The 70,452-nt window shown below is 39.8% G+C and overlaps 1 protein-coding gene across 1 annotated transcript; it reads right to left on the bottom strand.

Annotated features, from left to right (window-relative positions):
• Positions 1-38,486: 38,486 nt before the first annotated feature.
• LOC133783074 (probable 1-deoxy-D-xylulose-5-phosphate synthase 2, chloroplastic) lies at positions 38,487-44,172 on the bottom strand. The gene is made up of 10 exons (XM_062222608.1): positions 43,920-44,172; positions 43,577-43,804; positions 43,309-43,473; positions 42,121-42,271; positions 40,807-41,078; positions 40,123-40,396; positions 39,727-40,034; positions 39,360-39,641; positions 38,974-39,258; positions 38,487-38,880 (listed from the first exon to the last, which is right to left on the bottom strand). Exons 1-10 carry the CDS (start codon positions 44,046-44,048, stop codon positions 38,713-38,715), a joined length of 2,262 nt encoding a protein of 753 aa, XP_062078592.1. The 5' UTR covers positions 44,049-44,172; the 3' UTR covers positions 38,487-38,712.
• Positions 44,173-70,452: the final 26,280 nt, after the last annotated feature.

Genomic DNA, 70,452 nt, shown 5'->3' on the forward strand with positions numbered 1-70,452 from the left:
AGCTGGAGCATTGATGAAGGCAGTAGTGGAGTCTCGCCTGGAAGAGAAATGGCATTTGGAGGAGCTGACTGGTCTTGCTGGTTGATGGCATATGGTTGGAGCTTCAGCCATGAGATGCTGAACGTGGAGCTCCTTGCTGGGAAGGAAAATTTGGGCTTGGGCCTTGGTAAGCTTTTGCTTACTTATGGCATTTGAAAAATGCCATTTTCTTCTTCTTTTTTTCAGCTTTATATTTTTTCTTTTCTTTTCTTTTCAAAGCCCAAAAATACAATAAATTCCCTAGAAAATAAACATAAAATAAATCATAATAAAATATTTTCAACTATAAAATAAATCAATTTAATTCTTTGAAAATATTAATTATAACTTAATTTATATTTAACATTTAATTTCAATGATACAACATTTTTTCCTCAAACTAAACCACAATAATTCAAATAATTAACTACAATATTTTACAAAAAAATAATTATAAAAACACACAAAAATCTAAAAAATTAAAATAAACCTAATAAATTCAAAATTACTTAAAAACTTAATAAATTACTTAAAAACTCAATAATTAAGCAACAATTAGCACATAAAAAGTGGTAAAATAACTCTATTTTGTAGAGTTATCACTGAGCTGGAGATAAGCCGCAAAGAAGTTGCTGTACTGGAGGAACAAAATGCCCGCAACCTTGAAGACTACGAAGGGGCGGCGTTCGAATGCTTTTACCTGTTCTGGAAAAGCAACCCTAGTGCTAATTTCTCCTATCTTCCAGACCATATCAAGGAGGCAGAGCTAGCTAGGTGTGTTGCTCGCCTAGAAGAAGAAACAACTCCAAGGTCTCCAGAGATCTCTTTAACAACTGGCATCGAGGGTGCCCGAGAAGAGGCTGGAGTACTGTCGACCACCAACAGCAAAAATCACCACAGTACCCCCCAACTACTTCATAATATATTTTATTTTTTAATTATATGACCTACAGGTCATGATGTAAAAACAATTTATGTTTTAACTTATTATTGCTGCACGGGCAGCTTTTCCCTTTTTATTAAACAGTTACATCCGAGCAGTCACTGCTCGCGGTGTAAAAGGATTTATTTTGATATTATAATATTTTTATGTTATTATAATATCTGTTCACATGACCGAACTTAGCATAGTAATTTGGATTGATTTAACAAAATAACAATATTTTGAAAAATACTTTAAGTACTCTAGCATGCTTTCACTTATTTTGATCATGTGTTTACATACATTTCGATATGCTTTGCTTACTGGATGCCTTATATGCCCTCCAAGTGATTGAGGAGCTTTAGGTCCTTGGTCACTTGCCTTGAGAAAAACTTGTTTGAACAATACTGCTCGGAGCAAAGAATTTAAAACGATAATACAGCAAAACAACACACGTAATGAGCAAATACTTGTAATAAATACAATAATTGGCAAGAATTTCTGGCTGTGCATAGTCCCTTATATTTCTCGTAATAAATGGACAAAACATGTCTGTACGAGTGATCAACAAGATCTTACACTTATAAGTGATTAGTCACGTAAAATGACCAACCCTTTTTCATAACTTGTAAAAAGTAAAATTAATACAAGCCAATTCTTTAAGAAGAACTGCTTATTGATAGTACTTGCACAGGTGTTCTCCATTCCAATAGTGAGGAATGAGATATCCATTTAAGCGAGCAAGTTTATAGGTGCCTGGATGGAGGACTTCTTCAATCTGGTATGGTCCTTCCCAATTAGGTTCGATTTTTCCAACAGCCTGGTCGCGGGTGTTCGTGAAAACCCTTCGAAGTACTAGATCTCTGACATTGAATTTCCTTTCGCATACTTTAGAATTGAAATACAAGGTGACCTTTCGCTGGTAAGCAGCTACTCGGAGTTGGGCTTGCTCACGCTTTTCATCCATCAAATCTAGGGATTATATCAATAGTTGGCTATTAGATCCTTGATCATACAGTATTCTTTGATGTGATGGCGGATCTAACTCAAAAGGCAACATAGCCTCATATCCATAAGCCAAGGAAAATGGAGTATGACCAGTTTCTGTTCAATGGGAAGTTCTGTATGACCAAAGTACCTCAGCCAATTGCTCCGGCCATGCCCCCTTAGCTTCTTCAAGTCTTTTCTTCAGAGTATCCTTTAGCATTTTATTGACTGCTTCGACTTGTCCATTTGCTTGAGGATGAGCGACTAAAGAAAAGTTATTCATAATTCCATGTCGTTCGCAAAAATCTGTGAACAGATCACTATCAAACTAGGTGCCGTTGTCTGAGACAATCTTCCTTGGCAATCTATAGCGACATACGATGTCTTTGACCACAAAATCCAGCACTTTCTTGGTCGTTATGGTTGCGAGTGTCTCAGCTTCGGCCCATTTAGTGAAGTAATCACCAACAACCACAACGTACTTGACGCCGCCCTTTCCTGTAGGCAATGATCCAATTAAATTTATACCCCAGACTACGAACGGGCACAGACTTTGCATCTATTTTAGCTCATTAGGGGCTGCACATGGAATTTTGGAGAACCTCTGGAACTTGTCGTACCTCCACACAAATTCCATCGAGTCTTCATTCATTGTTAGCCAGAAGCATCCTTGCCTTAGGATCTTCTTCGATATGCTCTGCCCCCCAGCATGGTCTCCACAAAAGCCTTCGTGGGCATCTTTCATCAATTTTTTGGCCTTCTCTTTCGAAATACATTTGAGGAGCGACATTGAGTATCCCCTTCGGTACAAAATTCCATCGACCAGGATATACCTAGCAGCCCGCTGCTGAAGGGTCCTAGCTTTTTTTCTATTCGCCGGTAAGACGCCTTGCGTAAGGTACTCTATGTAAGGTGTTATCCATGTATCAGCCGCCTAGATCACCAAAGAGGTCTCCTCTACTGGGATGCTTGGCCCATATAGCCGCTCAACTGGCACTATGTTCAGAGTGTCAGCATCCTTCGCACTTGCCAATTTGGCCAAGACTTCAGCGTTTGAATTCTGGTCGCGAGGTACTTGTTGGAGGGTGTATTTGTAAAACTGGGCCAATAGATCCTTTGTTTTGTTTAAGTAAGCAACCATTTTTAAACCTCGGGCCTGGTATTCTCCCATGATCTGATTTACTACCAGTTGAGAGTCACTGTAGATGTCAAGTGCCTTTATGTTCATGTCCCTGCCCAATCGTAACCCAGCAAGAAGTGCTTCATACTCGGCCTCATTGTTAGAAGCAGTGAAGTCAAACCTGATTGTGCAGTGAAATCGACGCCCTTCAGGCGTTATTAAAATCACTCCTGCTCCTGCGTGATGTTCATTAGAAGAGCCATCCATGAACAACTTCCATGAGGGAGTTTGGCTTTGAGGCTTAGGTTCTTCAGGTGATTCTGGCTGTTCGCTATCTGGAAGCCCAGTGAAATCTGCGATGAAGTCATCCAGGGCTTGCCCTTTTATCACTGCTCGTGGAAAGTAAGAGATATTGAACTACCCAAGTTTGACCTGCAGCTTCTGGCTTCTGCAGAACTTGCCGTAGAGGCTGGTCGGTCAAAACTATGATTGGGTGAGCTTGAAAGTAGGGCCGCAGCTTTCTGGAGGCTAAGATTAAGCAATAGGATAATTTCTCAATGGGTAGATATCACAGCTTCGCTCCAATTAGCCTCTTTCTTACATAATAAACAGCCTTATGCACGCCTTCTTCTTCTCTTACTAAGACAACACTGGCAGCGTATTCTGTGATCACCAGGTAGATGAAAAAAGTTTCTTTATCAACTAGCTTTGATAAGATCGATGGTTGCGACATGTGCGTCTTCAATGCTTGAAAAGCCTGCTCGCACTCCTTTGTCCATTCAAATTTCTTGTTTCCTTTGAGTAGATTAAAAAATGGGACACATTTTTCCGTTGATTTGGAAATAAATCTACTGAGAGCAACAATTCTTCTAGTTAAGCTTTGAACATCCTTGATCTTCGCTGGCGATTTCATATCGACCAGAGCTTTGATCTTCTTAGGGTTGGCTTCAATTCCTCGGGAGTTTACTATAAATCCCAAGAACTTCCCTGATCCTACTCCGAAGGAGCACTTGAGGGGATTCAACTTCATTTGGTACTTGTTCAAGACGTTGAAGCATTCTTGCAAATCCCCTATATGCCCTTCTGCCTTCTTCGACTTAAACAATATGTCATTGACATATACCTCCATGTTTGTGCCGATCAGATCCTTAACACATGTGGTTGACCAATCGTTGCTAAGTCGCACCAGTGTTTTTCAAACCGAAGGGCATTACTTTGTAACAGTAAAGCCCTGTGTCAGTCCGAAAGCTAGTGTGATCCTCATCAGGAGGATGCATACTGATCTGATTATATCTGGAATATGCATCCATAAATGAGAGAATCTTATGCCCTGTAGTGGCATCGACCAGTTGGTCGATTCTAGGGAGTAGGAAACAATCTTTAGGGCAAGCTTTATTAAGGTCTGTGAAATCCACACATGTTCGCCATTTGCCATTCGGCTTGGGAACCAACACGGGATTAGAGACCCATGATGGATAAAATGCTACCCTGATGAATCCATTCTCCTTTAGCTTCTCGACTTCTTCTTTTAGGGCCTTTGATCTATCTTTGTCAAGCAGCCTCCTTTTCTGTTGTACTGGTGGAAAACTATTGTCTATGTTCAAGACATGGCTAATGACTTCAGGGTCTATTCTGACCATGTCTTTGTGCGACCAGGCAAAGACTTCCTGGTTTTCCTTCAAAAATTCCACTAGTGCTTGTTTTGTTTTTGTCTCTAAGTTTTTACCAAATTTCACAACCCTGGTCAAATTTTCTTCATCGAGTTGGACCTCTTCAAGGTCCTCGATGGGTCCTATCTCTTCATCAAAATCCCTAAAGCGAGGATCTAAATCTCTGTCCTCACTTTGGGCAAGGACCTATTTGGTGACATCATCACCTGATTGGTCTTGTACATCATCCGCCATTTGCAACTCTTTTCCGACAACTTCCCTCGATATACCTTTCTTTGCCTTAGTTATCGAGGTGTTGTAGCACTCCGTTGCTTCTCGTTTATTTCCCAGCACGCATCCTATCCCTGCGTTGGTTGGAAATTTCATGTCCAGGTGCCATATCGAGGTAATGGCTAGTAGGTCGACCAAAATTGGCCTCCCAATTACAGCATTATATGCCGAAGGACAATCAACTACTATGAAAGTAGTGAGTAATGTCATGTTAGCAGGTGCAGTACCTGCTGTAACTGGAAGCCTAATCGACCTAGTTGGGGCAAGCCCTTCGCCAGAGAAACCATAAATGGTTTGGTTGCACAGCTCCAAATCCTTGACAGACAGTTTCATTTTTTCCAGTGAAGACTAGTATAGGATGTTGACTGAGCTTCCTGTGTCAACCAGCACCCTTTTAACCATCATGTTGGTAATCTGAACATCCACGACCGGCAGATCGGAGTGTGGGAATCGTACGTGCTGGGCATCGTCCTCAGAGAAGGTTATTAATTCCTCCTCCGTTTGAGCCTTCTTTGGTGCTCGATCCTCCACACTCATCATCTCGATGTCCTGGTCGTGGCGTAGGGTTCGAGCGTATCATTCCCTTGCCTTCCCACTACCCCCTGCAAGGTGTGGGCCACCACAGATGGTGAGTAACGTGTCTGCCACAGGAGCTGGCTGTAAAGGTGGCGAGTGTTGGCGTGCAAATGCCTACTCGTTGCCATCATGAGCCTCTCGTTGAAACCCTCCTTCAGCTCACACATATCTCCTTAAATTTCCCTGTCTGATCAAGAATTCAATTTCATCCTTCAACTAGTTACACTCATTAGTGTCATGTCCGTAGTCGTTGTGAAAGCGACAGAATTTCGTCGTCTCTCTTTTGGAGATATCCTTCCTTATAGGCACGGGTCGCTTATAAGGCACACTAGAGCTGGTCGGCTGGTAGACCTCTGCTCGACTTTCGACAAGGGCCATGTAGTTGGTGAATCTCAGCTTGTATCTGTTGCCTTTGGGGCATTTATTCTCAGAGGTTGACAGCTCATTGTCGCCTGTTTTCCACCATTTCTGCCATTTCCATTCCCATTGCCCTTGCGGGTTTCATTGGGTTTCTCCAACCCATTGGCAGCCTTGGCGGTTTCTTTCTTTGGCACCTTTTCCTTTATGGGCGCTTTCCCCTCGTTGGAAATCACGTCCTCGAGCTTGATATATCGATCAACTCGATCCAAAAACTTCTGGGTACTTCTTACCCCATTCTTTCCTAGGCTACTCCAGATGGGAGAATGGCGTCTAACCCCAGCAGTCTTGGCTCCAGCTGATGCTCGCATGAGGTGCTAGACATACTCCTTCAAGGGCTCTCCCTCCTTCTAGCGTATCTCGACCAGTTGGTTGGCCTTAGTGGGGTGTACGCGACCCGCATAGAACTGTCCGTAAAATTCCTTCACGAACATTTCCCAAGATACTATACTAGCAGGAGGGAACCGAAAGAACCACTCATGCGCAGTGTCAGATAGTGTTGTAGGGAAGATCCTGTAGCGGGCATCTTCTAACACTTTCTGTATATCCATTTGTATCTCAAATTTGTTTACATGAGATACTGGGTCGCCGTACCCATCAAATTTTGGCAGTGTTGGAATTTTGAATTTACTGGGGGATTTCGCCACATCAATCCTTTGCACAAACGGAGTGCCCCTCCTCTGATCGTACTCTATGTGGGATGTTCGACCCCCGACCAGCTGTTGTACTGCCTGGTTCAAAGCATCAATCTGAGCCTGTACTGCTTCTGGGATCGTTGGGGCGACCGGTGCCAGAGGAGCGTACTCATCGTGTCTCTCACGACGGTCATTGAGCACGTCCCTCAAATCTTCATCCCTGTGCCTCTGCTCGCTAACTCCTAGCCGATCAAAGATGTTGTTTTGTCAGGGTTGCCCCTCAGCGTTATGGCTTGCTGGCCTATCTTCTCTAGGTGGGGGGATCCTGCCTCCACCTCTTTCCTCATTCCTCTGATCGACATTCCCTCTAAAAAATCGGCTTCGTTATAGTCATGGCCGTCTCTAAACTGTGGCCAACTATGGCGCGACCGGTTGTTCACGCTATTTCCTCCTCGGGCTGGTATTTCCCGAGCGTCAAGTGGAGGCTTACGCTGGTCATTGGGTCACCGTACATTATTATGTCGTGGGGGGCCCCTGACCGCAGAGCCTGACTCGTTGTTCCTTCTATTGGCAGAAGGACGCTGCCCCTTACTCGGTGGATTTGGCTCTTCGTCCCCTGGGCGTATAGGGTTGCGGGGTGGCTGCTCGGCCTTATTCTTCCTCTGGCATTGGGGATTGCCTTGACCAGCTTGAGATAGAGCATGCTGCTCAGGAACCCGAATTGGGACATCATCTTGAGCCACAGGTGGCTGCTCCGGCCTTTGGGGGCTTGCTGGCTGGAGCGGAGGACTTGGATTGGGAGCCCACTGTGGTGGCGTGCTTGGTGGCTGATCCAGTTAAGAGGCCGGAATGGCCTGTCCTTGAGCCAACTGAATGGCTGCTCTGAGAGCGACCATGGCATCCCTCTGCCGATGGTCCATGTTTGACTGCTGCTCACTCAGCTCCTGACGCTGACGTTCAATTTCTCTCTGCTGCAGCGCCATTGTCTCTACTGCATTCTCCTGATTGGCCCTCAGATTGGCCAACTCATCTTGCAACACCCCAGTGTTTCCCTCAGCGTTTCCATATCAAACTCCTCCTCTTCAAACTCTAAATGTGGTTCATTCTCTACCACATTTGGAGGAGGAGGTTGAGATGGTGTAGCGCCAGCGACCGGTCCGGCTTTCTTAGATGTCTTTGCCATTAGATTTTCTTACAGCTTCTTGAGTTCAACTCTCAATGAAAGCACCAGAATGTTGACCCTCGATTTGGCCAATGACACGGAGTCAGAAATACGACAAGAAATGAGATACAAATCAAGAATGGAATCCAATGGTAAAGAAATGACACGACTGATTTATAGTGGTTCAGCCCCAATGAATGGTAATGACCTACATCCACTTAGTGCTATTATTGATCTTGAATCCCAATGTCGTGATTAAAGAACTAGGGTTCTTGAGTTTCACAAGCCTTAGGAGAATTACAACTATTTGGAGGATAATTGCACTATATGCTCTTTCTCTCAGTCTTCCCAAAAAAGGTTCAAAAGTCAAAAGCCCCTTCCTTGAGCTCTTTCATGCATATTTATAGGCTCAAGGGGGGTTACATGGGCCAATGGGCCTTAATTATCCCTAATATCCGCGTATCAAGGCAACAAAGAGTAAATAATCAACGTAGTTATTAAAAAATTACAATCTTTTAAGGAAATAAACCGAAGCATATGACAAATCTGGTCATATCTAATCATGAGGTTTGACGAATCAACAGGGAGCTGGTCGATAAGCAAACAACACATCTTCATTTTGACTCTGCCACATGTCAACCACGTGTGAGAAATTCTTGCCATGTCATCAGTAGTCATTTTTGGGTAAACAGAGAGCTTAGGTGACGATGTGTACATATGCGGCTGCTCGACCGCCACGGCCGAGGGTTGAAAGAGGCACTAGGGTTAAACTATATTTTTGTAAATATATAACTGCTTAGATCTGCTGATTGTAAATATTTTCTTGTAATTAACCTTTAAATTATATTTTTGGGATCCCAATGTATGCAGCAAACGTTCCAGTGAAACGTTATATCTTAACCAAAAATTTTAATCCTAGATTGCTAATCATACTTAGTTACACAATTATGGCCAAATGACTCGGTTAGCGAGTTTAGCACTGTTTAAAATGTGCACCGTAACGGTCCTTGGAGTTTAGGGCGTTACAAATATCTAAGATATCCAAACTCCACTAAAGTTATACAATCTATATTAAAAATAAAAAAAAATCAAATACAACATACATCTCCTTATTCTTTGCATCCAGGCACCACGAAGATGTATCAGGATGTGAGATCATTGTATTGGTGGCTTGGGATGAAGAGGGATGTAGTGGAGTATGTGGCTAAGTGTTTGACATGTCAACAGGTCAAGACTAAGCATCAGAAGCCAGTAGGGTTATTGCAGCCTCTAGATATCCCAGAGTGGAAATGGGAAGATATCACGATGGATTTCGTGGTGGGGTTACCCAAGACTGTGGGTCAACATAATTCAGTATGGGTTATTGTGGATTGCTACACCAAGTCAGCTCACTTCTTACCAATGAGGACTATTTATACAATTGACCAGTACGCAGATCTCTATGTGAGAGGGATCGTGCGCCTCCATGGAGCATTGAGGTCGATCGTGCCAGATCGGGACCCCACTTTCACTTCCAAGTTCTGGGGAAGTCTACAGAGGGCTATGGGAACACAGCTGAAGTTCAATATTGCTTATCATCCTCATACATATAGGTAATCTAAGACGATGATCCAGATATTAGAGGATATGCTGCGAGCATGTATGCTGGACTTTGGTGGGTACTGGAGTAAGTGCCTACCTTTGATAGAGTTTTCCTACAATAGCAGTTATCAGTCTACCATTGGGGTGGCACCTTATGAGATGTTGTATGGTAGGAAATGCATATCTCCCATTCATTGGGATGAGACAGGAGAAAGGAGATACTTGGGTCCTAAGGCAGTTCAGAGGACCAATGAGGCCATTGAGAATATTATAGCTCGGATGCTTACTTCTCAAAGTAGACAGAAAAAGTTATTTAGATCCCAAACGCATGAATGTGGAGTTCCAAGTGGGAGACTATGTCTTCCTTAGAGTCTCACCATGGAAAGGGGTGAGAATATTTGGGAAGAAGGGCAAGCTAAGCCCTAGGTTTGTTGGTCCATTTGAGATCCTGGAGAGGATTAGTCAGGTGGCCTATAGGTTGGCCTTCATCGGCATTGTCAGCCGTGCATAACGTGTTTCATATCTCAGCTCTTTGAGGTATGTATCTGATGTGACTCATGTTCTGAGTTACGAGGATCTGGAGCTTGAGGCATATCTCTCCTATGAAGAACAGCCAATCCAGATACTAGACAGAAAGGACAAGGTCCTCAGAAATAAAAACGATACATTTGGTTATGGTATTGTGGAGGAACAACAAAGTAGAGGAAGCGACCTGGGAGCTGGAGTCAGATATGCAGAGTCAGTATCCCGAGTTGTTCAGGTAAATTTCGTGGACGAAATTTTTGTAAGGAAGGGATAGTTGTAACGACCCAAAATCCCTAATGTGGCTTAATGCCTAGATTAGGGGGCCAGGAGGGCCATAATTGATTTATTATGCAAGTCAATGATTATATGCATGATTGTGTGAGTTATATTATTATATGATGATAAATGCATGCATGTGGGTTCACTTTTCATTATAAGGGTTGTACGCCCTGGATTTCCCACGGGCTGATTAGCAAGCCGAGCTGCGGTCTAACCATGATTACCTCATGAACAACCCCAATACCGGAGCTTCTGTCTCGTGGTCGTACCTACTTAGCTCGGGAAGACCCCAAGGGTTCGCCAAGATTGCCCGACTGGGGGAAGGACTCTGAAGGCCGAAGGTCGAGTTAAGTATGCATCTCGTGGTACGAGCTAGATATGGAGGCTATGACCCTTTGTAAAGTATACACACGCAAGGTAAACGTGCATATATCAGACATCACGTGTCTGATATCCCCCTGACTTCTCGAACACGCAGCAGGAACATACGTATTCAGACACCCACGACTGGGTTGGGCCGTGTGGCCCATTATCTCCTTACCTATTGATTTGACCACACTTATGTGTCAGGTTTAGGAATTAATCATGAATGTCACAGAGTTGATACGATAGGTAAGGGGTCATGGGATGACCTTCTTACCAACTCCCAGGTGCCTTCTCCTATAAATATGGAGACCCTGGGAGTAAATAGAGGTTGGACTCTCAATTGTAAGAAATACTCGGTAATCAAATGCCCAGTATATATCAATAATATTGACTAGTGGAGTAGAAGGATTTTAACCTTTGAACCACTTAAAAAATGTGCCTTGAGTCACCTCTTTCATTCTCTAAGATCATATATCTGGTACGGTTCATTATTAGCACTAATCTCTTTCTCTTCTTCTTTTAATTACCTGTTGGCGAAGAACCGCGTCAACAGTTTGGTGCTTTCATTGAGAGAAAGTTTGATTAGTGCTGTCGCAAACATCCAACTATGGTGACTACGCGGTCCAGGCATGGTAACGAGACAGAACAACATGATGGGCAGGAGGCTTATCATACTGCCATCCCTGGTGAACAAGTTCCTGAAGTCCAGCAGCAGCCAGGAAAACAGCCGGCGGGCCAAGATGATACTGGTAGTTCGACGCTCCGGCCACCTAATTCGAACCCATGTTATTATACTGCGGTGGAGATGGAGAACGCTCAGCTGAGGATTCAGTTAGCAACAACTAGTCAGCAAATCTAGGATATGCTGGCCCGACTACCTCCTCTCACAACCGGCGTTAACGTCGGAGAGAGGCAAGGCGAGGCTCCTAAGTCTCGCCGGGGTAACCGATCCAGGCATAGCCGTTCGGATAGACTTCCAGCAGCCAACTCCACCCCTTCATCACACCGTCAAGAGGCAAACTTCAAGGAAATGCCTAGGGCCGGACAACAGCAATACAGTCGTTCGGTCAGGACGTCGACTCCTAGCTCCCAACCATCCTCGAGAACGCCCAGAGGAGCTCGAGGAAATTCCTGAAGGAGATCCGGGGAGGGCTCGCGACGTCAGCCCGTCCCCGACGACCGCCCTGCGCCTCGTCCAGATCGCTCGGTGCGGGACCGGCAGGTTGGCAGGGCCGAAAGGCCCCCACCAAACTTGATCCGTCCAGACAGAACTAGGATCGCCTCCCCAGTCAGGCATCCTCCTTCTCCAATCAGATATCCATCTCCTCCTCGGTCCGTCCAAGACATCCCAACCTATGGGAGTAGTAGAAGAAACCCGCAATCAGCTGGACCTTCCCGGCGTAGCAGGGTGCCAGGGGAAAGCTCAGATCCTCACCACCAAAGGCGGACTCCAAGCTTATCAAGCAGGAGCCACTGGACCGGCAGTCGCCGAAGTGATCTCTCTGGGGGAGATTTGCGTCAGCGTTTAAGTTCGGCACAAAGTCACCAGACCACCCAGGGAGGCGACCTGCGAGATCGCCTCAACTCTCATAGAGGGGGCCAAGTAGGAGGAGATGGCCAGGCTCGCTCAGAGGGGGCTCTGTCCGAAGTACGTAACGGAGGGAATGTCCCAAATAACCTATCTCAAGATGGGAGGGGCAATAACCCACCAAATATGTACAATGGATCAGGAGCTGTTGAACAGCTCTGAAATAACCAAGGACATCAGGACCAAACCCTCGAGCACCTGACTCAAATGGAGGAGCTGATGAGGAGGCTCCTGTCAGAAAAAGAAAAAGACGAATATGATTCAGGGGACGAGATGGAACTTTTCGTACCCAGTATAGCAGCGACAGCATACCCATCCGGTTTCCGTATGCCTCACTTGTCAAAATTCAATTGGGACGGAGACCCATCGAACCATTTAGGGATGTTCAACACCCTGATGATGGCCCATAACATTGGTCCAGAGATGCGATGCCTAATCTTCCCTTCCACGCTAACCAGACCAGCCAGGCAGTGGTTCAAGCAAAGTAAAAGACAGTCAATCAGTTCCTGGAAGACCTCCTCAAATGACTTCAAAAGGGCATTCCGAGCCTCCCAGGCCGCCCGTGTCCAAGCCGACTCCCTAGAAAATGTGAGACAGAAGCCCGGTGAGACTCTGAAGGCCTACCTGAGCAGATTTGCAAACGTTGCTGCTCGGGCTCGAGACGCGGATGATAGCTCCAAGCTCATGGCCATGAGAACCAAAATCCTTGTCGGAGGAGACCTCTGGAAGGACATACAAAGGAAGGGATTCAACTCGGTTAACGAATTCCTTAACAGGGCCCAAGAATGGATAAACTTGGAGGAAGCCGAAGCCTTAGCTGCGGGAACCAGCCAGGTTCCCGATCAGCCCGCTAGAGTAGGGACGGAGGTTGTGGCAGCGACCCAAAATGTCACACAGAACAACCAGCCCGGTGGAGGCAAAAGAAAGGGAAATGGCGAAAACAGTTAGCACGGCCAAAAGAAGAATAAGTCCGTAGACAAGTTTAAGCTCGTTTTCACGACGTATACTGAGCTCACCCAGTCCAGGGAGAGTATCTTCCTGGCCAACTCTACTCGAGTCCCCTGGAAGAGGCTGGAGCCATTGAAGCACCACAAAGGAAAGAAAGATACTTCCAAGTTTTGTCGTTTTCATAACGATGTGGGCCACAATACCGACGATTGTAGGCATTTAAAAGATGAGATCGAGACTCTCATCCGAGCCGGCCCCTTGGCTCAATACTCACGGAACAGGGTTACGGCGAGTCGACCTGCTCCAGAAGCCCCAGCCAGTCAGCCCGGGTCTCGGGTAGATCAGGATGTCCCTCCTCCCATGGTCGGAGGAGAGATATCTACCATCTCGGGAGGTTCGCATATGGCTGGCACGAGCAGAGGCGCCCAAAAGAGATACGTGAACGAACTAAAGGCTCATAACGGAGTGGAGTTCGTTCCGGAACAGCGTCAGTCAAAGCAGTAGCGATTGGAGAGGCAACCAATCATTTTTACGAAGGAAGATGAAGGCCATGTCCAGTTCCCTCACAATGATCCCTTGGTTGTAGCAGTCCAGCTCACCAACCGGAAAGTGAGGAGGGTACTGATAGACAACGGAAGTTTGGTGAACCTGTTATTCCGATCCACCTTAGAGAAGATGGGCTTAACTGTTGCCGAGCTTAAGGAAACCTCCATGATGTTGTATGGTTTTTTGGGAGAAGGATCAGCAGTGATAGGGACGATCGAGCTGGTGATCACCCTTGGTGAAGGACCTCGGACAGTCTCTAAACTACTCGAGTTTGTGGTTATTGACTGCTCTGCTGCCTACAACGCCATTTTGGGCCGACCTACGCTCATAGCCTTCGAGGCCGTCACGTCCATTCGACACCTCGCAATGAAGTTCCCTACTTCAACAAGAATCTGCACTATCCAGGGCGATCAGCTCGATGCCGGGGAATGCTACAGCATTTCCATGAAGGGAAAATCTAAACCCGGGCAGCTGGCAATGGCCATTCAGAGTAAAGAGGAATCTCAGGAACCCTTAGTAGATCCTGAGATTGAAAACCCTCAAAACGTCGAGGGGGAAAATGTCGTCTTAAGTGAGGATATTGACCCCTGAATAGGCGAGGATAGATCCAAACTCCAGGCGATTGAGGAGCTCGAGGAAGTGAACATTGACACGCAGAATCCGTCACGGACGGTGAGGCTCGGGAAAAACCTCTGCGGCAAGAGGAAGGCGGAGCTGACTACGTTTCTGCGGGATAACTTGGACGTATTCGCATGGTCACACGAGGACATGGTGGGGATTAGCCCGAGTATTATCATGCACACACTTCATCTGGATAAAAGCATTCCTGCCAAGTCTCAGAAGCAAAGACCTTTAGGAACAACCCAGGCTGAAGCCCTAGAAGAAGAAGTAGCCCATCTCAAAAAATGTGGCTTTATCCGTGAAGCCAAGTTTCCAGTCTGGGTCGCAAACCCCGTGCTAGTTCCAAAGCCTAACGGGAAATGGCGGACCTGCATCAATTTCTCCGACCTGAATAAAGCCTACCCCAAGGATTGTTTTCCATTGCCAAGGATTGACCAGTTGGTGGATGCCACGGCAGGGCACGAGCTCATGTCCTTTATGGACGCGTACTCAGGCTACAATCAGATCGCGATGAATCAAGCGGACCAGGAGCACACCAGCTTCATGACCCCGACTAATGTCTACTGCTACAAGGTCATGCCGTTCGATCTGAAGAACGCCGGAGCTACCTACCAAAGGCTAGTAAATAGAATGTTCGCGGACCAGATCGGAAAAAACATGGAAGTGTACATTGATGACATGCTAATCAAGTCAAAGACTGCCGATAACCATGTTTCCGACCTGGAAGAATGTTTTAAGATACTACGGGAATATGGCATGAGGCTCAATCCACAGAAATGCACTTTTGGAAGAATGTTTTAAGATACTACGGGAATTCCTGGGGTTCATAGTCAATACACGAGGAATCGAAGCAAGCCCCGACAAGATCAGATCATTGCTCGAGCTTCCTTCGCCCACGTCGCGGAAAGATGTCCAAGGCCTGACAGGAAGAGTAGCAGCCCTCAATCGGTTTATTTCCAAGTCCACCGATAAGTGTTTGCCCTTCTACAACCTGCTTCGAGGAAACAAGAAATTTTAATGGACAGTAGAATGCGAAAGTGCATTCCTCGACCTGAAGGCACATCTGGCTGAGCCGCCCGTGCTATCCAAACCAAAGGCAGGAGAGCCTCTTTTTCTCTATCTGGCTGTCACTGAGGATGCAGCTAGTGCCGTACTGGTACGAGAAGAGGATCAGGTTCATAAGCCAGTCTACTACATTAGTAAGAGACTTCTCGGGGCGGAATCACGATACCCACGGATGGAAAAATTGACGTTCTGCCTTATCACGGCCTCGAGAAAGCTCAGGTCGTACTTCCAGTCCCACTCAATACACGTCATGATCGATCAGCCTCTAAGGCAGGTTTTGCAAAAACCTGAAGCATCGGGACGTTTGTTAAAATGGGCAGTCGAACTCAGTCAGTTCGAGATTTTCTACACTCCGCGAACTGCTATAAAAAGTCAGGCCCTGGCCGATTTTGTGGCAGAATGCACGGGATTCTAGGAGGACCCAGCAGAGGACTCACCCCGGGCCACCTCGCCCCAATCGTTGTGGAGGATCTTTGTGGACGGTTCATCCTACGAAAGTAGCTCTGGGGCTGGAATCATTTTGATATCCCCCGAGGGACATAGATTCTACTCGGCTTTGAGATTCAGATTCAAAGCCTCCAATAACGAGGTCGAATACGAAGCTTTGCTGGCAGGACTGAGGATAGCCCAGGAGTTGAAGGCAATCTCCATCCAGTGCTTCAGTGACTCCCAGCTCGTGGTAACCAGGTTCTGGGCGAATATCAAGCACGAGGACCCAAGATGGCCGCCTATCTGGCAAAGGTGAAATCTGAGCTGTCCGCATTTGAGCGAGGATCGATCGAACAGATACCTCGGGAACAGAATGCTAATGCAGATGCTCTTGCCAAGCTCGCCACCTCCAGAGAGACGGAGACCTTGGGGTTGTTACCAGTAGAATTCCTAGAAAAACCAAGTATAGAAGGAGCCAGGACGGAGGTCGAGATGATTGACGCCAGGCCGACCTGGATAACCCCCATCCTTAAATATCTCGTCGAGGGAAAGCTGCCTGAAGGACGTAACGAGGCACGGCGAGTCCTGTATCAAGCTCCTAAATATACGATAGTCCATGGTGTGTTGTACCGACGTGGGCACTCCCTCCCCCTCCTCCGGTGCGTTCTTCCAAGTGAAGCAAAGGCCATCCTGCAGGAAGTGCACGAAGGGTTTTGCGGGGACCACACTGGGGGGCAGAGCTTGGCCTTAAAGGTTCTCAGGCAAGGGTATTACTGGCCAACTCTATCCAAAGATTTGATCTCATACGTGAAGATGTGCAACAAGTGCCAGTGATTCGCTGCAGTTGCCCGAGCTCCTCCAGTCGAGCTGAAGATGATCTCGTCCCCATGGCCATTTGCCGTTTGGGGGATAGACTTGGTTGGCGCCCTCCCCACTGGAAAAGGCGAGGTCCGGTACGCCGTGGTAGCCATCGACTACTTTACTAAGTGGGCTGAGGCAGAGCCGTTGGCAACGATAACGTCCAAAAAGGTGCTTGACTTCGTGGTTAAAAGCATCATCTGTCGATTCGGCCTACCCAAGAAAATCGTTTCCGATAATGACACTCAGTTCGACAGTGACCTATTCACCGAGTTTTGTGAAAGGCATGGAATTATAAAAAGTTTCTCCTCCGTGGCCTATCCTCAGGCTAATGGCTAGGTTGAAGTTGTCAACAAGATCCTAAAGGCGAGCCTCAAGAAGAGATTAGATGAAGCGAAGGGGGTCTGGCCAGAACAACTCCCCCAGGTCCTATGGGCGTACCGGACTTTGCATCGGACTCCTACGGGTCATACTCCCTTTTCCCTAACCTTTGGGAGTGAGGCAGTCCTCCCCATGGAAATTAAGGTTCTTTCGCTTAGAGTCCAGTCTTACGACCAAGATTGAAACCACAAGCTCCTGCACCATTCCCTCGATCTGGTTGGTGAAAGGCGAGAGGATTCGCAACTCCAGCTCGCCCATTATCAGCAGAAAATCACTCGCTACTTCAACACCAAGGTCAAAAAACGCGCCTTTAGCGTGGGCAACTTGGTCCTAAGGAGATTTTTCCTCGCCGGTAAAGATCCTAAAGATGGAGTTCTGGGACCAAACTGGGAAGGACCATACCAGGTCATCGAATTCATCAAGGAGGGAACTTATAAGCTAGCTCGACTTGATGGAGGGGCGGTCCCGCGAACTTGGAACGCCACCCACTTAAAGAAATATTATCAATGATTCACTTGTAAGGCTTGGAAGGCCACTTTTTATGTATTAATGAAAATCAACTTTTTATGCATATTTGCAAGTGTAATATAAAGTAACCACGAAAGACCCTTTCCCAATTACTTGGGGGGGCATATGGTACCTGGATATAACCAGGTCTCCTTAACGACTTAGAAGTTGATTCATATCGATTGACCGTTGTTTTCTTAAAAACGCGAGATATTGATAAGGGTGAACGATAACTAAGTCCTATCTTGGTTTTAATCGGGTCATAAAACTTAGAAGTTGATTTAAATCTATTGATCGTTGTTCTTCATAAAGAGCTCGAGATATGGATAAAAGTTAACGCGAACTAAATTTTCAAATTAAGTTCCTGGTTTTAACCAGGTCATAAAACTTAGAAGCTGATTTAAATCTATTGATCGTTGTTCTTTTTAAAGAGCTCGAGACATGGATAAAAGTTAACGCGAACTAAGTTTTCAAATTAAGTTCCTGGTTTTAACTGGGTCATAAAACTTAGAAGTTGATTTAAATCTATTGATCGTTGTTCTTCTTAAAGAGCTCGAGATATGGATAAAAGTTAACGCGAACTAAGTTTTCAAATTAAGTTCCTGGTTTTAACCAGGTCATAAAACTTAGAAGTTGATTTAAATCTATTGATCGCTGTTCTTCTTAAAGAGCTCGAGATATGGATAAAAGTTAACGCGAACTAAGTTTTCAAATTAAGTTCCTGGTTTTAATCGGGTCATAAAACTTAGAAGTTGATTTAAATCTATTGATCGTTGTTCTTCTTAAAGAGCTCGAGATATGGATAAAAGTTAACGCGAACTAAGTTTTCAAACTAAGTTCCTGGTCCTAACCAGGTCATAAAACTTAGAAGTTCATTTAAATCTATTGATCATTCTTCTTCTTAAAGAGGTCGAGATATGGATAAAGATCATCATAAACTAAGTTTTTCAAAAGATTGTAACCGAAATACGTAAAGGCAAAAAAAAAAAAAAGAGTATTATATTGGGGGGGGGGGGGGGCACAAGAAAAGAAACACCCTAAGCTCCGCCAGGTGGTCCCTTGGAGGTCGCCGTCTCACCCTGCTCAGCTGCGCCAGAACTATCCTCTGTGACAGTCAGAATCCCGTGATCCATAAGGGGAAAGACCGGGTAAGCTGTGCAATCCCACACCGCCTGGGGAAGGTCAAGTGTAATGATTCTAAGACTGTGTAGGTATGGGACTACACAGTTGAAGAGGGCTTAAATGGATTGATGGGTACTACCTATATCAGGAAGTTGCATCTTCTTTTCGGTAGCCCATCACTTGAGAACTCCATGGTTAAGCGTGCTTGGCCTGGAGTAATCTAGGGATGGGTGACCTCCTGGGAAGTTTTCCCAAGAAGTGTGCGAGTGAGGACAAAGCACGCTGGAAAGACTTGTCTTGGTTTGTAGGGCAAGTCGTCATTCCAGAAAGCAGCCATAGTGACGTGGGGCGTCACATCCTCGGTCTCCGAGGGCACCTCTTTATCAAGGCGAGCTTGGAACTTCACCAGCAAGCGCGCCCAGAGACTCGCCGACATGAAAGAAAAGTCTGCGTCTGGATTGTAGACCCAGCAATGGTAGAACAGATCTTCCATGGACTTTTCTGAAGTTGTCCGCTCGGCCTCCAGGGCATTCTGTGCAGCCTGGACCTCAGTCTTCGCAGCGTCTAGGTTCGTCTTCGAGGTGGCAAGGGAGGACTCGAGCTCTTGGATCTTCGAACGGGATTTCTCCAACTCGACCTGGGAGGCCGCCAAGGCATCCTTGGCCACTTGCAGGGTAGTCTGGTGCTCGTCCCTCATGTCCCCGAGCTGAGTTTTGGTCCTGACGATGCTCCGGTGAAGGGTGACAACGCTCTGCAAAGACGGAAAGACAACTGCCTTAGGAAAAAGCAGGCCAAAGAATAACAAAGTAAAAAAAAAAAAACCACAAAAGTTGAGGCTGGCTTACCGTCATGGCCATGCCTAGTGAAGAATCCAGCACGCCCACCGGGCTCATTGTCTCGATGGCCCGGAGGTCCTTCTCGGTGAACTTGTATATATGGCTGACGGCGTAGTTCGCCGACTCATACACCGTTTCCCGAAAGGCCTCGGGGATCTTCTCCAGGTCCTGGGGATTGACTGGTATGCGCACATCGGAGGATACGATGGCCGAAGTCCCGACCTCCGTTACTGCGTCCCGGGCGGCCAGTGGAGCTCGCAGAGCCGGTGGGGGCATATTGCTTCCCCCGGCAGGAGGCAGAACCGCTCCAGCAACCTGTGAAGCTAGGGCTTGATCCTTCTCCTTTGCAGGAGACTTGGTGGGAGTCCCGGAGGCATTCTTGGACGTCCAGAGCCTTTTCATTCTTGGCCCAGCTGAGGGGTTCCCCCCGAAGACCGCACCTCACAGGCTCTCCTCGGCCTGAGACATCTCGTCAGTAAAAAAAAAAGCATGGTTAGTAAGAGTTAGCAACCATACAGATACAAAAACAAAGAGGTAAAAAGTATATGAATACTAAGGGAATCCTACCCCCCGAGCTCGGGGAAGAATCTAAGTCGATCACTTCCCGAGTTGGCTCAAGTTCTGGGCCCGAGTCTGACTCGAGGCTAGATTCGTCTACACCCTGCCTAAGCCCCGGAGCTACATCACCCCTCCGGAGTGATGGCCATGTTCGAAGGTTGGTCCCATACTACTCGAATAGGATCGACCTAAAGGCTAGGGTGTTATCTACTACTACGGTACCCCTAGGTCGACTATCTTGGTAATCCAACACAAGCCGGTCGACGCAATGGAGCAGGGTCGTGTTCAGTTCCGGATCCCTTCGGTGACGATGGACGGTCTGCCTAGGATTGAACCTAGCCAGCCGGGGGTCTGCTGTGGCCCTATCTAGACTCCTAAACAAGTAAGGGTTACCTTGGCCAGAAGGACCCGCGGCTGCTCCGGATTGGATCCTCTCCTCGCCTGCCACCGGGATGACCTCCAAGGTCCGCTTCCTATTCCTCACGAGCGGAACTTCATTGCCCTCGTCCTCCTCATCTTTGTCTTCCGCGACCTCCTCCACGATGATGGGTCTGGTGTCGCGAGCTGGGGGAAGCCCCTGGGGCCTCCTGAGGTTTAAAATCTGATTCGGGAAAATCAGCTTGTAGGCTACCATCGTCTCGTCTGTTACGAGCACGCGATAATCCTTCTCGCTGGGGGGCAAGCCCGCCAGCATCTCGTATTGAGCCCCGAGGGTCACAGATTTCTCTGTCCTCACGAAGATGGCTGCAGAAATAGCCTAAGTCAGAAAGGGGTACGGGAGGAGCTTAAACGACACTTAACTTACGAGCTAAGGAGAAAAGATACTTACGAGGATGATTGAAGTAGTGGAGCTTGCAATTCCTGAACCCCGTCGACATAAAGAATGGATCCTTGAAGTCGTTGGGTGGCTGGGCAGCTCGATGACCGCAGCCGTATTAGGGAATCGGGTTAAGTAGTAAAACCCGTCGCCTCGCCCCCGCTGGTCCAGGCTAGCTTTGAGGCAGAAAAAATATAAAATATCCGCAGGAGTGGGGACCTCCCACTCATGCTTCTGAAACAAATACTTCAACCTTGCCAGCAAGCGGTAGGAGTTGGGCGGGAGCTGAAACGGTGCCAACCTCACATAATTAAGGAAATCAGCAAAATACTGATCCAGTGGGAGGAAGGCCCCCGCCTTAAAATGTTCGCCGCTCCAGGCCGCGAACGATTCGTCGAGCGGTGCACAACTCTACTCGCCATCTGCAGCAGGTCGGGCCACCACAGACGCCTTCCCCAGTGCGATGTTGTGGGAAAGGAAGATCTTGTTGATCTTCACCTGGTCGGTGATTTTTGAGACGATCCTCTCCGCCTCAAAAAATGCATCAGGAGCCACCTCGAGCTCCTTCTCCACTGCCGGCCCAAAGCGGGGGATCGGGGAGTCCGGCACCACCGCTTTGCCTTTGTCCTGCTAGGAGACCGAGCTTCCGACGGTCTTCTGTTGGGCATTCCTTTTTGGTGCCATCTCATCGCCTAACGAACAAAACAAAACATTTCAGAAAAGGCGACCCAAGCGTGAGGGAAAAATCAAATGTTACTTGCACGAGCTGAGGTAAGCCCAGCCCGTGGAGAGTGAGACCACGCGGTTCTATGAACACACGCCTGTGCTCCCAACAGATCCCCGATTACTCGGAATTCGTGTGTCAGGAGGGTCATGATAGAATTTGCCTTGGGGGGAAAGTTTTAGTAGGCAAAAATTGCAAATCCGCCTATGAGGCGTGTTCCCTAAGCTACCCGATTTTGCACCCCAAAGTTCCAAAACTCCTACCCATAAATTTTCCCTAGAAAAAGCATCCTGAAAACCATACTCTTAAGTGATTTCCTACAGCAAAGATACCCTAACCTAAAAGGGCTTTCACCCTCCGTATCCACAAAACCCAGTAAACCCTTGCATGCGGCTACAGTAAATTTTTTACCTAAGCTACAGTGGCATATATTTTCAAAACGCACATGGTCAGGAAACTCACAGTGTTTGGCTGGAAGGTGGGTGAAGGTGTCGCCTTGGTGAAAGCTGCATCTGTGTGTTGGCTTCCAAAGCTTTGAAGAAATTCGTGCGTCTGAGCTTCTTGAACGCTGAAAGTAGCAGCCACAGAGAAGAGGGTTTGTTCTTCTGAAATGAAGAGAGAAGAAGGAGAGAAGTTTGGAAATTTTTTTAATGAAAGGGTGGCCCATGCGTAGGGTGGCCACCCCCTTTATATACGTGAAGGATCACGTGTAGATGGCCGTTGGATGCCCCTGGTGAGGAATCCAAGGCCCTCCACTCGAAATACGAAACGGCTGGGCATAGGCTAGGCCATTAAATGCGGTTCTCGTAAGACGTACCGTCACCAACCACGATGTTCCACGTATCAGGCGCCTGCGTAAGAGGTGGAATGTGAAGAGTTCATGGGGAAGCCTAAAAGCCCCTACTGTGGTCCAATACGGCGTGGCGTACCACGAGCAGGAGCTTGGGGGGCAGATGTACGCCCTGGATTTCCCACGGGCTGAATAGCAAGCCGAGCTGCGGCTTAACCATGATTACCTCATGAACAACCCCAATACCGAAGCTTCTGTCTCGTGGTCGTACCTCCTTAGCTCGGGAAGACCCCAAGGGTTCGCCAAGATTACCCGGCTGGGGGAAGGACTCTGAAGGCCGAAGGTCGAGTCAAGTATGCAGCTCGTGGTACGAGCTAGATATGGAGGCTATGACCCTTTGTAAAGTATACACACACAAGGTAAACGTGCATATATCAGACATCACGTATCTCATATCCCCCTGACTTCTCGAACACGCAGTAGGAACATGCGTATTCAGACACCCACGACTGGGTTGGGCCGTGCGGCCCATTATCTCCTTACCTATTGATTTGACCACACTTATGTGTCAGGTTTAGGAATTAATCATGAATGTCACAGAGTTGATACGATAGGTAAGAGGGTCACGGGATGACCTTCTTACCAACTCCCAGGTGCCTTCTCCTATAAATATGGAGACCTTGGGAGTAAATAGAGGTTGGACTCTCAATTGTAAGAAATACTCGGTAATCAAATGCCTAGTATATATCAATAATATTGACTAGTGGAGTAGAAGGATTTTAACCTTTGAACCACTTAAAAAATGTGCCTTGAGTCACCTCTTTCATTCTCTAAGATCATATATCTGGTACGGTTCACTATTAGCACTAATCTCTTTCTCTTCTTCTTTTAATTACTTGTTGGCGAAGAACCGCGTCAACAAGGGTATTTTGGTAATTTGGCCCGTTGATGGCATATTTGTATATTTTTATGCATGTTGATGAGGTATGGATGATGCCACATTATTATGTGGATATGTTCGAGCTATTCAGCATGAGACAATCCTAGGATGTAATTTAACGATTTTGTCATAACGGGGTCAATTATTGGGATATTGGATAATGAGAATGATTATTTGATGATGTATTGGGAGTTAGTGAGATCAGGAGGAAATTCTGGGAATTTCAACTATTTTGCCCTGGGAGTCATTTTTGGGACCCCGAGAATTAGGATTTACTTGAGGTTACTTAAGCTTGAAGTAACCTGTTAGAAGGAAAACTACGTTCAAACACCTTTTCTCTTTATCTCGTTATCCATTTTTACTGTTCGTCGCATTTTCGAAGGGAACTTGAGTTCTAGGACTCGAATTCAAGCGAGGATCGAGTTATAGCAATTCTAGGAAATATTATAAGCTTATTAACCAAAGGATTTAGCGAGAAACGACTTAATTTGACGTAATTCAAGCTTTAAGTTTTTAGTTTTTGAGTTTATAAGCTTTGAATTGAATTTTATGTGTTGATGAGTTTTTGAATTGTTTAAGCCTCAGGTTTTGATAGTTTTGGATCATTGGCATGTTTGGGAACTTTAATTTTTCGATTTGGAGATGTTTGAGTAGGTTTTTAGAAGGATTTAAAGAGAAAAACGAAGGTTTTTGGCTAGGTTCCAGATGGGGCCGCGGCTCTGTTCTAGGGCACCGTGGTCCGAGCTTAGTGAAGAAGAGAGGTGGAGCTAAAGGGCATTGGGGCCGCGGTGCCTGGGAGGCGGGGGCGCCTCTGTTTGGGAGGCGGGTCGCGGCTCAATAGGGTGGGGTCGTGGTGCTTAGGGCATTTGTGGCTAGAATGGTGTTTTTATTGTGGGAACTCAAACCTTAGGCCTCGAGATCGTTCCTACTACCCGGTTTAGCAGGATTCGATGTCCCGGAGGCTAGGTCTTGGTCCAAGAACCTTTTATTACTTATTTTATTGATAGGAGTTTATATTTGTTAGGAAACTTTATCTATCCTTGTCCCAGTTAGCGAGAGTCAAAAATACAACTAATTGAATAGAGTGGTAAACTTATTTAATAATGGACAGCATTATTAACAACCTACTATTCGATCAAAATAAGAAAACAAAATCTCTCATTTTATGAGCTAGACCCACGGTTTCGATAATCATAGATTTAGTCCTAGTAGTCACCGTAGGGGTGAGTCTAGTTGATAACTCTACAAAATAGAGTTATTTTGCCACTTTTTATGTGCTAATTGTTGCTTAATTCTTGAGTTTTTAATTGATTTATTAAGTTTTATGGTAATTTTGAATTTATTAGGTTTATTTTGATTTTATATATTTTTTGGTATTTTTATAGTTATATTATTGTAAAATGTTATAGTTTAATTATTTAAAATTAATATTGTTAAGTTATGAGCAAAAAGATACAATTTTGAGCTTAAATGTTTAAGTAAATTAAGTTTTAATTAATATTTTCATGAAACTTTTGTTGTATATTTTATTATTGAAAATATTTTGTTTTAATTTAATTTATGTTTATTTTTGTAGAGAATTTGTTGCATGTGTTTTGCTCTTGAAAAAGCAAGAAAAATAAGGAATTATGGCAATTTTGAAGAGGAAAGGAAAAAAAATGGCACATGCTCCAAACTGCCCACCAAGCTCTCACAACCAGCCACGCCCACAGGCCCATCCAATTTAGCCCCTGCCCCAGCAGCTCCTCAGCCCACGGTTCCCTTGTTCAGCCAGCAGTCCACGCCTGCCTCAAGCACAAAGCAGCCCCAAAGCCACCAAACCCATGCATGCCACTTATTGAGCCCAACAAAAAATGCTTTTGTGCCCTTATCCCTTTTGCCAAAAATACCACATTTTTACCCCACTTTCTACACATTTTACCCCAAAACATTATAATTACACCCTATAATTTACCCCTATTTTCCATATTATTATTAAGTTAATTAATTTAATCAATTTAAATTGATTATTTTAATACCTCATTTTGACTATAAATATGGATTTTTGAAGACCATTTAGGGTGTCCATATTTTAAGGAAGAGGTTACTATACCATAATTTCTACACATTCAAAACCTCTTAATTCTCTTCATCTTTTTCTTCTTTTTGGTTACTTTCTATGTATTTTTAGAGGAAAAATTTGGGGGTTTCTCCTCCAAATTTTCCTATTTATGCTTGTAATTTTTAGTTTGTAATTGCTATTCTAGTTATGTGTTTCTAATCTTTTTAAGATTATTAAGGTGGTGATGAAACAATTTGTAACTAGATAGTGTTTATTTTGTATGTTGATTTCCCATTTTGTGCAACAAAGTTTATGGAATTTTCTTCTTCAAATATCTTCTTTTATCTTAAATATCATGTATTTTGGATTGTTAGCACATATTTACACTTTGTTCTTCATTAGTGCAAAAACATAATATTCTTTGTGTAAGATGTGTCATTAAATTGTACACATCCATGCTTAGAACAAAAATGTTATGTTTTTCCTTATAAATAATGTTATTTGATTTTTTGTTGTTTCATTAGGTTGATTCACATTAAATACTTTGAAATTATAATTCATAAAAAGTGAAGAAAAATCCTATCTTTTTTGAAGTAATTTGTGCTTAAAATTATAAATCTATTTGGAAAATGATAGTTTGAATTATTTTAACTATCACTAAAACTTGTGAATCAATATACTAATAAATATTATTAAACTTACATTTTGTGGATTCTAGTATCTTAATAATCTTTCCTTTTAACACTTATTTTCAAATCATTATTGCTTTATTTTTATTCTCTTAAATAGCTTTATTTTTCAATCTTTTATTTTTATGTTCATAATATTAAAACTCTTCAATCTTTGGAGCTAGGTTAGAATTTATTAATTTTGGTTTAAAATAGTTTTCTTTTCGATTTTAGACAACTCCTTTGGGTTCGACATCCTTGCTTACACGATCACTATTCTATATGAACGATTTGTGCGCTTGCGATTTATAAATATTTAAAACATACCCGTTTTGGGTCCATCACTAGTAGAATTTGACCTATAATTATCTATCTTTCGAAATCTAACATTATCAAAATAGCTAATGAACATCTTCCATAGGGGGACGAATCAAAGCGCCTCGAGGCCCCATTAAGCTATTGACGTTGTTAAACTAACGGTGGAGATCGAATATAAATCTTAAAATAAGCTCATTATAAAATTAAAAAATAGTATTTTTATTATTTATTTTTAGAAAATTTATGACTATGGTTTTCCCAAAAAAAAAAAAATTAAACAGATTAAAATTTTTAAAACCAAAGTCCTATAATTTCCTATTAATTCTAAAGTGTCACATTGAACCAAATTCAATTAATTTAGAATTAATTTGTTGCTAATCAATAATTAGGTTTAACTAATATAATGAACTTTGATAACTCTATAAAATAGAGTTATTTTACCACTTTTTATGTGCTAATTGTTGCTTAATCCTTGAGTTTTTAATTGATTTATCAAGTTTTTAAGTGATTTTGAATTTATTAGGTTAATTTTGATTTTTATATATTTTTGTGTGTTTTTATAGTATATTATTGAAAAAATTTGTAGTTTAATTATTTAAAAATAATATTGTTAAGTTAGGAGTAAAAAGATGCAATTTTGAGCTTAAATGTTTAAGTAAATTAAATTTTAATTAATATTTTCATTGAACTTTTGTTATATATTTCATTATTGAAAATATTTAGTTTTAATTTAACTTATGTTTGTTTTTTTTGTATGATATTTGCTCTTGAAAAGCAAGAAGAATGGTGAAAAAAATGGCATTTCTGTAAAGGGAAAGCAAGGAAAGTGGTATTTCTCCATGCCCAAGCAAGGCCCACCTGCTGCCTGGCCCAATCCGAAGCTGTCCTCCTCAGCCTTCAGCATTCCCTCTCCACGCGAGCTGTCCCTGCCACCACTTCATCAATCAGCACTTGCCACCAACGCCTACGAAGCAGCTCTTCATATGCATCCTTCAGCCATTTCAGCAAGCCATCAATGCCTCAACTGCTCCCAGCCGTAGCCCACGGTCAGGCCCAAGTTCCAGCCTTCAGCATCCACGAAGCCCAATCCGTTTGCCTCCAAAGCTCCAGCCGCATGCTCTTCACTGAAGAGTCTTTAGCATATATCACAAGCACTTCATGCCTTCAACGTTCCAGCTAGTCAACCACGGCCCATCTGCCCAACCCAAACCGAACCACTTTGCCACAGCCACCAATATGGCTAAAAAACCATATTTGTTCCCAATGTCCACTTTTTTCTTTTCACTAAAATATCAACTCACTCTTCCATATTTTTCTCACCTAAATAAACATTCCTAATTCATATTTTTTTACCCTAGCTTTTCACTAATCTTTTACCCAACCAAACATTTCATTTTTCCAATACTCTTACACTTACTCTATTTATCCTACCACTTCCCAACACAATTAAATTAATCAATTTATTTATTTTAATTTGATTAATTTAATCTCCACATTTTGCCTATAAATAGAGTCTTGTAAGACCATTTGGGGGGGCTCTTCTTCTTCATCTTTTCAACACGTTCTACACATATTTCTCTCTCTTTTCTCTACCATTTTCATCTTTTGAAGAGCATGTTAAGTATGTTATTTTGTAATTTTTATCTAGTTATGAGCTTCTAATCTTTTTTAAAGGTTATTAAGATGATGATGAAGCAAAATGTAACTAGATAGTATTTTTTGTTGTATGTTGATTTCCCATTTGTACAACATTGTTTATGGATTTTTCTATCAAAGATATGCATTTTTTCATCTATTATTGATTGTTAAAGCATATTACACTTAGTTCGTCATTATGCAAAAATATGATATTCTTTGATTAAATGTTTTTCATTAAATTGTTCACATCTAATTCTTAGAGCATAAGTATCATATTTTGCCTAAACATAATCTCTTTGATTTTTTGTAGTTCCATTAGGTTGTAACACAACTAATGCTTAGAAATTATATCTTATATAAGTGAAGAAAAATCCTACATTTTTTAAAGAGTAACTTATGCTTGAATAGAAAATATATTTAAAAAAATATATATAGTGTGATTTATTTCAACTATATCAAAACTTGGGAATCAATATACTTATAAATACTATTGAACTTGCATTTTGTGGATTCTAATATCTTAATAATCTTATTTTACTTATCTTATTTGAAAACCATTTTTCTATTTAATCTTAAATCTCTTTATTACTTGTCTTTTATTTTTCTAAAACAAAATCTCATCAAATATTTGGAACTAGGTTAGAATATTATTACTTTGTTTGAAATAGTTTCTTTTGATGTTAGTCAACTCCCATGGGTTCGACCTCGTACTTACATGAACATTATATTCCGAAACGATTCGTGCACTTGCGAGTTTAAATATTAAAACACCCTCTTTTGGGATCAACAAACTTATACAATTAAGTCCAACTCAGGTAAATGGGTTATAACAATTGGGATTGTATGGTTGAGGGCTGGGTCCAGTATGTCGTTCCCACTACAGAGGTCCCTAATCTTCTATACACGGTCCAAAAGAAAAGAATTTAAACCTTCGTTTTGTTAATTGTTATTAATTGATTAGGCCTACTATAGTCATGCAAAACAAATGGGTCTTCACAAGTGGAATCACCCACAAGAGAGGAATTTAAACTTTACATTTTCTAATGGGCCCAAATAAAACCTATCATTTTATGAATATTTTATTTGGCAAAAACCATATATCTAACAAACATATGTGCAATTATATGTATCTAAGCCTAATTGCAAAAATACCACATATAGTGCAAACAGACATGTTATAATTGGATGGGTCTAATCATGTTACTATATGAAAAATTCTATGAATTTATGCAAAAAGACCACAATTAATTATCTAGAATTTATAAAAAAAATTCAAATTAATTAAATTATTACAAAAATAAGTCAATTTAAAGGAAATTTATCAACAATTAACAATAATTAATTTAAATTTCATTTATCAACAATCAACTTGGTTTAGGTTAATTTGAAGAAAAAAATATTAATTTAATTTAAATAGGATTTATCAACAATTAATAAAAGTTAATTTAAATCTCATTTATTAAAAAATATTTTATTAATTGTTTGAAAAATAATTGTAATTTTTCAAAATTTAACCAATTTTAAATTTTAAAATCAATATCTCATCTGTTTTTAAAAAATATATTGTGTTGTTACAACTATAAGCAAATATTTTAACCATTTTTAAAATAAATAAAATATTAATAGTTATAGCAACCCTAAAATATCTTAAAACAGTTAAACGAATTCAAATATCCATGAAAATATCTAATTAACAAATTTTAAATTTCAAATAATTTAAATATTAAAAACTATAGAATAAACATATATTTATATTTTCAAATAAAGATTTAATAAAATATCAAGAATTTAAAAGAAAATATTTTAAATATCTCATAACTTAATTCTAATATTTAATATATTAAAATATTTAAAATTAAGTTGTTAGTCTATTTTTAAATTTGAATTTGAATCTTTGTAGAAAATATCTAATTATTTAAATCTCAACTAACAAAAATATTTTATTTTAAAAAACATTTTTAAATACAAAAACAAATAAGATATTTTTGTCTTTGATTATAAATAATAAATTTTCACATTTTTAATTTTCTTTATTTTAAAAAAAATTAAAAAAATCGAATGAACAGTACCCTGTACTGTTCATCGCGCGCGCAGTTGGCTAGTGTGCGTGGGACACACGAGCGGTGTGCGGTGGGCACATGGGCATACGCATGTAATGACAGCCAGGCAAAATATTTTGGACAATTTTTTTTGTTCAAATTTTCAAACCAAAAACGTTTTCTAATTAATTTTTAACATGTTTTACACAAAATAAAACATATATAATATTTAATGGCATAGAAAACACTACAAAATAACCTAAAAACTGCCAATAATCACATAAAATCAATATGCTTCATAAAAATATGAAAATCCATCTAATTATTCAAACAAAGCAAATAATCCAATTTTTAACATGTTCATGCATGAAAATAAAGATTACCAAAGGCTCTGAGGCCAGATGTTAGGAAACTTCATACATGATCTTTATTTATTTTCATGCAAATCTATTATTAAACAAATTAATATGAGATAACCTAGAACATGTTTCTAAAATTGAATTCAAAGAGAAACAATTCTAATAATACTTACAGTATATGATGGACCCTAAACGGGTATGTTTTAAATATTTATAACTCGCAAGTGCACGAATCCTATATGAAATATAGTGTTCGTGTAAGCCCGAGATCCAACCAAAATGAGTTGTCTAAAATCGAAAAGAAAACTATTTTAAATCAAAATTAATAAATTCTAATCTAGCTTCAAAGATTGATGAAATTTTTGTATAATGAAAATAAAATAAAGGATAATAATAAAGATATTAAAGACAATATATATAACTAAATTACTAATTTTCAACAAGATAGTAAAAGAAAGATTATTAAGATAATAGAATCTACAAAATATAAATTCAATAATATTTATAAGTACATTGATTTCCAAGTTTTAGTAATAGTAGAAATTAATCAAACAATCACTTATTCAAATTAGATATTCTATTTAAGCACAAGTTTTTATAAAAATATAGGATCTATCTTCACTTTTCAAAAAGTATAATTTCAAAGAATTTAGTGTAAATCAATCTAATGAAATAACAAATAAATCAATGAACATTATTTATAAGGCAAAACATAATATTTTTGTTCTAAGCATTGGATGTGTACACTTTAATGACACATCTTACACAAAGAATATTATGTTCTTGCACTAATGAAGAACTAAGTGTAAATATGAGCTACCAATAAAAAATACATGATATTTAAGATGAAAGAAAATATTTGAATAAGAAAATCCATAAACTTTATTGCACAAAATGGGAAATCAACATACAAAATAAACACTATCTAGTTACATATGGTTTCATCATCACCTTAATAATCTTAAAAAGATTAAAAACTCATAACTAAAATAAAAAAAATACAAACATAACTAGGAAAATTTGGAGGAGAAACCCCCAAATTTTTCGTCTAAAAAACTCATAGGAAAAAAGAAGAAAAAGATGAAGAGAATTGAGAGATTTTGAAAGTGTAGAACTTGTGGTATGGTAACCTCCTCTCTCAAATTAAGCACCTAAATGGTCTTGAAAATTCCCTATTTATAGCCAAAATGAGATGATTAAAATAACCAATTTAAATTAATTAAATTGATTAAACTAATAATAATATGGCAAATAGGGATAAATTATAGAGTGTAATGATGATGTTTTGGGGTAAAATGTGTAGAAAAGTTTGGGTAAAAAGTTGGCATTTTTGACAAAGGGGACAAGGGTACATTGTTGGGCTCAAGACAATAGGCAGCTGGCTTAGTGTGGGCTGGCAGGAGGCTTGTTGGGCGTGTGGAGTTTGGAGCAGCTGGGAGAGTGATCTTGGCTGGGGGTTCGGTTGGTGCAAGGGAAGCCAGGCGTGGCTGAGTGAGGTACGGGCCTGGGCAGGGAGGCACGGGCTTGTGGGCTTGGCTGGTTGTGAGGTATCCCAAGGCAGCTTCTCTATTTCAATTCTCAAAAATACAATTTTTTCTTTCTTTTCCTTACTTTTCAAAGCCCAAAATTGCAATAACTTCCAAACAAAATAAACATAAACTAAATCATAATAAAATATTTTCAACTATAAAATAAATCAATTTAATTTTTTGAAAATATTAATTATTATTTAATTTATATTTAACATTTAATTTCAATAATACAACATCTTTTTACCTCAAATTAAACAACAATAATTCAAATAATAACTACAACATTTTACAACAAAATAACTATAAAAACACACAAAAATCTATAAAATTAAAATAAACCTAATAAAATCAAAATTACTAAAAAACTTAATAAATCAATTAAAAACTCAAAAATTAAGCAACAATTAACACATAAAAAGTGGTAAAATAACTCTATTTTGTAGAGTTATCAGTATATGCAGCGGAATAAATGAGTCACTCCTTCAGTTTCTCTAACCCTTGTATCATTTCTGTCGCAGAGTATTATCAAGAAACTGAACTGGTCTTCAGTTTTCTTCACAGCCTTCCAAAGTATCCTTAGATTCACCTAAACTAGAGTGAGCAATTCTCAACACATGAGATAAATACAGAGAGAAGAAGGGAAAAGAACTAAGAGGCTTAGAAAATGATTTGTGTTTAGAGAGAATCTAAAAACTATCAGAAACTTGTGTTTTTTACTTCTGAACTTCTACTTTCATCTCTCACTTAGCACTCATTTTATAGAATCAATTAGGTCATTTAATTTAATTAAAAAATCAATAAAATAATAGCCAATAAACAGTCCTAGGTCAAAATTATCATGGGCTTTAGGCCCGTGAAATTTCCCATTTGATTATAAGCCCATTGGACTTAAAATCAGGGCATGTATTATTTTCTATTGATTTAATTAATTAAATATTTATTTAAATCATTTATCAAATTAATTATTTATAATTTTAACCTTGATTTAAATTTATTTATTAATTTAGATACTAATTTATCTTAATTAATAAATCTGCCATAATTTCTCTTTTCTTCTTAAAATTACATAACTATGTGAAACTATCCAAAGTTGACCTGGTTAACTTTGGTAATTCTAATTGATAATTAAATCAATTAATTAAGACTATCTAAATGATTTTATCCAAGGTACAATGGGGACCATGGGCCTATGAAATCAAGCTCCAATAAGTTATCATAAATCTAACAAATAAATTTACTAACTTACTAATTCCTCGTGATTTCACTAAAGACTCGGAATTGCACTTTTGAATTCATAGAACACTCTATAACAAATATAGATACGCTATTAATTATCCATTGTTACAACCATAATTGTCACTCAATCCTCTATAGACGATCTAAAATGAGATTAGACTAAAATACTGTTTTACCCCTCATTGTATTTTATCCTTAAAACATTTAGTTCCTTGTAAATGATATTTCAGTGAACTAATTTCATTACTGAAATGAGATCTCTATCATTTAACACCCTGAACCAAACTAAAAGGAAACCATCGTTTTCACTTCTTCATTAGAAGTTATAGATGTTCATATCTATTATTAACACTCCCACTCAATTATACTACCGAGTTCCCAAGATGTAAGTATGGGCTAGTCCGTAGGGTAAGTTAGTAACGAACAAGTCAAAGAACTCAAATAATACAATCAGTTAAAATACTAACCACTCAGAATTGAGATTGAATTGACATATGGTCAACTATATGATATGACTAGAATAGATAACAACGATATGTTTACTTATCTTATCAACTATCAATATCGGTTTTGTCCGATGTAACAAATACATCCGATCTTATCTACTTTGCTAATGTTCTGAAAAGAACATAACACCACAATGTGTAAGTAGATCATATCGTAGATTGGCAAGTCAGTGTAAATCATGTGCACTGACTAATCTTAGGACTAACTTATTTTCAACATATAATCATATTTATATTCCACTGTGATTACGTCACTATAAATACGATTAGTTATATGCTCGAGATTTAATATAAGTTTATATTAAACAAATGATCATGAAAATAAAACATGTGAGCAAAGTGACTGACCAAGTCAAAAAATGATTTCTATTCTTTTATTGATAATAAATGAGATTACAAAGAAATTGGGTTTTAATTAGGGCATAAAACCCCAACAATATTTTGTTATGACTAGGTGACCGCTAAGGAACTTAAGGATTGATCGTTCCCAGAGGTCGTTCTTTTATTATATCACGCTCGAACCAGAGGTAAGAAAATTGCACCCAGTATATGACATGCATGGTTATTGATGAGACATGTTGAGTTCTCTATATGTGGACATTGATTGCATTGTAAATGCTTAGCAATCTTGCTTATCTGTGAATGGTACTGGCTTATTAGTCAGAAACGGCAATGGTGTCAATATTGATTATGAAGCTGTGACTTATTATTCAAGTTCGGCAGTGGTACTGAGCACTAGTCATATGGAATTGACTTATGAGTCAAGAACGATATTAACGTGTTTAACGTAAGTGGAAAAGATTAGATCTAATCGACATAAGCATTATCATCATAAGCATGAAATGCTTGACCCAGAGCCAAAAGGCTAACATGACTGATACGTCACATGGCTTAGGAGTGGGTCCCCAGAGATGGACTTATTAACAATCTATTTAAGGAGAAAAACCTTAAAGATGGACTTATTAGTCATCTATACAGGGAACAGATCCTTAGAGGTTGACTTATTAGTCACTGGCATAGTGTGTGACTCCATAGTCACTTATCTGATTGGGTAACCCAAGAGATGGACTTATTAGTCATCTATACAAGGAACAGAGCCTTAGAGGTAGACTTATTAGTCACCTGCACAACGTGTGACTCAATAGTCACTTATCTGATTAGGCTGCAAGCCCCAGTATGATTATCATAATCATCTATTGATATTGAATACATGCAGTAATATGTTTTCTTGCTGAGCCTTGGCTCACAGGTGCTATGTGGTGCAGGTAAAGGGAAAGAAAAGCTCACCCAGCATTGAGTGGAGAGCTTAGGTGGCGATGTGTACATATGCGGTCGCTTGACCACCATGGCCAAGGTGTTTCTCGGAGGAACTAGGGGTTAACCCTATATTTTGCTGCTTAGGTCGGCAGGTTGTAATTTTTATACTGTAATGACCATTTTGGATTGTAAATAACTTGTAAACGTTTTTATGGGCCCAAGTACAGTTCAATGTTTTAAATAAAATATATACATTCCTCTTGACCGAGATTTTTACCCTGGCCTATTAATGACATCTAGATGCACGTTTATAACCTAATGACTCATTTAGCGAGTTAAGCACTGTTTAAAGTTCACAGTAACGGTCATGGAGTAACCAAGGCGTTACAAGAGAGATTGGCATACATTTTCAGATTGAGGTCACTGACTGAATGGTGCCTCTCTAATCGATTTTCATGAGACATCAACAAGGCTTGGATAACTTCAAATGAAAGGGAGTACTCCGGGAGGTGATACCCGAGACAACAGGATCAAAATCACAGCCAAGACCATCAATAAGGTGAATTACCATGTCATCATCATAAATTGGGCAGCTAGCTCTAGACAAATTATCGCAAAGAAGCTTCACTTTATCAACGCATTCAGAAATAGAAAGATTACCTTTCTGAATGCGAGAAATTTGGCCCTTGATTTGGAGTAGTTGAGCTTTGGATTGACTAGCAAATCGTTGTTCTAGGGCTCGCCACAGGGAGTAGGAGGTGGTGAATGTTGCAACAAAAGCAACTAGACCATCTGTCATGGAGGACCTAAGCCAAGAAAGAAAAAGTTGATCCTTTCTTCTCCATAATGTGTACTCAGGGTTAACAAATCCATCAGTGAGTTTCGGATCCGAGGAAGCATCATTGAGGAGGAGATCTTCAAGGTCATGGCCAATCACCGTGGGTATAACCTGGGCTTTCCAAGAGAGGAAATTCAATCTGTTGAGTTTGACAGTGAGAGAGGAATTGAGAGAATTGGAGAAGGGGTTCCAAGATCCAAAAGAATTGGAAATGGAAGCAATTGTTGGAACAAATGAAGTAGATTGTCGAGAAGCATTGAGCTCAGAAGCAGGAATTTCATAAGCAGAAGAACTAGTGGGTACGTACGCCATGGATGACCTTGGTCAGTGGCTCTTGATACCATTAAGGAACTGAAGAAACAAGAACTATTTAGAGAGAATTTTAGTAAAATTCCTCATAAAGTTGTTTTAGAATTACAACCAGAAAAATGAGGACTATCTTTATTTATAGCTGAGTACATACAAAGTGTTACAAGAATTGATTAAAAGAAAACAATTTACTAATCCTCAGCTGTAATAACAGCTTTACAACTAATCAACCAATGTAACAACTTTAACATAAAAGACAGTTAAAGAGAACAACTTCTGTTATGGTTATCAATGAGAGTGGCATTTTTGTCCAAAAGATGGTTGATGGCATACAAATGTAGAAATTATTAAAATTGGCACATTAAAAAATTACCCTGTATTAAGAAGCATAATTAGTCAAGTTTTCTTTTGGTTTTGGGTATTTCATAGATTTGCACAAGTTTCAATTTTATGTTCTGGGTCACTTGAGATCTTGACTGTGTTGTGTTTGGTCTTGACAGCCGTGTGTGTGGAAATCCCCATGGTTTGATTCGGAAGTATGGTCTCATGTGTTGCAGACAGTGCTTCCGTAGCAATGCCAATGAGATTAGCTTTATTAAGGTAAGAGGCTTTAATGATTCCCCTTTGTTATAATTTAGATTTACTCAAACGATTACTGCTTCGAACCTTGTTTTTCCTTTTGTAGTACCCTTAGTATGGATTAGCTTATATTTTTCTTGGAGATGATGTTTTGGCATAAAAGATCATTTTATCACTTTTTTCTGTTTTTAGATCTTTTTCTTAAGAAGAATGATTTTTGTTTTTATGTTTTAGTTTATTATAGTGTTGAACATGAATTAGATTTAAAATTTTGTAATGCGAATTCCTTCCATGAAACTCTTTAAATTAAATTATAGTTTGTACATTACAACAAGCATTATTAGCCTTATATTGTTAGCAAGTAACCCTATAATATAATAACCTTTAGAGGTGTTTGGTATGGAGTTTGATTTGGTGAGAATGATAATGTAAAATCTAATTTATGTTTTGTAAATTTATGTTTAATGACTTGAGAGTTTGTGTTTCCAAGTAGGTCCAATTTTTTAAACATGATTTGAGAGTAATAACCCCCTTTAAACCCTTGTATTTCACATTCCTTAAGTGGTATTTGTTTTGAGTAGTTGAGTGACCTTAAAAAATGTGGAGGGGCTAAAGATGAAGGTGATATTAAACTCAAGTGTATAAAATGATTCATATTATATTTAAAATACATGTGAGGCCCACAAAAATTATTAACTTTACTCCCTAAAATGTCGTACATTCTCATTCTCACTTTCACTTTATCTCATACCAAACACCAAACACCACTTAATGTAAACTCACTCTAACTCTACTATACTTTTGTTTTGTTTTGAGATATATCTCATTTATACACCATCTTCTCTTATTTATCCATGGGAGAGGTGTCTTGCTTATGAACTGCCATATAAGAATTTTATGTATCAGGCCCATGTGGGACTATTGATTTTTCTCTACATTAGTCACCCTATCCAGTGATGATACTCTCCCTAGGTGGTGGCAGCAAACATAGTCCTTGCTTGTAGAAAACATTCCAATGCAAAAGCATACATGGTTGGGATGGCAAAATGGGGCGTCGGGGCGGGGTGGGGCCCCGACCCGACGGGGCATTTTTGTCCCAGTAAAAACGGGGTGGAATTCGGGGCGGGGTCCGACCCGCTAGGAATTTAAACGGGGTGGGGCCGCCCCGCTTCAATTTTTTCTTTTTTATACTCTAACTCAATTGTCTCATGCTACTTATATACATAGTACGTAAAATTGATATTTTATATGTGGTTTAGAATATTTTTAATTCTATACAGACTAGAAATAATTATAAATATTGAAAAATATGTTTTATATAATTCATCATTATTCTTGTATTTATTTTGTAAATGTTAAAATAAAAAAACAAAATATAATATTTGATGGTGTAGTTGATACCAAGTGTAAAATATAAAAATTACAATAAAAAATAATATTTAGGTTTGGAAAAAATTCTAAAATTATAATTTAATATTTCTTAAAAAAAAAAATTAAATGGGACAAATAGGGTGGGGCACCCGCCCCATTTACATTCCTAGGATGTATAAACTTGCTACTTAAAAGATGCATAATGTATCATATGCCATGGTGAGTCTTTTTCCCTACATCACTCGGAGTCGGACAGTCAGTCAGTCGTCTTAGCAATGTTGGCTGTGTTGTCAACTAGCTTGCATTTAAAGAAATTTGACATTTTTCTTGTGTCTATTATTGTACTGAAATGCACAATCAAAACTATCGCCGCTGCAGGGTCATGACTCTCGACCAAACAAATGGCATTGCATGAAGAAGGCCTAGTAGTAGTAGTAGTGATATTATTATTACAAAATACATTTTGGCATTTTATTAAATTTTTTTTTTTATTTATTGTAACAGAGTATCTCATTCGTATCACTAACAATGACGGACTAAGTAAACCCTCTTGTGTGAACTACAAGATTGCACTATAATTTTCCATTTCAAAATTGCTATGCTCTATCAAGGTCGAGTACAAGATTTGGAAAGTGCAAACTTTCTTTCTTCTTCAAAGACAAAAAAAAAAAAAAAAAAACTTTTTCTACATACTTACATTGTCGTTCAGCTGTTAACATACACAATTTTGCTTTAAGGTATTCATATGAAATTGCAGCTTGGTCTACCGAAAATTTGCATGGAGGTCAAGAAGATGAATCTTATTTGTGGGTTCTTCTATGAGTGATAAAGCAGTAGCTGCAATGTGCTTAGAAGTGAGCCCTGCAGCCTCCATTTGGTCTGTCTGAGATCCATGGTCAATATATCTATCAGGAAGCATCATAGACCTCCACTGCAAATCACCATAACAAAATAAAATCATCAAAAAAATTTAATCAAAATCATAATAGTTTAGTTATAATAAAAATATCAGTTTGTGAATTACCTTAAGATTGCCATCTAGTAATCCACTGAGGCTCAAGAAGTGGGAAACATGAGAGCTAAACCCTCCAATGGAACCTTCTTCTACAGTGATCAATATCTCATGTTCTTGAGCTAGTTGCTTGATCAACTTTCCATCAAGAGGCTTACAAAATCTTGCATCAGCAACGGTGATTGAGATGCTAAGCGCTTGCAGAAGATCAGCTGCTGCTAAACAGCTCTGAACTGCTGTTCCGTAGCCTAAAATGGCTACCCTGCTTCCTTCTCTCAGCACCTTTCCTTTGCCAATCTATTATACATTTTTGAGCAAAAGACTTGAATCGTTCAGCAAATAGATTTACAACAACATGAATATTTATGCACTAAAAGGCTTTGTGTGTGTCACTATACCTCTAATGGAGTTCCTTTGTTGTTTGGTGGAAGCACTGATCCAATGCCATTACCTCTAGGGTACCTGAAACAGCTAGGCCGGTCATCTATGGCTGCAGCAGTGGCCACCATGTGCATAAGCTCAGCCTCACAAGAAGGAGCCATGACCACCATGTTTGGTAAACACGCCATGAAAGTTATGTCAAAGGCACCACAATGAGTTGGACCATCAGCACCAACAAGACCACCTCTGTCCATTGCAAATCTCACTGGGAGTTTTTGAAGGTCTACATCATGAACCACCTGCAGGCATGATCACCACCAAAATAAGAAATCTTATGGTCAAATTTTAAGTGGGCAAGAGTTGTTTTGGGTTGTTTTTATGTACCTGATCATAACCTCTTTGTAGAAAAGAAGAGTAAATAGTGCAGAAGGGCTTCAAGCCTTCAGCAGCCAGGCCTGCAGCAAAGGTAACAGCATGCTGCTCGGCTATCCCAACATCGAAACATCTATCAGGAAAATGCTTTTGGAATAAGTTGAGTCCAGTACCACCTCCCATAGCAGCATGAATAGCCACAACTGTGTCATCTCTCTCAGCTTCTGCAATCAAAGACTCAGCAAAATACTGAGTGTAAGAACGAGTACTTGATTTCGTCTTCAGCTGCTTCCCCGACATCGGCTCAAATTTCACAACACCTAAGTACACATAAAAACCAAAACTTGTTATAACTCAACAATGCATAAAACACAAAATTTTGTGCTGTGAATTGTATCGAACACCTACCATGCATCTTATCATCTGCAACTTCAGCAGGAGCATAGCCTTTTCCTTTCTCTGTGATAACATGAATGAGAACAGGCCCTGCTGTTGGCATAGCCTTGACATTATTTAAAATGTTGACAAGATCTTCCACATCATGACCATCTACTGGACCAATATAGTAGAGTCCAAGCTCTTCAAACAATGAAGCCCCTTCACCAGCCACCATACCTCTCACACAATTGTCAACTTTTGCTGCAATTTCATGAGCTTGGCCTCCAATTTGCTTGGAAATGCCCTGTGGATCAACATGTTATAAATATTTAGTTTTTCATGTAAAATTAGAGACTTGCAAGAACAAGATGATAAATGCACTACATTTGGGCTTCAACTAAGCCTTCTTTCAAACTTGGGCCATAGAATATTTATCTTTTCATATTAAATTTTGTACAAAATTACACCTGTATGACAAAGTCCCTTGTTTTCAAAATATATGACAAATTCATTTTTTATGGGAAGAAAAAAACTCATATTTTACAATATATATAGGAATTATTTTCCTTACCAAATATAACTATGATTTAACAAAAGAAAAAATGTAAACACTTTAATTTGAGATCTTCTAAATATAGACACTTTTTTAGAAAAATGGTATATTTGCAAAATTAAGATCAAAATCTGGTACTTTACCAAAACAAAATTAGTTACCTTTGCAGCCTCACGTAGCTTGCGAAAGTTTGTGGTGGAGTTGAGTCTAGCTAGGGCCTTGCTTAGGGCACCAACAGGAGGAGCCGGGCCATGGGTGGTGGCAGTGGGAAGAGAGACTTGTTTGTTGTCGTTTAAGATGATGATGAGATTGGTGCCAAGGTAGCCTGCGTTGTTCATTGCCTCGTAGGCTTGTCCACCGGTCATGGCCCCATCTCCTATCACTGCTATCACGTGGTTGTCTTTTCCTACCAAGTCTCTTGCTACTGCCATCCCTGATCAATTTCCAAAACGACACCATTATTTTGGTTGGTTATGTAAACTTGTTGTCGTTTCTTGTTATTACTTTCCATTAATGAATAATACAAATGATTTAGTGGGGTTTTATTGATTATTCAAGTTATGTACGCATGCATGCATGCATGCATGAGTATGTAAATTTAGATAGACATTAGTCATTTTTTAAAGGTCATCATTCGTAGCAAAACATATTTATTATTTAGGTGTGTCAAGTGACTTGATTGAACATATCTCTTTGTACTAATTTTGAAGTGTAAATTATAAGTATCCCACTAATTTAGTCGTTTTTTAAAATAAAAAAAATTACCTCCTTTTAATAAGTGATTATTTATAAATATATTCATTTGCATAACTTGGCATATATGTTGTCAAATAATTTGAACAATAAATCTTTTTCTTAACTCATCGTACAAAATAAATATATATTTTTTCATTTTTATTGTCATTATTTTAGTTTAGAGTATAGAAGGATTCTATGGTAGGGGCTCTTTTGTATTTCCAAGTCATGAACAGTTTTTCAGCGCGATTTAATTTATGACTGTGTATATCATAGTTATTTAGAGTGTCCTGCAAATTTTCAGAAAATTTCGAATAATTTACAGTGTTGAAAACTAGGTTCAAACATGTTGTTTTCCACACGCATAAAGAAATTAGTCACACGTGCAACAACTTATTTTTAAACTAATTTTCAACACTATAAATTATTTGAAATTTTCTGAAAAATTTACAAAATATTCTAAATAATTATAATATACATAGTCATAAAAAAATCGCACAAAAATTATTCACAGGTTGAGAATACAAAAGAACTCTCTCGATAGAGTTCTTTTTGAAGTCATATCGTAGACATTTCGTAAAGTACATAATATTTTATAAGAAATCTTATAATTCATAATATATATAGGGGATGAGTAAAAAAAATCTACATTTTTTTAATTAAATTTAAAGTGTAATTTTGTACCTAATAAAATTTTATTAATAAGGGGTGTGAAATAAAATAGATGAAAGGAAATTTACCTAGAGCAGCTGAAATACTAGTGGAGCTATGGCCAACTCCAAATGCATCATGCTCACTCTCATCCCTCTTTGGGAACCCTGCAAGTCCGAAACTTTGTCTAATCGTATTCATTCTTGATCGTCTTCCTGTTAATATTTTGTGTCCGTACGCCTGTGCAAATTATATATATATATTTAATTAATTATTAGAAGAAGAAAAAAATATGTAGTAGAAATAGTCTTTTCCTGATATCACAGTGAGCTAGCTAATAATTATTTATTTTTCAACAGTTTGTATTTATATATATATATATATATATTGAATATTTCAAGTAGGGTTTACAGATCCAATATGGGTCATAGCAATACTCGTCCCAATAAAGATGAATTATTTTTGTATGGAATAAATAATAATTTAGCATAATATATTATAAGTGAGAAAGTGATAGATTTGTCATTTTGGCACTAATAATGTCAGCTGATGAATATTTTTAATGTAGTGTTGTCAGTACCACCCTGGACCTTCTCCATGTGCCATAATTTCTAAAATTAAATATAAAATTATACACAACCGACAGTCCTACATATATATATATATAATTTGGTAGAAAACAAAAATTGAACCAAGTAGTATCAAATCAATCATTAAAAACACTACCAACACTAGACATTTTAAGCCACTAAAAGGTGCAATACTTTAAATCCCAATAATTAAAACAGATAAATATTTATTTGGGGTATTGTATTTTATCAAAATACATATTTCATATTTGATATTTTTAATAATGTTTATTTATTATTTTATAATTTAAAATCACGTATATTTAGTATTATAAACTCAATTTTGATCAATAAAATTTTATCAGTATGACCAAATTATCCTCAATTATATAAGTTTCGAATTTAATTGCTTAATTACATATAACTTAGGACAATTTTGTTATATTAATAAAATTTTATCGTTCAAATTTGATTCTAAAATACCAAATATATACAATTTTAAATTACATGGTGCTAGATGAGTGTTATTGAAAACATAAAATATCAAGTATGTATTTCGATAAAATACAAAGTAACAATTATTTCCCCTAATTAAATCCAACAAAAAAAAGTTGAATGAAAAGTTAAGATTTACTGTCACTATTAAAGAATGATAATTTAGACCATAAATATATAAAGAATAAAAAAGAAATTAGTTTACATAAGTACCTGGTGGCCAACATCCCAAATGATCTTATCTTGGGGAGTGTTGAAAACATGGTGAAGTGCTACTGTGAGCTCAGCCACACCCAAGCTTGAGCTCAAATGGCCTCCAGTTTTGGACACTGTGTAAACAATCTCTTCTCTTAGCTCATCAGCTAACATCCCAAGTTTCTGCTTATTTATATATAAATATACAATTAACATACTAGTTAATCAATATAATCAACCATGTAAAATCAAACTATTATTAATATTTTTTTTTAATTATATTTACCTCAAGGGAAAGATTTTTCATATGAATAGGGTAGTTTATGGTGTCCAGAATTGGAGTATAAGGCTTTTCTCCAGAAAAATCAAGGAGCTTATAATTATTATTATTATTAGTGACATGTGCTCCATTATTATTATTATTTTGGCCATCTTTTATGAGGGTCATCTTGTAATGATCTCCATCCTCTGATGAGTTTCTCTCCAGAGCAGCAGAAATCATCACCCCATTCATCTGAAAAATACCAAGAAGAAATTTAGTAAGTAATATATATATATATATAGAGAGAGAGAGAGAGAGAGAGTTTTAATATTTACTGATAATGTTATAGATTTATAATTAATGTTACCTTTTGATGGTTGGTGCTTGGGAGAAAAGTAGAGGTGGATAAAGTTGGGAGACCAAGAAATGGTTGTCCATTTTGAGAGTTGTGGAACTTTGATGATGGGATGAAACTAGTTCTTAGCAAAGAACTCATTTTCTCAAATGTATTATACTTGAAATAATAATAGGGAAATAATAGTAATAATCTATAGCGAGCTTAATTAATAGAGAAAAAAGAAGATGAGATAGGAAGAAATATTGGAAGTGTGATTGTTTATAAGTAGTGCATATGATATGAGAGGTTGGAGGAGTACTAGTATTTATTGCAAAATAAATATGTGGGAAAGGAGAGTTTTCAACATTAAAGCTTGGAAGTTTCCACATGTATTTTTAAATAATAAAATAAAATAAAATAAAAACTTGTTTTTTTTAATTATTTATTTATTTGGTTTATTATTGATTATTTTGAAGTGGATAATGAGTTATGCTAATTGGAGATATAGGGAACATCTTTATATCCAGGGTCGGCCCTGGGCATAGGCGGGCTAGGCCCGTGCCTAGACCCACCCCTACCCAGGGCCTATTTTTTTCAAATTTATTAAAACCGTCTTAGGCCCACTTTTTTTCAGGGCCGGCCCTGTTTATATCCCACTAATTTTGTTAACAATAATATGAATGAATGAATGATCATTACTAAATGTACTTTATATCAACTTTTAATTACTTTTTTTTTTCTTAAACTAACAATCAAAGGGCACTTATTCTAGGCTAAGACTCATGTTAGTTAAAATCAACATCATTTTAATTGTGTGGTAATTAAGATGGAGATTCACGAATAATTTTTGAAGTTGAAGCTTGTTAAATGCTTGTCATGAGACGACAGTGTCATGGTTGATGTTATTTTGTCATGATTCTAATAACACCAAACTTCTACACCCATTTTGGTTTTAGTGTGTTGTGCAGTGGACCTCTCATTCCTTTATAAATTTCCCATGCTTTTCTTATTTTTTTCATCTAATATTTCCTCATACATTTCAACGAAACTCACTATATTATTTGACTATAAGGAGACAACGATTTGTTTTGATTTACATATATTAGGTCGTCTATTCTATTTACTAATTTAAATAAACATGAAACATTTATAGATTCGTAACAAATTAATGGTTACACATGTAGACTGAAAAGTCATATATTTATGAGATGTTTCCGTCATCTTTTTTTTTTTTAAATATATATATTTGCGTCATCTTTATTTTTCGAGAAACTTATACCACAAATGTCTATGATTGAATTGGTAGTGTACCAAAATACCACATTTGTAACCATTTACTAAAAAAAAAATTCACAAATTATATAGGGTTTATATATTTTTAGACCTTGTGTTTTATCTTATTATCTGTTTGTACACTGTGTTTTGACAAATTATTTTTTGGACCCTATATTTTCTAAAATAGTTCAAATAGAGTTCTAAACTCAATTTTGATAAAAAAAAAATTTGAACTAAAATCATAAATAATTTATCATACTAACAACTCAGAACAAAAATATAATCATTCTGTCTAAGAACTGTGTTGTTATACTCAATTATTTGTTCATCAAAATTAGATTTAGGAGCCTATTTGAACCATTTTACAAAACACAAGGTCTAAAAAATAATTTATCAAAACACAGGATCCAAACAGATAATGAAGCAAAACACAAGGTCTAAAAAAGTATAAACCCAATTATATATGATATATAATTAAATATTACATTTATAGCATTTTGAGGCAAATTGGAATAGGAAAATGAAAAAGTCATAAATGTTGAGTAAGCTAAAGGCATGTTCTATCTAGTATTGAAAAGAGTATTGATATTTGATATTTCAAGGTGTCTAATATTACATGAGATGACATTTATGGTTGGTTAGTGATATCTCATATTATTTATTAAATTTAAATGTGTGGGATCGATATTAAATTGCACCAATAGAAATATGTCACATTCTTATGATGTTGGGCACCAATGATACTCCTTATTACTTCTATTGGGCACCGATGATACTCCTTATTACTTCTATGTTGAAAATTAGATGAAGGTAATGATATCATACACCTAAGTAACTAAGATTCAAGATATTATCTGTATTTTTTTTATTTTTTTGAAAAACAAAAAAGAAAAAAAAGATATTGCTGTATTTTTATATTAATATTATATTTTCAAGTGGAAACATGTGAAAAATGTGCTATTATCTTTGTTACGTCCAATTACACTTAAAAACTTATTATATATTGGGGGCCATTATTTTATTAGATTTTGTCTCATTATTTTGTGATCTAATTAGACACTTGCATAGTTGCATGTGACATGTGTTACATAAGTATATTGATTTTTTTTATTAATTTTAGCCAAATATTATATATAATCTTATAATTTCAAAACGTTATAATAAATTTTGTGAATTATCACAATGACAGAGAGATAACTTTGAGCTCATGATAGTCAAATTATTTATAGTATTTAATTGAAAACTCAAAAATACGCTTATTAAAAGTTTATTAATTGATTATGTAAACGCAAATAAAAATAAAAACTAACCATATTAATTTTTTCTTTTTGAATAAACCAAATTGATTTTTTTTAATATAAATACATAATATCATTAGTTATATATTAATGTTATTATATTCTTGATCATTTTTTTTTGCTAACATATAGAGAATATATTTATGGTAGGGTGTTTGTAATGCTCCAAAATCCATAATAAGGTTTAGGACCTTAATTAGGAGGTCGGGATGACCATAATTGATTTATTATATTATTAAGTGATCATATGCATGTGTTATGTGAATTATATTATAATATGATGATAAACACATGCATATGGGTGTATTTTTAATTATAAGGGAATTTTGGTAATTTTGCCCGTTATGTGAATTTTGGTAATGTCTCAATTTTGGTAGGGTTATGCTTCACCATTGAAGAGGGTGTGTTGCTTAGATTGGGGTGAGTTTTTAGCCATTATAACTCTTGTTTTTGCTCTGTTTTCCTAGTTAAGTTTCAGCTGGTTTTTGAGTTGGAAAGTTGGGAATTGATTGGAGTTTTGGCTAGGGTTTTTGGGGTTGTGGTGTCTAGGACGTGTGGAGGTGGTATTTGGGTTCATTTGGGACTTAATTTGATGTTTGGAAGCTTTTGGTTTGGGTTAGAAATGGTGGAATCGAATGAAGAATTTTGTGGGCAGTTTCTGGCTGGAGGTAGCGCTACAACGCTACCTGAAGGGGTGTTAGGGCGGTTTTGGTTCTGTGATGAGCGCTGGGGCACTAGGAGGGTAGCGCTACCCTGTTTCTTCAGAACCCTGTTTTGAGTGTTTTTAAGGGTTTCTGGCTTGGGGTTTCAATCCTTAAGGTCCGGGATTGAATCTACTCACCGTGTGGGTACATTTCGGGGTCCCGAGAGTGGGGTTTAGATCAAGACCCTATTTTTGTTGATTTTCATTAATCGGAGATTGTATTTGGTTATGACTAGGTGACCGCTAAGGGATTAAAGGATCGATCGTTCTCAAGGGTCATTTTTATTCTAATTCTTGCTCGAACCAGAGGTAAGAAAACTGCACCATGTGTATATGTGACATGCATGGTTATTCTTGATGCATGTTGGATGTTTAAATGTAATGCATATGATGCACGAGAAACATGTGATTAGGGGCATGCCGTGAATATTGAATATGAGATTGGTTGGAGCTTGAGCATCTGTGTTTATGCATGATCCTAATTGTGCTAGCAATTGTTAAGTAAGCATGCTAAATGCCCTGGATTCAAATATTTGACATATGATATATGTTTGGTAGAATTGCTTACTTGTGTATGGCACTGACTAGTCAGGGTAGGCACTGGTCGCGTACTACGGACCTAAGAGCCGAGAACGGTGCCACGTCATGAACGCAGGGCCGATTAAAGATTAGATCTAATCGATATCAACATTGAATGACTCTAGGGCATTAATGCTGGACCGACCCTAAGGTCGATGAATCTCATAAGCGCTTGACTAGTCTAAGCTAGTTACTCAGAGCCAGGGCCAAAGGCCTAGGTGACGGCTTGTCACATGGCTAGGGAGCGGAATCCCACGGTTGTAACTCTATGGTCACGCGATAGGTTATATTGGTGACTAGTTCATGGAGCACCTATCTTGTTTAAGCTAGTGAAATGATCACTTATCTATAAAGCCCCAGTGACCCTATCGTCACATGGCTATTGGGAACGGAACCCACCTCAGTGACTATTACAACTGTCACTCTTCTATTTGGGGCTAAAAACCCTGGATGATTATTGTGATCATCGGTTGATGTGTTATACTCAACATTTCGTGAAATCATTTGCCTGCTTGAATAGGGCTATCTCTGTTAGGTGTGTGCCTTATGATTTGATGTCATGATATGACTGTTCATGAGCATATTGAGTTTTTCTTGCGGGGCTTCGGCTCACGGGTGCTATGTGGTGCAAGTAAAGGCAAAAGAAAGCTGGACCATCCTTGAGTTGGAGAGCTTAGGTGACAATGTGTACATAGGCGGCTGCTCGACCGCCACAGCCGAGGGTTGAAAGAGGAACTAGAGTTAAACCCCGTTTTGCCGCTTAGATCGGCCTGTTGAAAATATTTTCTTGTAATAGACCTTTAAATTATATTTTTGGGATCCCAATGAATATAGTAAACGTTCTAATGAAACGTTATATCTTAACCAAAAAATTTAATCCCTAAACCGCTAATCATTCTTAGTTACACGATTTTGGCCAAATGACTCGATTAGCGAGTTTAGCACTGTTTACAAGGCACACCGTAACGGTCCCTAGAGTTTAGGGCGTTGTAGTGTTACTGTTTAAAAATTTTGATAAATATAATTTCTTATTTAATTAATAATATTTTATAAACGAATTTTAATTTAAATTTAAATATGAACCAATTACATACTATTACATTTACGTTTGATGGCAACAACTAATAATAGGACAAATATTTAAGTACACAAATTGCATAAATTAAGATATTTTTTGCAGTCAATACTTTTACTAATTATAGAAAGCAGTATATAATAGGTAATGTGGATCTACGACTATATAAAGACTCATTTGGTAATAAGCTTACTTTTCTATCAATAAAGTGTTGAGATTTGTTAAATATAATGGTTAAGATGTTTACACGTTTAGGTGCAAAACACTTTACATTTTTCACTTAAGGAGAAATGAAAACATGAAATTGTGTGGAAGACATCTAAAAGTGACTTTTATAGGTCTAAAGTGATACAATGAGGTATCCAAACTGTTACACCCAGATTTCGAGCCTTGAGAATTGTGATCTCGAAAGCTGGATTCGTCAGATGTGAGCTCGCAATACCTAGAATACGTGTTCGCAACCTAGGGCCGAACCTACAAGCAGGTGGCAACCTCGGAGATGGGGTAGCCTCGAAATCCGTACAGGCTCGAAAGACAGACATCGGAGTACGTCTATTCTCGGGTGGCCTCGGATCAAAAGTTCCGAGCCTGATGTAGGTATGAGCTCGATACTATGTGGTCTAGGAGAAAGTAATACTTGAAAGTCACTTAGACACTTGGGCTGATACAATGCTAACGATGCTGATTGCTGACTTCGAACATCTCAGTGAGTCGCTTGAAAGGATGCAGTATACATTTATTGTTGTAACTTCCCTATAATAAAGGGATATTATTATTCAGTTATATGCCCCCTGGTCTTCAGGGGACGTTTCCTTGTATATAGGGGTTACAGGCTTTTAAAGCCATTAAATTTATTGAAAAAAAATAACTTCCCAGAAACGTGTGGGATAGTATTCTGAAGTCCCCTCTATAAATAGAGATGTGATATACCTTTGTAAAGGACAGAAACTTTTGTGATCTTGGGAGAAACTCTGGAGAATTCATTCTTGAAGAATTTCCATAAATATCTTAAAGTTCAAATAACAAAGACTCGTGGACTAGGCAGAGTTAACTTCTGAACAACGTAAAAAGTTCTATTTGTCTCATTATATTTTTCTGGTCATAACTATTTGTTGTTTACGTGCTCTATATTAACTGTTGATGAAAAACGGCGCCAACAGTTTGGTGCTTTCATTGAGAGCCTTAAGCATTCAGTCCCTGAACAAGTTATGGCCGCAAACGATCAAAATATTCCTGAAGAAAACTATCTGAGAAGCCCTGGGAAACAGCCAATGGTGAACCCAGATGTTGAAGAAAGAAGTGAGTCCTCCGATTCTCGGGGACCACCAGCACTTCTAAGGGATGAGGATATGTACTACAATCCAGAGCGGTACGTTCCCATTGTGGAACTTGAAAATCGACAGCTGAAATAGCAGTTGGCTGAAGCCAACAAGCGGAATGAGGAGTTGGCTAGGATAGCCGCGGAGGCTCAGGGGGCTTAGCCCCCGCCTTCTCGTGAAAACTAATCCCCTCCTCCGAGGGACGTGCATGACCCTCCCCGCAGGCTGCGGGGACATCCGCGAAAAAATGCCGCCAAAAAAGGGCTAAGGCAACCCCCAGCGCCAGCAGAGCCATCCGCTCCCACGAGACCCCGAAGAAGTACCCGTGCCAAGGCTCCGGTTTATCCAACTGTGGGAGTACCAGCGGCAACTGAGAACAACCGAAGCCCTGCAGAGGCGCGGACTCAAATCCCTGGAAACACACAGAATGCAACCAACCCATCTCGGGCAAACTCCGGACCGTCTAGGCCACAAAACGGGTGGCAACCACCATCGCCCATACGATTCCCTCCATCGCCTATAAGATATCATTCACCTCCTCGCAGGAACGCTCAACCAGTTCAAGATAATGAGGAAAGACACGCAGGAAGGAGGCAAGGGAACAGAGAAGCTTACCGGGAGCGGAGAGGCGCCCCATCTGAAAGAAGTCAAACATCCCGATCTCGCACTGCAGAGACGAGGCGACGAGAAGGAAACCCATCTCGAAATAATCATGCGACAAGTCTCACTAGTGACGATTCTGGAGATACCAGATCAGTCAGTATGCATGATCGTGGTCGAAAGAATACTGGGAGCCGCAAGAATCGCTTCGACCTGCGAGAACACCTGAACCAGAATCGGGGTAATGTTAACTTGACAAACACGGACTTGAGGGATTGCCTAAATAGGCGTAAAGACCCCCTGTTGGGACGTGAACCTGGACTTGTGATCGACGACAGCCAATTTCAGGCCAGACTCCTCACGGACCCAGTCCAGGAAAGAATTGATCAGTTGGAAAAGGCCTTCAGGCTTTTGAAAAATGAGCAAGCTCAGGGTCGATATGAAGATTCTGACGAGGAGCTTGAACCATTCGCTCCCCATATTTCCAATACTCCATTTCCTCAAGGATTTTGGATTCCTCAAGTTCCAACTTTTGAGGGAAAATCCGACCCATACAGCCATTTGAGTACATTCAACACCATAATGAGAGCGAGTAACGTGGGTTACAAGCTCAGATGCATGTTATTTCCAGCATCACTGACGGGACCAGCCAAAAGTTGGTTCGAGAAATATAGAAGAAACTCAATCACTTCTTGGGATCAGTTGTCTAAGGACTTCAAGAAGCATTTCAGAGCCATGATGGGGGTCAGGCCTGAGGCATCGACCCTGACTAATGTCCGACAGCAGCCAGGCGAAACGTTAAAAAGCTACCTTATGAGGTTTCACTTAGAAGTTGCATGGGCTCGAAATGTGGATGAAAATGGTCATCTAATGGCTGTCCAAGCAGGGGTAATGCCAGGGAGTGCTCTCTGGGATGACATGCAAAGAAAACCGGTGAGGTCCCTGACCGAGTTTAACAAACGAGCACAGAGGTTTGTCGATGTAGAGGAAGCGAGGTCGACACTTAATGTGACCTCCCAGCCCGTAACTACAACAATAAACGTGAACTCTGCCTCAACCTCGACGGACCCACCCGCTTCAAAGCTTGCTGCGAAAAACCCTTCCAAAAGAAAAAAGAACGAGGGGAGTAACCCTGAAGCCGAGGGAGGAAAGAAAAAAAAGGGGGAGAGATATTTCTCTGTGTACAGAGTGTACACCGAGCTCAACGAGTCTCGGGAGAAAATATACCTGGCTAATGAAAACCAGGTCCCCTTCAAACGCCCAAAACTAATGAGAAATCAGAAGTCCAAGAGGGACTCCAGAAAATATTGTCGATTTCACAGAGACACCGGGCATACTACTGATGAATGTCGACAGTTGAAAGACGAGATCGAAGGATTGATCTCAAGAGGTTATTTCAAAAAATATGTCAAAAACCAGAATACTAATCAGGCGTCCACGAGCCAGAGGGCAGTCGCGCCACAGCATGCACAAAACAACAATTCCCGAGCTAGGGAAGAAGACAGGCCCCCTCCGATAGATGGAGAAGACGTGATAACTATCTCGGGAGGGCCTCATCCCGCGGGCATGGGCAGGAATGCCCAAAAAAGATATTTGAACGAGCTAAAGACTGGGGACGGGTCTCCTTATGAACCCAAACCAAGAGCTCCAAAAAATCAAAAGATTGAATCCCAGCCAATAACCTTTACTGAAGACAACGCGTCCCATGTTCAGTTTCCTCACCATGATCCACTGGTCATCACCCTTCAGCTGGCAAATAAGAGGGTTCACCGAGTTCTCATAGACAATGGGAGCTCAGTTAACATCCTCTATAAGGCAACCCTAGAAAAGATGGGACTCTCCCTTTGCGACCTGAAAGCATGTGCGACTACACTATACGGCTTTTCAGGAGAAGGAACCGCTTGCATGGGATCCATCAAACTCCCCGTGACCTTGGGAGACTACCCAGTCTCAACAACCAAGATGTTGGAGTTCGTAGTGGTAGATCTACCTTCAGCCTACAATGTACTGCTCGGGAGACCCGCCCTGGTTGGGCTGGGGGTAGTCTCATCTGTAAGGCATCTGGCCATTAAATTCCCGACCCCTAGTGGCGTCGGGACGTTGAAGGGAGATCAGTTAGCTGGAAGGGAATGCTACAGCATTTCCTTAAGAGGAAAGAAACAGACGAGCGCACAATCACTCGTCATTGTTCAAAACAAAGACAGAACGGTCTTGAAGATTGATGAAGAAATCGATCCAAGGGTTGAGGAGAAGGTTGACCTCGAACCCATAGAAGAACTCGAAGAGATTCAGCTCGAAGAGTCCAATCCCTCGAAGAAGGTAAAGGTTGGAAAATACCTCCAGGAAGAAACAAAATAGCAACTAATTTGTTTCCTGAAAAGAAACCAAGATGTTTTCGCGTGGTCCCATTCGAACATGGTAGGAATAAGTCCGAACATAGGGAGCCACGCACTGAATATTGATAAAAGCTTCCCACCGAAGCAACAAAAGCGGAGACAACTGGATGATGACAGAAAAAAGGCGCTGAAGGAGGAGGTTGACAGGTTAAAGGCAAATCGGTTCATTAGGGATGCTTTTTACCCTGACTGGGTAGCCAATCCGGTGTTGGTCCCAAAGCCAAATGGGACGTGGCAAACCTGCATTGACTATTCGAACCTCAACAAGGCTTGCCCAAAAGACTGTTTTCCTCTACCAAGGATTGACCAGCTCGTGGATGCCATGGCAGGGCATGGACTGATGTCATTCATGGATGCCTATTCTGGATATAACTAGATTGCCATGCATGCCCTTGACCAGGAACATACGAGCTTTATAACAGACAAAGGGCTATACTGTTATAATGTCATGCCATTCGGACTCAAAAACGCTGGAGCAACGTACCAGCGGCTCGTAAACATGATGTTTTCAGAGAAAATAGGGAACAACATGGAAGTTTATGTTGATGACATGCTAGTCAAGTCTCAACTTAACAATAACCATGTTGACAACCTCGAAGAATGTTTTGTCGTGCTCCGGAAGTATAACATGAAGCTTAATCCACAGAAATGTTCCTTTGGGGTGTCATCCGAAAAATTTCTGGGCTTTATCGTAAATGCTCGTGGGATAGAAGCTAACCCGGATAAGATCCAGGCCCTAATCGACATGCCCTCACCTCGAAGGCACAAAGATGTCCAAAGTTTGACCGGCAGGATGGCGGCGCTAAGTATGTTTATCTCGAAATCTACAGACCGTGGCCTTCCGTTCTTCAACCTATTGAGGGGAGGCAAGAAATTCGAATGGACGGAGGAATGCGAGCTGGCCTTCCAAGAACTTAAGAAGCACCTCGCAGAGCCCCCCATCTTGTCAAAGCCTATCACGGGCGAAGTACTGTACTTGTATCTTGCCACTTCTGAGCATGCAATAAGTGCAGTGCTCGTACGAGAAGAAGACAAGGTACAGAGGCCCGTATATTACATCGGCAAAAGATTACTGGGGGCAGAGTCGAGATATCCTTTGATGGAAAAGCTAGCTCTCAGCTTAATTCATTCGTCTCAAAAACTTCGACCCTACTTTTGAGGGGGCAAAATGTTACACCCAGATTTCGAGCCTTGAGAATTGTGATCTCGAAAGCTGGATTCATCAGGTGTGAGCTCCCAATACCTAGAATACGTGTTCGCAACCTAGGGCCGAACCTACAAGCAGGTGGCAACCTCGGAGATGGGGTAGCCTCGAAGTCCGTACAAGCTCGAAAGATAGACATCGAAGTACGTCTATTCTCGGGTGGCCTCGGATCAAAAGTTCCGAGCCTGATGTAGGTATGAGCTCGATACTACGTGGTCTAGGAGAAAGTAATACTTGAAAGTCACTTAGAGACTTGGGTTGATACAATGCTGACGATGATGATTGCTGACTTCGAACATCTTAGTGAGTCACTTGAAGGGATGCAGTCTACATTTATTGTTGTAACTTCCCTATAATAAAGGGATATTTATTATTCAGTTATACGCCCCCTGGTCTTCAGGGGACGTTTCCTTGTATATAGGGGTTATAGGCTTTTAAAGCCATTAAATTTATTGAAAAAATAATAACTTCCCAGAAACGTGTGGGATAGTATTCTGAAGTCCCCTCTATAAATAGAGATGTGATATACCTTTGTAAAGGACGGAAAATTTTGTGATCTTGGGAGAAACTCTGCAGAATTCATTCTTGAAGAATTTCCAGAAATATCTTAAAGTTCAAATAACAAAAACTCGTGGACTAGGCAGAGTTAACTACTGAACCACGTAAAAAATTCTATTTGTCTCATTATATTTTTCTGGTCAAAACTATTTGTTGTTTACGTGCTCTATATTCACTGTTGACGAAAAACGACGTCAACACAAACATTCCCAAAAAGTTTAGGAGCATTTAGATGTATTTTGAGACAAGTCTTGGAGTGTCAAATCAGAGGTATCGGCAATGTGTCGCCTCCTAGGAGGCGACACATCGGCTAGGGCTTCAAAACCCTAGTTGAGACAAACCAGGCAATGCATCGCCTGAGCTGTTACGAGTGTCCGTACATTTTACGTAAAATGCTTCAAATGATGTGTTTTAAATACTCTAATCCTATTGGTTATACTAATGATGATGCCTACACTATAAATATGGGCCATTAGAGTTGTAAAGTATTGATCACACTTTCCAACTCTCTCTCTCTCTCTCTAACCTCTCTCTCTAGCTCTCAAAGACCAAATTTTTCTCCAAGAAACCCATCACGCTTTGCTTGAATTGCATGAGTTTTAAGGTTTGTTAAATCTCAAATCTCATTCTACTTAGTTGAAGTTTCAAGCAATAAGAGAAGACTTGGAATAGAGATTTTGGACAACAATATTCTTATTGTGTATAAGTATTAGAAGTTTCCCAAGGTTGAAGATTCAAGTTGCTCTAATTCAAATGTTGTATCTATCTAACCCTAACTTTGTTTGGTGTTATTATTCTATTGTGTTTTCATTGTTAGTACTGATGATTAAATATATCTAAGTTCATCTTATCATCATTTAGTTTCTTATATTCAAGATTGACATTCATATGATGAACATGTTTATTTGATTATCAAGATTTGTATTCAAACTTTGATTAAGGTTTTTGCTTAGCATTTAGGGTTAAAAAAATGGAATTATTCTCATTATTAATTGTTGATTTGCAAAGTGTAAAGTCATATATTCCCAACATAAAGTGTACGTACAAATATATGTATATAGGGAAATGTTATAGTAAGGGTGCCAGTTTAGCCCCTATCGGTCTGGGTGTTTCTGTTTTCGCCATGTAGAGAAATTATAATCTAAATTTTTTTATATGATGTTGTACATTATTGTTATAGCAGGCATCCCACCAATTTTCTGGAAATTCTGAATAATTTATGATGCCCAATACAAGATTCAAACAGTTAATTGCACGAGTGCAACTAACCATTTGAACTCTAGTTTTCGACATTATAAAGTATTTAGAATTGTTTAAAAATTTGGTGGGGTACCTATTATAACTACAATATACATCATCATATAAAAAAATGTAGATTATAATTTTTCTAAATACCTAAAACAGAAATTCCCCTGCCGGTAGGGACTAAATTGGCACCCCTACTATATAATTTTCCTATGTATATATTGTAAGCTTTTATGGTAGGACCATTATTTTTGCCCCTACTAATAGGGATGTTTTCTATTTTCACTACATGGAGAAATTATAGTCCAAATTTTTTATGTGATGGCGTACATTGTAGTTATAGCAGACATTCTACCAGATTTCGATAAATTCCAAATAATATACAGTGACGAAAACAAGGTTCAAACAGTCAGTTGAGCCCTATTTTTGGCATTGTAAATCATTCGGTAGGGGCAAAAATGATGCCTGTGGACCAGCATTTTGGTCAACGAAACTGAGTCACTTTATACAACAGAATAAGAATTAAACGAACTAAAATCAAGTAAACGACACAAAGAATTTTATAGTGGTTTGGCCCCCAAGAGTTGGTAATGACCTACGTCCACTTGCACTTTTATTTATCGGAAAAGAACCACACTTAAGATCAAGAAGAAACAGAGTTCAATTGAGTTTCTTAAGCTGACAAAAGAATACACTTCTGCTGACCCAGATTTTGGCCAACTGACACGGAGTCAGAATATGCTTGATGTGAATGAATGTGTTGAAAAGAATCGAATGACAAAAAGTAATAAGAACACGATATTTTATAGTGGTTCGGCCCCAGAATCTGGTAATGACCTACATCCACTTAGATTGTTATTGATATGATAATCAAAGGAGTGATCAAAGAACAAGGGTTCAATGAGTTTCACCAACCTCTGAAGAACAATACAATATTTCAAATAGAATTACACTAGTCTCAAGTAATTCAAAAGCCAAAAATCCCTTCCTTGAGCTATCTTTCTCTATTTATAGGCTCAAGGGGGATTACACAAGATTGTTACAGATATTCTCTCCTGAATAATCGGATACTTAGGAAATTGTGTGAGTTAAATTCGGGATTTACAAAGATCTTTATAGTAATATTACATTGCATGCGGAACCATCGACCAGACTGGTCGTAGGTAAGATTGGGTCGCCTCCTGCTTATAATGTGTCTTTTGGTCGATACATTAGCAGAGCTCTTCCAGGTGTCAACCACGTGTACAGGGATCACTTGCCACATCATCAATGCCAATTTTTTTGATAACATTTTCCCCCCAAGTTTATTTATTACGAGCAATAAATGAACTTTTGAGCGAACGACCCTTCGGTAACCCCGCCATACGTGTCAGAACCCTATGTGTGTTCTTGGAAAAAGCAACCTACTCCTGTCTAATCATGACTTTTTGGTTCCCCAGTAATAATTTGACAGCTATTCCACTTCCCCATACTTCGAAAAAGGGAAACTGATGATTACATCTATTTTATGCCACAGACAAACTTATATAACATCTCCAAACTTCCCTTCATTTTCCTTAAAGTGCGTTTTGTCTTTCAGGCCCATGGTTACGTCCAACCCCAACACCAGACATGGTGTTGAGGTCCAATGCACTGGCCAGGATGACGGACGTAGAAAAAAGCATCAAGTCCCTAGTCACTGATGATAATCTGAGGCTAGCTGGCCTTCTGGCTCCTCGCCATGCAACAAGAGGACCCGTGGTAGCTGATGCCACTGCCGAGGGGGTTCCCGAGCAGCAACCTCCTGCGTCCCCTCCCCGAAGGAGGACGATGAGAGTTACAATCAGGGAGCCCACGTGCAATCCTTCCACAGAAAGGCCTTCTGCTCCCCAAGGCAAGGGGAAACAAAAGGCAAAAGAGCCGGTTGTGGACTTGGGGGAATCCTCCGATGAAAACGGTACATTAATTTCGCTTTTAAATAGCTTGCCAATTCCTTGTCACTTGTTTGACGGGGAGGGAAAATTTACATATACTCCAAATCTAGGGCCAGACTTCTTCGTGCCAGATAGTGAGTGTGTGACTAATAGAGTCAATAGTATAGCGACCAGTAGTTGTAGCTCGGGTATTAACTTTGTGACCTCTTTTCTGTTTGATAAAGAGTTTTCATCTGCCTTTATCTTTACCCTTTGTATGTGTCTACTTGTATGCAGATATGGCCACTCCCAACGTCTTCGACCTATACCAGGCTGAGGAGGAAGAGGAAGTTCCTCAGCTCCGGCGAAAGTCGTCAAGGAGACACAACGGCGAAACAAGCCAGGGACCTGCCAAAAATAGTCGAACAGAAGATCCTTCTAAGGACGTGCCAACTGGGCAAACTTCTACTCATCCTTTGGCTCCTACTGAGAAAGAGACTCCTCCTGCTCCGATGAACCCTCCGGCTGCGCCCAGCAGGGAACAAAACAAGCGAGAAGAAACTCTTGGGGCCAAACTCTCGAGCTGCGCCTTACAAGCAGCCAAAGACCACCTTGCGCACATCGTGAAGAACGACCGCGTCAAGGATGCAATGGTTGAGGTAGAGAGTACGGCGGTCGACCAAATTCTGAACAGGACCCTAAACAAAATAGCCAGCGTAAGTGTTTCTTATCTCTTTGGCCTTAGTCTTTTTATTCTTTGCAACAGGTTCTAACTTTATCTTCTGTCCTCAGGCTTTGCTGTCTGCAACTGCTGCTCGTACCCGCACCCAAGCCAACATCGAACAGGCTCGGGCAAAGGCCATCGAGAGGTACCAGGTGAAAGCGGCCTAGGAACTTTCGGCTGCAGAGGCTAGGCATGCAAAGGAGTTAGAGGCGATCGTTCAGCAGAGGGATGCAGCGGTGACAAAGCTATCGAAGGCTGAAGCTTCGAAGGCAGCGATAAGGAAGCAGAGGGAGGAGTATTAGGAGTCCGGCCGAGTCCAATTTCGAGAATGCAAGAGACTGGGCGAGGAGCTCAAGTCCAAGAATGAGGCCATCGCCACCCTTGAGAGCCAAGTGGAGCAGCTGAAGCTTGACAACTCCAAGAATCTGGAAAGGTATAAGAACGCGACGCTCCGGTATTTTTACAACTTTTGGAAAAACAATCAGGGCGCCAACTTCGGCTATCTTTCAGAAGATGTTAGGACTACTGAGCTGGCTCGCTGCACTGCTCAACTGGCTGAAGAGGAGGCAAGAGCAAGGATCCCTGCTTCTCCAAGCATTGCTGGTGCAGAGGAAGAAGGAGTTGCCGAGGATGCTGCCAACCAGAATGCTGATAAAGACCCTCCTGCTCCTAATGCCTCTTGAGCTTTTATTATTATTTTTTCCTTTCTTTTGATTATACGACCCACGGGTCGTGATGTAAAGACAATACCTTTTTTGAATTAGCTGCATGGGCAGCAAACTTTTCCTTTTATTTGAACAGTTACATCCAAGCAGTGATGCTTGCGGTGTAAAAGATTGCATCATGATGCTATAACATTTTCATTTATTATAACATTTGTCCGTATGACCGAACTTAGCATAGTACTTTGGCTTAATTTAACAAAATATTAATTTTGAAAAATACTCTAAGTACCTTAGCATGCTTTCACTCATTTTGTTCATGTGTTTACATACCTCATGGTATGCTTTGCTATCGATGTGCCTTATATGCCCCCCAAGTGATCGAGGAGCTTTAGGTCCTTGGTCACTTGCCTTGACCATGACCTGTTCGAACATTTCTGCTCGGGTGAAAAAGTAATACTTGTAATACAACAAAACAACACACGTAATGAACAAATACTTGTAAATACAAATTCACAAAGGTTGGCAAGAATGACTGGCTGCGCACAGTCCCTTATACTCTCGTATTAAAAATGGACTAAACATGTCTTTACGAGTGATTCTAAAATAGAATCTTACATATACGAGCAATTAGCCATACAACGTGGCTAATTCTCTTTGCAAAACTTGTAAAAAGTAAAATTTAATACAAGCCAGTCCTTTAAGAAGGATTGTTCACTGATAATACTTGCGCAGGTGCTCCCCATTCCAATATTGTGGAACGAGATCTCCGTTTAGGCGTGCAAGTTTATAGGTGCCCGGATGAAGGACTTCTTCAATCTGGTAAGGTCCTTCCCAATTAGGTCCAAGTACTCCAACAGTGGGGTCGCGGGTATTTAAGAAAACTCGTCGTAGCACCAAGTCACCGACGTTGAATTTCCTTTCTTTAACTTTGGAGTTAAAGTACCGGGCGACTTTTTGCTGGTACGCAGCAACTCGAAGCTGGGCCTTCTCCCGTATCTCGTCCATTGAGTCTAGGGACTCCATCATTAGTTGGCTGTTCTGGTCCTAGTCATATGTTATACGTTGATGTGAGGAGGGATCTAACTTGACAGGTAACATAGCCTCATATCCGTAAGCTAGGGAAAATGGGGTATGTCATGTCGCTGTTCGGTGAGATGTTCTATACGACCAGAGGACTTCAGGCGGCTGCTCCGGCCATGCTCCTTTAGCATCTTCAAGCCTCTTCTTCAGGGTATCTTTAAGAGTTTTATTCACGGATTCAACCTGCCTGTTTGCTTGGGGATGCGCAACTGAAAAAAAGCTTTTAACAATTCCATGCCTTTCACAGAAGTCGGTGAATAAGTCGCTGTCAAATTGGGTTCCGTTGTCTGAAACGATCTTTCTGGGCAAGCCATATCGACAAACCATGTTCTTGATGACAAAGTCAAGGACTTTCTTGGTCGTTATGGTGGCGAGTGGTTCAGCTTCGGCCCATTTAGTGAAGTAATCAACTGCCACGACTGCGTACACCGCCTTTTCCCGTTGGCAGGGACCCAATCAAATCTATTCCCCACACTGCAAAAGGCCACGGACTTTGCATTTGTTTCAATTCATTTGGAGCCGCTCGTGGAATTTTGGAGAACCTTTGACATTTATCGCATCTTCGTACAAACTCCATCGAATCCTCGTTCATAGTTGGCCAAAAGTAGCCTTGCCTCAGAATCTTTTTTTCCAAACTCTGCCCCCCAGCGTGATCCCCGCAGAAGCCTTCATGCACCTCTTTCATGAGTTCCTTAGCTTTTTCTGGTGTAACGCATCTGAGTAGTGGCATTGAATATCCTCTTCGGTACATAACACCATCGACCAGTATGTACCTAGCGGCTCGCCTTTGTAGAGTTCTGGCTTTGTTTCTATCTGCCAGTAGCACACCATTCGTCAGATATTCCAAGTAAGGTGCCATCCATGTATCCTCTATTCGAATCTCCATATTGGTCTCAGCTGTTTGTATGCTTGGTTTACTCAGTCTTTCAACTGGCACAATGTTCAAAGTGTCAGCATCTTTTGCGCTCGCAAGTTTGGCTAAGGCGTCTGCGTTTGAATTCTGATCCCGCGGTATTTGCTGGAAGGTGTACTCTGTGAACTGGGCTAGCAGGTCCTTTGTTTTATTCAAGTAGGCCACCATTTTTAAACCTCGCGCTTGATATTCCCCTAGAACCTGGTTCACGACCAGCTGTGAGTCACTGTAAATATCAAGAGCTTTTATGCTCATATCTTTTGCCATTCTCAATCCAGCGAGGAGCGCTTCGTATTCGGCTTCATTATTTGACGCGGTGAAGTCGAACCTGATGGCGCAGTGAAATCAATGCCCTTCCGGCGTTATCAATATCACTCCCGCTCCTGCGTGGGATTCGTTGGATGACCCATCCGTGAATAACTTCCACGAAGGAGTTTTTTCTTGAGGCTCAGGCGCACTCGACGATTCGCACTGCTCGCTCTCTGGGAGTTCTGTGAACTCTACAATAAGATCAGCCAATACTTGTCCCTTTACTGCCGCTCGCGGTGAATAAGTTATATTAAACTGCCCTAGTTCGACTGCCCATTTCAATAATCGTCCAGCCGCCTCTAGTTTTTGGAGGACTTGCCGCAGGGGCTGGTCAGTTAAAACCATGATAGGATGGGCTTGGAAGTAAGGGCGCAGCTTCCTAGAGGCCAGGATTAAGCAATATGCTAACCTCTCGATCGGTGGATATCTCAGTTCTGCTCCGATCAGCCTTTTGCTTACATAGTAAACCGCTTTCTGTATTCCTTCTTCTTCTCGTACTAGCACCGCGCTCGCAGCAACTTCTGTAATCGCCAGGTAAATAAACAAAGTTTCTCCTTCTATTGGCTTTGATAAGATGGGAGGCTGTGCCATATGAGCTTTCAAGGCCTGGAATGCTTGCTCGCAGTCTCCTGTCCATTCAAACTTCTTATTTCCCCTAAGTAGATTGAAAAAAGGGACGCACTTGTCTGTTGATTTCGAAATAAATCTACTTAGGGCTGCAATTCTCCCGGTTAAACTTTGTACATCTTTGATCCTTTCTGGGGACTTCATGTTGATCAGGGCTTTTATCTTGTTGGGGTTGGCCTCGATTCCTCTTGAATTTACAATGAACCCCAAGAATTTCCCTGATCCAACTCCGAAGGAACATTTGAGGGGATTTAACTTCATCTGATATTTGTTCAAAACATCAAAGCACTCTTGTAAATCCTTTACATGTCCTTCTGCCTTTTTAGACTTTACCAGCATGTCGTCCACGTATACCTCCATGTTTATTCCGATCAGCTCTTTAAACATGTGGTTGACTAGCCGTTGGTAAGTTGCACCTGCGTTTTTCAGTCCGAAGGGCATCACTCTGTAACAATATAAGCCTGTATCGGTCCGAAAGCTGGTGTGATCCTCGTCAGGGGGATGCATGCTAATCTGATTGTAGCCCGAATATGCATCCATGAACGAGAGGATCTCATGTCCTGCAGTAGCATCGACCAGCTGGTCGATTCTTGGGAGTGGGAAGCAGTCTTTTGGGCAGGCTTTATTGAGATCTGTAAAATCCACGCAGGTTCGCCATTTGCCGTTAGGCTTGGGAACCAGCACTAGATTGGAGACCCAAGATGGATAAAATGCCACCCTGATGAACCCATTCTCCTTTAATCTTTCAACTTCTTCCTTTAAGGCTCTCGATCTATCCTTATCGAGCAGCCTTCTCTTTTGTTGCACGGGTGGAAAAGTCTTGTCTATATTTAGGACATGGCTCATAACTGCAGGGTCTATCCCAGCCATGTCTTTGTGTGACCAGGCAAAAACCTCCTGGTTCTTCCGTAAAAATTCCACCAGTGCGTGCTTCGTGGTGGGCTCTAGGTTTTTCCCGACCTTTACAACTCTGGTCGGGTCTTTTTCATCGAGTTGGACCTCTTCCAGGTCCTCGACGGGTCCAACATTTTCTTCAAAATCCCCAAAGCGAGGATCTAAGTCTTTATCCTCACTTTGGGCAACACCCTATTTGGTGACTTCATCACCGGATTGGGTTTGTGTATCAACCGCCATCTGCAACCTATCTGAAGTAGTGCTCTTTGATGTTCCTTTTTTCGCCTTCGTTACTGAGGCGTTATAGCACTCCCTAGCTTCCCTCTGGTTTCCCAACACGCGTCCTACTCCTGCGTCCGTTGGGAACTTCATGGCTAAGTGCCACATAGAGATGACGGCCCATAGATCAACTAGTATAGGCCTTCCAATGACGGCATTGTATGCCGAAGGACAATCGACCACTACAAAAGTGGCGAGTAATGTCCTTGTAGCAGGCGTTGTACCTGTCGTCACTGGTAGTCTGATCAATCCGACAGGGGCGAGTCCTTCTCCAGAGAAGCCGTATATCGTTTGGTTGCAGGGCTCCAGGTCCTTAACGGACAACTTCATACGTTCCAGTGAAGACTTATACAGGATATTCACCGAACTTCCTGTATCGACTAGCACTCTCTTTACCATCATGTTAGCCATCTAGATATCCACGACCAGTGGATCGGTATGTGGGAATCGGACGTGTTGGGAATCGCCATCAGAGAAGGATATTTCGCCCTCTTCTGATCGAGCCTTTTTTGGCGCGCAGTCCTCCACAGTCATCATCTCGATGTCCTGGTCGTGGCGTAGGGTTCGAGCATATCGTTCCCTGGCCTTTCCGATATTTCCCGCGAGGTACGGGCCCCCACAACTGGTCAATAATGTTCCAGTCACGGGGGCAGGCTGTAAGAGCGACGAGCGTTGGCACGTGGGCGCCTACTCGTTGCTACCCGGAGCTTCTCGTTGGGAATTTCCCGAGGCCCGTACGTATCTTCTCAAGTGTCCTTGCCTAATAAGGAACTCGATTTTGTCCTTCAGCTGGTTGCATTCGTTGGTGTCATGTCCGTAGTCGTTATGGTAACGACAGAACTTGGTAGTGTCTCTCTTCGAAATATCCTTTCGAATGGGGCCAGGTTACTTATATGGCATACTAGAACTTGTGGCCTGGTAAACCTCTCCTCGTGACTCGACGATGGCAGTGTAGTTACTGAACTGAGGTTCATAATGGTTACCCTTCGCTCGTTTATTGTCGGAGGTGGAAGGCTCGTTATACGGTCGTTTTCCACCATTCTTGCCATTGCCACTGCCGTTCCCGTTGCCTTTGCCGTTGCAGTTAGGTTTGGACCCATTAGCGGCTTTGGCGGGCTCAGCTGCTTTCTTATCCTTGCCGAAAGGCTTTCCATCGTCGGCAATGGTATCTTCGAGCTTGATGTAACGATCAGCCCGATCCAAGAATTCTTGGGTAGTTCTAACTCCTTCCTTTCGGAGGCTTTTCCAGAGGGGGGAGCGACGCCTAACCCCTGTGGTTATGGCCATCATTTTGCCTTCGTCCCCCACTGTTTTTGCTCCAGCTGCTGCTCGCATAAAGCACTGGATGTAGTCCTTCACTGATTCTCCATCCTGCTGGCGAATTTCAACCAGCTGGTTTGCTTCGGTCGGATGCACATGACCTGCATAGAACTGTCCGTAAAACTCCCTTACGAACATTTCCCAGGAAACTATGTTTGCAGGAAGGAACTTAAAAAATCACTCATGCGCGGCCTCAGAAAGTGTTGCAGGGAAGATCCTGCACCGAGCGTCTTCGGACACTTTCTGAATGTCCATTTGTATTTCAAACTTATTGACATGAGACACTGGGTCTCCGTACCCGTCAAAGTTTGGAAGTGTATGCATTTTGAATTTGCTTGGAGTTTCTGCATTAGCTATCCTCTGTACGAGAGGAGTGCATTTCCTCCTATCATGGTCGATATAAGATGTCCTTCCCCCGACTAGCTATTGCACTGCTTGGTTGAGGGCATTTATCTGGGCCTGTACAACGGCAGGAATCACTGTAGCCTCTATTGCTGGGGGGATGTTCTCGCCATGCCGCTCACGATGATCATTGAGTACGTCTCGAAAATCCTCGTCTCTTCTCCGTTGCTCGCTACCCCCGAGCCGGTTGAAGACATTATTCTGCCTGGGCTGCCCCCCAGCATCCCGTCCATTGGGTTGGTCATCTTGGGGTATCTGGTCGCCGCCTCTACCCCTTTCTTCATTCCTCCTACCAGCATTTCCTTTGCTTGAGTCGGCCTCATTATACCCATGGCCATCTTTGAACCTCAATTGGCTGTGGTGGGACCGACTGTTCCCTCGATTTCCATCCCTGGCTGAAATGTCCCGAGCGTTAGAGGGTGGCCTGCGCTGGTCGTCATGTCCCTGGGCATTATCATGCCGTGGGGGACCCCGGACCGCAGAGCCTAACTCTGAGTTCCTCCTGTTACCAGGAGGATACTGACCTCTGTTCGGTAGGTTTGGCTCATCACCCCTACGGCGTCTAGGACTACGAGGCTGATGCTCGGCCCTATTCTGCCTCTATTGCGGGGGATTTCCGCGACCAGCCTGGGATGGAGGCTGTGCCTCAGGGTCCATTTGGACATCGTCATGGGGCACCTGAGGCTGCTCGGGCCTTTGTGAACTCGAGGGCTGGATTGGTGGGCTAGGATTAGGACCCCTCTGGGGTGGCCCATTGACAGGTTGGTCAGGCTACGAAACAGGTGCGGCCTGATTCCTAGCCAGTTGCAAGGCTGCCTCGAGGGCTGCCATGGCTTCGCTCTGGCGGCGGTCCATCTCTGTCTGCCTTTCGCTTAACTCCGCGCACTGTCGTTCAATCTCCTGTTGCTGCCATGCCATAACCTCGGCAGCTGTCTCTTGACTGGCTCTCAGATTAGCCAGCTCTTCTTGCAGCGCTCCCAGAGTACTTTTCAGCGTCGCATCATCCATTTCTTCCTCCTCAAAATCTAAATGTGGCTCATCCTCAGCCACGCTTGCAGGAGGAGGAGGAGGTGGCGGGTTTGACAGTGCAGCGGCGGCCGCCTGTCCAGTTTTCCTTGCAATTTTCGCCATTGATTTTCTCAGCAATGATAAATCAAGCTTTCAATGAAAGCACCAGAATGTTGACCCATATTTTGGCCAGCTGACACGGAGTCAGAATATGCTTGATGTGAATGAATGTGTTGAAAAGAATCGAATGACAAAAAGTAATAAGAACACGATATTTTATAGTGGTTCGGCCCCAGAATCTGGTAATGACCTACATCCACTTAGATTGTTATTGATATGATAATCAAAGGAGTGATCAAAGAACAAGGGTTCAATGAGTTTCACCAACCTCTGAAGAACAATACAATATTTCAAATAGAATTACACTAGTCTCAAGTAATTCAAAAGCCAAAAATCCCTTCCTTGAGCTATCTTTCTCTATTTATAGGCTCAAGGGGGATTACACAAGATTGTTACAGATATTCTCTCCTGAATAATCGGATACTCAGGAAATTGTGTGAGTTAAATTCGGGATTTACAAAGATCTTTATAGTAATATTACATTGCATGCGGAACCATCGACCAGACTGGTCGTAGGTAAGATTGGGCCGCCTCCTGCTTATAATGTGTCTTCTGGTCGATACATTAGCAGAGCTCTTCCAGGTGTCAGCCACGTGTCCAGGGATCACTTTCCACATCATCAATGCCAATTTTTTGGATAACAACTTCAAATAGTTTTTTCTGTAAAGTGCTTACAAAAGAAATCTCTATTCATTTTCTCTCCTCTTTCTCACTTAGGGTTAATGATTGAATAAATTCCTTATTTATACAGAGAGTCTTAATGGGCTATGGGCCCTTACAAGCAAATCTAGGCTCTACACGTGTAGGTATGGGATCAGTAGATTCAGTTATATATTCAAATAATATAAGAATATTACAATTCAAATATCATTTACATAAATATCTTAAAACATTTGATAGTGTCTCGTGAAACCCGGATCTTTGGGTAAAGCGTATTGCTTATCAAGCAAGTTTTGTACTCTGAGCAGCTTCATGAGATGACACTAATCTGCTCCATCATCGAGTAGGCTATTGAATTTTTATGAAACAACCTAACATAGCCTCCCCAAGCAGCTACTCCTTCCCACCAGCATTCTAAATTTAATGTGGTATGACGCCACATGTATTCTTCGTAACAGCCACATCATCCATTCAAAATTGGGTTAAACAGTGCCCATACATAAGAAACTCCCTTTATAGGAATTTCTTAGGTATGCACATCATTCCCTTTATCTTTATCTTTATATATATCATGGTTTGTAATTTGAGTGTGCAAATTGAGAGTGCATCTATCATTACTCTTTTGTTTATCCAAACTTACATGCAATAGTGAAATAAGACATAAATATACATATTTTCTAATTTGTTGTTTAGTTTTTTTTAATGATAAATTACTTATTTTAATTGTTCTAGTTATTAATTAAATAATATATGTTGTACCCCAAAAATATGAGCTGAATTACTCAACATGGGCTATAGCTGGTAAACAAGCGTATGAAGAAAGCGTACAAATAATGCATCTAGCTAACTCTGTAGTGAGCAGCTTGAGTCCAACTTGACAGCTTACGACAACCAGATCGTCTCCAGATTACCTCTTGCGCCAAAAATTGAGTTCGAGATGCACGAGAACCAGATCACCTTTGTGAAACTCTGAACGTGACCTGTGCACTTCAGATTAGTTCTTCAACGCCCAGCTCGAATGAAGTGTTCAAATTGTAGAAGCCTGATCATGACGCACAATGAAGGAACCCAAAAGACTTATAGGTTCTTTATACACTCATCAATGCTAAGATATTATTATGTATTTATTACCCTATATTGGGGGCATATAACCAATATGCATTAATGTATTTATCTAAATGGGATGTTATCGAAAAATGTATGTTACCATATTTATGCACGATTACCCAAAACTGTCCAGGCAGAATTCCCTATAAATACAAGGGAGAATGGGCGGAAAAGGGGAACGATATCTTGTATACTGAAACTCTGGTAAAATTGTCACAAACAATTTCACGGTGAGAACAAAATAGGTTAATAAGAGTGACTCGTGGACTAGGAGGATTTTAACCACTGAACCACGAAAAAAGTGTGAGTGTTTTTTATACTTTTTATATGTCCAATTACGGTTTAGCAAAAGTCTAATATCCCTATTTTCATATTTATTAATCTACTGGCGAAAAACCGTGTCAACAATATATATTTATGTATAAATTTTTGTTGGCTTTAATTTTTTTTTTTAAATTAACTAATTATAATATGATCAAATAATTTTTATAAATTCATAGTTTTGATTTAGTATTTTTTTTAATATTTTATTAATTTGAAATTTATAGGTATTTTTCTAAAAGAAAAATATAATTTTTTTTATTTAATTTTAAAACTAGAATGCATCATATATTAATATATAAAAATTTTGCTTCTAACAAATTTTTGGTTTAACTATTTTTTTTGTTATTTTTTAAAATAAAAAATATCATATTATATCATTTAAAAAAATTATAAAAAATATTTTGTTTTATTTTTTTTAAATATGTTTATATCATTCTTTTATAATATATAACATTATTTATTTATTTTAATTTATATTAAAAATTAAAAAATATAATAAAAATAAATTAATCATTTTTTACATCAAAATTAAGCAAGTGCATTTCACATTACTTTTACCTAATATATATATGTATATTATACAAAATGTGATCTTGAGATTTTACTTAACCGATGTTGTTTTGATTAACAAAACTAGCACTATTTGGAATGGAGATCTTCCTATTGTTGTATGTGTTGTCACTGCGACACATATAACTATTCTATAACTCATTGTTTAACCAATATTGCTTTGATTAACAATATCAATATTATTTATAATAGAATTATTTCTGCATAAATTCTTAATATTTTTAATTTTATATACTTCTATACAAAAAAAATTACAATAAAACTACCCAACATTATCATTTTATTTTATTGCATCCGCCACCACCAGATCTATTAATTGCTAATAAGAATTATTGGGGTGACACATGTCAGACTTCTATTGGTCACCTCATATTTTATTTTAAAAAATCTTATTAATTAGTTTTAGAATAATAAAAAGTAACAAAAAAACAAAAACAAAATACAATGCATTTATTTATTTTCACATTTATAAATTGAAAAATAATCCTTGATAAATCTATACCACACTTATCTTCTTACCCAATTATTTCTCTATAAAATGACCCCACCTATCAAATTTATATATTAAAATAAAATAATCCCTCGAAGAACACTTGCATTAATTTCCTTACTATATATCACTATGAAATATAAAAAATAATATTTGAAAATTAAAAGTCGCTATTACTGGTCATATTCATGTTGGCCATGGCACGTTGGACTCAGTGCATGAAACACGTTAAAAATCATTACTGCCTTTATGTTTTATTTTTCTTCCTACGACAAGGGGATTACAAATTGAAATTTTCTATATGAATTATTGTATTTATACGTGTCTTTTTCCATATCTCTTCTATATAAAAAGTGTGTTGATATAAGTTTTTTATTTTAACGATTTTTTTGTTAATTTTAATAAAACACATTTTTAAAATTAATTAAAAATAAATATATATTAATTATATTAAAATAAATTTAAATATTATAAAATATCATTATATTTATATAAATTCAAATATTATAAAAAATCATTATTAAATTCAAATATCATAAAATATTATTAGATGTTATAAATTTAAATATTAAAAAATATTATTATTATAATAATATTTAATACTAGACTAGATATTTATTAGTTATATCCATATAAATTGAATTGTTATAAAATATTATTATTATTATAATAATAATATATAAAATTTAATATTTAATCCTAATTTTTATAAAATTTTAATAAATATTTAGTAATTATATTAATATAAATTCAAATATTATAAAATATTATTATTATTATAATAATATATAATACATAATAAATACATTATATATTAGTATCGTGTGTGTACAAATAATATGACTGTGTAACTAAATAAAAAATTATAATAACATTTATATTTTATCAAGAATAAAGAAATTTCTTCTCCAGTCATTAATGTATGAT

This window comes from Humulus lupulus, chromosome 6 (genome assembly GCF_963169125.1).
Source record: "Humulus lupulus chromosome 6, drHumLupu1.1, whole genome shotgun sequence".
Classification (NCBI taxonomy): Eukaryota; Viridiplantae; Streptophyta; class Magnoliopsida; order Rosales; family Cannabaceae; genus Humulus; species Humulus lupulus.

What these genes read in the sequence shown, in the direction of transcription:
- LOC133783074 (XM_062222608.1), bottom strand. Translation starts at nt 44,048, where the DNA reads ATGAGTTCTTTGCTAAGAACTAGTTTCATCCCATCATCAAAGTTCCAC. An exon ending in TGAAAAATCTTTCCCTTGAG is followed by an intron (nt 43,474 to 43,576) that starts GTAAATATAATT and finishes ATAAATAAGCAG; the next exon opens with AAACTTGGGATGTTAGCTGA. An exon ending in TACAAAGAGGTTATGATCAG is followed by an intron (nt 39,642 to 39,726) that starts GTACATAAAAAC and finishes TCATGCCTGCAG; the next exon opens with GTGGTTCATGATGTAGACCT.